The 60,948-nt window shown below is 29.8% G+C and overlaps 2 protein-coding genes across 2 annotated transcripts; both read left to right on the top strand.

The window, feature by feature from the left end:
* Positions 1-1,786: 1,786 nt before the first annotated feature.
* LOC142326680 (uncharacterized) lies at positions 1,787-16,903 on the top strand. Its single transcript, XM_075369296.1, has 4 exons — positions 1,787-2,035; positions 9,779-9,904; positions 12,135-12,335; positions 16,770-16,903. Exons 1-4 carry the CDS (start codon positions 1,814-1,816, stop codon positions 16,866-16,868), a joined length of 648 nt encoding a protein of 215 aa, XP_075225411.1. The 5' UTR covers positions 1,787-1,813; the 3' UTR covers positions 16,869-16,903.
* Positions 16,904-24,068: 7,165 nt separating this feature from the next.
* Positions 24,069-50,915, top strand: LOC142326679 (tetratricopeptide repeat protein 37-like). Its single transcript, XM_075369295.1, has 8 exons — positions 24,069-24,207; positions 30,117-30,430; positions 31,704-31,877; positions 35,051-35,202; positions 39,547-39,682; positions 42,107-42,291; positions 45,160-45,348; positions 50,882-50,915. The coding sequence occupies exons 2-8, from the start codon at positions 30,155-30,157 to the stop codon at positions 50,898-50,900; spliced, it is 1,131 nt and encodes a 376-aa protein (XP_075225410.1). The 5' UTR covers positions 24,069-24,207; positions 30,117-30,154; the 3' UTR covers positions 50,901-50,915.
* Positions 50,916-60,948: the final 10,033 nt, after the last annotated feature.

Here is a 60,948-nt window from a genome sequence, read left to right as displayed (position 1 = left end):
ATTTATTTTTTTTTCCTTCTAATCAATGTTAATATCTCATACATAGGACACTGCCTTATAGAATCAAACGCTTCTTCATAATCCTTATTCCAGATATACTGGTAAATTATACTGTTTATATTTTTCATTCAAAATTCTTGTTGAATATATTTATATGACTTACAATCTTATTTGATCCTGAATGTCACCAGTTCAATATATGTTATCACTTGTTCAATACCTGTTCTTATCTGTTATAATTTATTGTTTTTTGTCAAATTTAGTATATTAGTAAATTTCATATTGTTCAAGCATGTTAAGGTTTTTATGTACTGTGAGCAAAATTTGCTAGTTGTGATTAGTATTTTGTTTGTACATCAAGTTTCTATAAGGTAATTTACAAAGATTAATTCTGGTATTTCAGTTTTACAAATCACATCAAAGAAGCAGGACATTCATAAAAAGAGAGTAACTATTACACATAATTGTATACACAGCACACAAAACATTAGATCTCAGTATATTTGAATCATACAAAATTTAAACAATAAATCTTACAAAAAAGCATATTTAAGAACAAACACAACATATATTGAATATACTACTTGAGTACAAACTAAAAATGTTTACTAATCACTTTAACATAAGCATCATTAAAAGCAGTCCATCATCGGTGACCCTTCTTTAGAAGGAATTATGTAATTAGCTGCAAAAGATCCTCTGGAAGAACAATTTCGATGTAATTTGAAAAATATTCATTTATAATCTATCTTCTTCTTTAGTTGTTTCCCTGTTCCTAGTAGGCTGTCAAAAATTTATTCTAATGTTTTCCTCTGCAGAAACTATTTGTTTATTCTCAAAAACACTTTCAGAATAAACAAACTTTGAGAAGTCTTGGAAGACTTTGTTTAGTCTTCAAAGGTAACTTCTATGCATTTCCTCCTTAACTGAATCCATCCAAATCCTTCTTCTGTTCCCCATTTCATTTGGTATCCATCCATTTGGTCTAGGTACCAGCACCACCTTAACTGAATTTAAACAACTCCTTCCAGAAAACTATATTTACACAACTTCTGTCTTACCTCTTAATATTTTACTATTTCTTCTGTTTTTTTTCTGTTTTTCCCAAAAAAGTTAATCTTTACATGTAGTTTACAAGAAGCAGAAATGCAGGTATGTGCTGTTTAGAGACTATGCCCTCCCCTCCAATGAATACTTCAAGTTGGGCATGTAGTTTTCATATAAGAACTGCTCACACTTATTTATAATTTTTAATAATTCTAAAGTGTTTTCATACTTTATCATGCTGCTCAACATTTTATTTTAACCTAAAAATATACTGTTCATCATTTATAATCCACGTAATCATTCTTTCATACATGTTGATTCTTAAAAGCAGTTCTAAAATTTACAAAACAAATTAAACTGCTAAACTGTTATTACTGTAGAAGTTAAAACACTTTTAATCTACCATGAATATACAAGGAAAATTATAAACATTTAAAGTTGTAGTGATTATTTTGTTTTCCTAGTTTATCCTTAACTGATGATATTAGTCACACTCTTGTGTTTCTCAAAGGTTTTATCAATATTAACTTGTTATATTCAATGTACACAGTTGTTGCTGCATTTTCTTTTCTACTAACTGAATAAATTATAAATTTTTATAACTCTAATTATGTCTTCTTCAGCTACTCAAAAACGGAAATGCTGAGTTCCTAGAGCAAATCAAGTACTTGATTGTTTTAAAATTATCATTAAAACTATTTTATAATTTATTTAATGAAATTTATTTTAGGTGCCGACTTCTCAGCCAACAAGATTATTTTCTTTTATGAATCCTTTGGCTGTTGAAATTTGGTTGTATGTGTTAGCGGCTTACATACTTGTTTCCATAACAATGTTCATCGTTGCCAGATTTTCTCCATATGAATGGCAAAATCCACATCCATGCGATATTGAAAATGACCTGATAGAAAATCCATTTTCTCTCGCCAACAGCTTTTGGTTTACTATTGGAACTATTATGCAACAAGGGTCTGATTTGAATCCTAAGGTAATGACTATTTATGTGCTGTGTCCTGCTTTCTTATCAATAAAACATGTGCATTAATTATAACAAAATACTACTACTTATAAATTATTTTTATTTTCTGACATTAAAAAACAAAGTTTATTTATTTAGCAAAGATAGTTACAATTTATTACATCATTACAGAACAATTAATTATTAAACAGTCAAATGTCAGTAAGATGCGCTGTTATTAGTTATATTTTTCTGAACTGAAATTGTTTTCAGTGTTTAAAACCATATACAGCAGAAGATTTGCCTGTATGTTCCTGAGATTAGTATCTGGGGTTTTTTTTAAAGCGATTGCTACACTTTTTTTTCCATTTATACATTATATTTTATAAATAGTCGTATTTGTGTATGTTTATGTAAATATGATCACTTTCTTTGAAAGCAAGAATTGAAAACTTTAAAGATTACCCACAGATACAGTAAAATAAATAAAAACTGGTTTAATTAATTAAAAGTTTAATCAGCAAAAGAAAAAGTCAAGTGAATCAACTGCATCTGTATACTAACATAACTTGAATATTTTACTTGTATCACATTAAAGTCACACATATATATGCTAGCAAGTCAGGGCTCCACCCCCTGGACCTCTGATGTGTTTGCATAATCCTCTTGGTTGTGAAAATAATACTGATAAATAACTTAAAGCCTGAAAATTTCTCTTTCTTCTAACACTTCCCTGGTTCTTGACATAGAAGTTCTGATGTGCTCCTGCTGTAGATGAACATATTTCTTTTGATTCCCCTTTCCTTTACCCTAGAATTTCCTATCTCTTGGGAAGGGACCAAGATAGAGAGCTGAAAATCAAATATACTTCAAAATGCATAGTCTATTATTTTTATGTGGAAAAATGAAATCAAAAATGGTGTTAGGTCGTCTTCCAAGAAGAAAATTCTCAAGTTCACCCCCAAGGAGGCCGGGGCTCAATCTATGGCTTAAAAGCTTAACTGGGAAAACACAAATGTATCCTCAAAGGTCGATTGATTCTCATGTGATCCTGTTGCAAACGAACAGAACCGCAATAAACTTTCACATTTATGTATATGAGTATATAATTTCTAGAACCATCTTAATGTAATAAGTGTAATTGCAATTCATTTGAACTACTTTAAATTTATAAACGCATTGAAAAATGTCTTTATTAGACATACACAAATCAAATACAACTATTTGAATGATACTAAATGGATTTCTCAAAAATTAGTATTATTTCTAATTTGTAACATCATGGTGGAAAGAAACTGCATTACAGTTCTAACAGTACATTTCATGTATCTGAATTGTATTAATTTTTTTTCTTTTATAATAGTATAACCTCATTTGCATATCAGAGAACTGGATGCTCAAGACTGAATTTGCTACATGATTGTATGTGGCTTTATAGAACCGCATAGTGTTAAGTCCAGGTTCAGTTATTGTTTGTTTGCCTTACTCATTCACATGGGGAGTTCACAAGTATTTGCATTCAGCTAATATAGTGATAATTCAACTAATTAATAAAAAAATAATTGATTCACTTTCATCAATGAGTGAAAATAAGTTCAATAGTTTATTATTGAAAATTCAAACATATAACTAATTATGTAGAAAAGCATTTTCCATACTACTAAAAAATTCCCTATAAGATAAATGTATTCTCTTTTAACTATAGAATACATATAACGTTTTAAATCTCTATTTAAAATATGATTTATTAATATGGTTGACTGTTATCCACTTATTACATAAGTCTTCTGATATCCAGTGGAGCTTTTTTGATTTAAGACTCACTGGCAACAAAAATATTACTATTATTAATAGTCATACCAACAATCAAAAATAGTATGCTATAATTATCAAAATTTTAGCTTTAAGTTTTGATATGCATAGCTCATTTAATACAGAAGCATTTTGAGGTTTCAGATATTTGTTTAATACAGTTTATCTTATTATTTTCAGCAATTTAAGTAAAAGTTTATTATTTACAAGTGTTATCTGGTTGTACATAATCTACTTTTATTTTTAAACTTATACATTTAAAATTGCTATAAATGTCATCATTTCATAGTAACAAAATTTCAGTTACCTAAATAATTACCATTATGTGATATATCATATATTAGTTACTGTGTACAGTTGAGGGAATTTCTGACTCGTACATATAATAAAGTTAAAGAAATAACCTCATGTGGAAAAAAGCAGATTTATTAATTATTATTTGGAAATTTTTTCTCTAATTTGAAGGATACTGCTCCTAAAAATGTGCTTTACATATTCAAAGCGTAGGAATTTTTTAATGCACTTTGCATAGTTTAGAAAGCACTGTGTTGTATAAATATTTATAAAACACCGTGCTTTCTAAAATATGGCAATTGCATAACTGTTTGGTAAAGTCCTTTAAGTCATTTCTCTATTATATTTCTGTTTTTAGTAAAAAAAAGATACATGTTTTACCTATTGGTATGAATAATTATTGTAAACTAAAGTTAACTATCAGTTACTAAAATGCACTGAAAAAAAATAGGAATTTATTCATATTAAAAAAAAAATAAAAAAAGTTTAAATCCTAATCCAGCTGAACATGTTGTTTGTACCTGCTGAAAATTCAACTGATCCTCTAGGTAAAAAACTGAATTTGATTAGGTATATTTCTTTAGTCACTGAAATAGTAAATTAAATATAAATTAGGTCATGAGAAAAGAGCTTATTACAATCCAGTTTTCATTTTTAACAAATTAAATAACAATGCAAAAGATCGTCTGATCTATTTATTTAAAATTATATTAAGATTCCCTTTAACAAAAGTAGTATTATTCTGTAAATAAGTGTTTAGCAGAAATGATTACATGAATTAATTATTTCATCCTTTTCATTACCTAGGCTCTTAATTACTAATTTTCTGTAACAGGCTTCATTACAAGTTCACTGAAATTCATAATTATTAGAAAAAGTAAAGTTTTTTTTAAGCACAGTAAATGGTAACTTATATATATAATAATAATATTATATTATAGTAATTTATATATATATTTAGTTATTTATTTATTAATAAATACTATTAAAATAAGCAAAAATTAATTTTTTATTTCTGAAAATAAATTTACCCTCTTTGTACTATTTCTCTGACATGATTGCTTTTCCTGATGCCTGGTTAAACTTCATATATCCAATATTTTGAAGGTGAATCACATCATCTATAATTTTAGTATATTTTGGCTTGTCTTGTTGAACTGGATCAGGTAAATCATCATCCAAATCTTCTTCAGAATCTTCTGATGAACCTTAGTATTCTGTTTTATCTAAATCTGGCTGTTTTGAATCAATCTCGTTACTCTACCTCTCTCTTCCAAGGCTTTTATTAGAGCAAGATATGTGTTTCTCATTACATCCCCTATTGATTTTGAGGTCAATAATTAAGAATTTTTTCCTCTTTTTCAAAAGCTGTCAGAACTTTGCTTGAAGTCACATATTCTTTGTCTTGGGTTCCTTTTGCTCAACTTTATTTTTTCTGTTGTGCTCATTTCATTTTATTGAATATCTGTAAAAAATAGAAATATAAAATTAATAACCGATCAAGTAAAATTGTGATTCACTTTGGAACTTAATTATTGTTATTCATTATGTTTTTAACGAGTATAATTTGAAATTTGTTCCATATGTTAACCTACGAATGGACAAACATTAATTTCAAAATGAAACTGCAAGTGCATTTAAGCAGGGAAAATATTCCATTCTGAAGTTATGTAACATTGATTTGACATCCCCAGATGCTGCCCTCAGTGACAGATGTCCACTCTTACCGGTTTAGTGTAGTAGTTAAAGTATTAGGTTACAGAAAAACTAGTGTTGTAATCAATTCCTGGCAAAGATTAAATTTCTTTTCACCTCACATTTTATCATCGCATATCTTGTTAAATTCATGTGTAACATATCCCCAAGTACAACAAGCTAAAATAAAAAATGACATACTTACTGTTATCTTTATTTTGATTTTATTTGGCACTTGATAATCTATAATCCAGAAATAAGTAAATTGTTGAGCGGCATCGGTTCTTATTATGTTTCTCCAAAAACAGTATATTGTTTTCACAAATATCATGTATGGCAATAATCATCCTTGCAGACTACTTCAAGCTATACCTGTTTAGGCAATACAGCAAGAAAAAATGTTTCAGAAGTGTTTTTAAAGTAGGAAATAGTTCTGAAAGACAAGATTCTTATCAATGCTTTGTTTCCTATATTTCTGGAGCAAAGAAATTGTTAATCTAGAGTGGGAAATCAACATAGCTTGATAGGATTTATGAAATGTATCGATGTACCATAGTGAAATTTTATTTTGGCCCTGGAACCAGTAATTATGTTAAAAATATGGTATGGTGTATGGATAAATTTGTTAAGATTGATGAAATCATGCATGCAAAATGCAAAGATAAAACTTTGGACATTTTTTACACAAGTGAGTTTTCAGAAAAATCTGTCAGAGACTAACTAAGTAAGCATTCATTTGAAAAGGACTTGACTGAAACATTAAGAGGGTAATTTAAATGATTAATCGAACCATGTTCCTTCCATAAAATGAATTCAAAATGCCTGGGTGCTTGCAAACTGTAGGTCGCCAGTTATGATAAAAAAATGGCCGGATCCAACTGATGGTACCCACAGTCAGCATAAAAAGCAAATATGGCGACCACACATAAAGAAATAAAAATTAAGGTACGCTTATATAGCACCTCAATAGTCTGGTTCAGGTAGAGCGGCAAGTGAAAACCAAGAATGCTTATCTGTTTGACACATTTGCCAAATTGCCACCACAATAAATAAGTAGACATATTTATTTAACAATATTAAAAATAATGAAAAAATTCATATTACGAGTTTAAGATTTTTCAATGGGATTGTTCAATCTATAAGAACCCACAGCATTATATTTATTTTGAAAGCTAATCTGTAACAATCTCTGGATGATCACCTTTCTCCACTAAAAATAATGAAAAGTTGACAAAATATTATTTAAGCATATGCTAATTTAGTTTTTACACGACTGCTCAAAATGGATTGTAATGTATTTAGGGTGTGTGAGTGTATATATTTATCAGGCTGAACTGATTTAGATGTATGACAGCGCATTAGAATTCTTATTTTACTGGAAGTGTCATAGGCTATATATATATATATAAATTTAGGGGCTCTGGAATTCTGCATAACACTTTCGTTTAATGATCTGCTCTGGCCGGGCCATTTTTTTTTTTGCAGTCGAGTTTTTTAACTTTTAACAGATATAAAACTTGTGTTATCTCTTAAAGGTGGATAATTTCGATAACGTCTTCTGTGAGTATATTTCCACACATTTAAGCAGTACCGGTAAGTCGGCTAAACATTTTTTCTTTTTATTTTAAACTATTTAAAACGTTGTTTTATAATGTAATAATTTTTGTTATGTCTTCAATTCCCGAATTCCACACGTTTTCTCTAATCGTTCTCATACTAACACTTAGACACTATTCTTGTTGCCAACACACACTCTCTTAGGTCTGCCTAGGTTTGGTTTCCCCCTCTTTTCACTTACGCCATTTTTTCGGCAGAGTAGATCAGACTTTCACCATGTGCGATCGACTGTGACCTTTCTCTCTCATACTTCATGTTTTTAAATACGTTTGTCGTCTTCGTACTCTCATAAACGTTGTGGTATTTCTCCGTCGAAATATTCTGTAGTTCAACTCGTCAGTGTTTCGTGACTTCACCGATCTCTATGTTTTGTTTTGCCTCGTTTCTTTGTTAAGTTCAAATTCTGTATATTACGTCTCTCCGGAAAGTGTTTCAATCGCTACAAACTGCCGACTCTTCTCCAGCTGCTGATTTCTTTTTTCATCGATGCAGATTCTCTCCAAATTCGTTGCTACATATCTGAGGTGCTACGTAATTCAACTTCTAATCACAAATTGTTACCTCTGTTATTTTTTATTCGCCATCACAGACTACGCCAAGGAAAACTATGTATGTATATGTGCACTTTAATTTCACGAGTTCATTTTTTACCGATATTCGTGTGTTATTAAGGGATGTTCAAATCCTTCATTATTTATTATAGTAAACAGTTACGCTATTAGTAAAATTTGTGAAACATTCAGTAAATCGTACATTATGTTTTTCAAGTTGGGTTTAAAAACCCATTTATTCACTTAAGTGCACTCAGTACAGGCAGCCCAGGTGGCTTATACCTGGGGGTTATGTTATTATGTCATGTGCAAACATATTTTATGTGCTTACTTATTACAATTTGTTTATATTTGTACTTGACTCTATCATTCAGTTTAATGTAATTCGTTAATCGCAGAGATTAATTATTATCTATTCATGAACTGAATTCATATTACTTCTCTTAGATTAATCTAAAGAAAATAACTCCTGATGTGAAGTTACGTTTTTGGACTTCTTTGTAATTTTATATTTTCAAGTAAGCTTGTTTACTAAAATAAACTCTATTTATATGTTCACTTTTTTCAATTTGATTATTGTAATTAACTCTTTTTTTATACTGAAATATAATCGTGGCCTTTTTTCTATACTAAACTAGAATTACATGCTTTAATTATTTAATGTTAAGTTTGATGATGTTCATAATTCAGAAAAGGCCAGTGCCAATAATAAGATGTACTGTAGTTTATTTTTCTAAGTTAATGACATTTGTTCATTGCTAATTTTTCAATATTACAGCATATGTCAGTAATGCAAATAGTTTTCCAGTCATACTATGTTTATTGATGTCATGTTTTTCTAAGTATATAATTGTAAATAGGGTGTTTTATGTTCTCTTGTTTTCAGGCTTTGTTAAATTGTTGATTTTCAAAATGTGTATTTGAAAAATGCATATTCATCTATTTTCTCATTTAATATCATTATTCATATGTTGATTCAGCTGACATTTCTTATATAGAATTAAGTTATGTTTATTTCATAATTTCTTTTAATTTTTTAAGGTTATGATTTAACATAAGTTCAGTTGTTTTCTTTCTAATTAAAGTCCAATTTCTTTTGGCAAATACGAGCTGTGTGTTCTTTTATTTTTGTTAACTTTACCCAACAATAAATGCAAATGAATTGAAGAAAAGTCTGTTAAAAAACCCAGTAAAATAAAGATTGATAAAAACCTTCCCATTGAAGCAAAGATCGATTTGAATAGTGTTAAAATTTTCAAATAATGTATTTGTTTTTTTTTTAAATTGCCGAGTCTGAATTTAAAAAGTCCAGTTAGTTTGACGTCTGGAAATTTGGGGCCTCACTGTTTATCTTTTCATTACATATATATCATCCGCGTTTCATTTGGCCTTGGTGGTGTTGATTTTATGTTCTGTAGTTAAACAAATTGCAACCTACACATTAAGAAAATAAAACCTGTATACATTTTTAATAACTAGTTATATTATATTATAACTATTTATATTATAACTAGTATTATATATACTAGTATTATAACTAGTTTAAAATTTATATAAAAATTAATTAAAACAACTTTTTTCTTTTTTTTGGTCTATTTCTGTCTTAATTCTTGATTTTTGTATCATTTTTAGCAATTAGACTTAGATTTTTAATTGTATTTGTTACCAAAAATATCTATTTTAAATTGAATCTTATGATGTATATAATGGTATTATTAAGTTGCAGGTAGAATAAAAAAAATGATTTAATATTAGTTCGTTTTCATATTTTTTTTAAGGTTTTTCATTATCCTTTTTTTTAAAGGAATCTGAGAACTTGTTGAATGATGACCTTTCATCACAACCTAATCTTAATATGAGAACCAATGAACAAATAAATGATTTATGCATGATGAAGATAGAAGAAGAGATGTGGTTTTATCCAGGTTATGTAAGTATTAATTACTGGATCATGTAATAAACATGATTTCTCTCTTGTTTATTTCATAAATATATGTATGTAATTTGTATATATGTATATTTTATTACTTTTACTGTTATAAAAAAAAATTGTTTTTATTTCTATTAGTTCTATTTAATTAATACTGACTTATGCTATGTGTAAATGATAAATTATCAGTGTGTGAGAGTAAATTTTTGTTTGAAAATTTGGTGATAACTAAATGTATGTATTATAATCTGTTGATACACATTTCAATAAGCTCCAGGTGATTTGTTTTTAATTGTTCCGGTTGTAAAATTTGAATATTTTACCAGGTAAGCAATTTAAAATGGACCTGACACAGAGAGAAACACACAACGCCAGCGGAAACAGTCTGGTTTGTGTGGGTTCCACCTAGTTGGTTACTGTTTGCTATGTTTCTGAAAATATTCAGAAGTTATTATACTAGGTTGTTTGTAAGGGTTTGGCATTTGTTTTTGGTTTCTATCTTTGGGTATTTTATTTCAAATTTTTGGGAGTGGGTGGGTTTATTTTCATTGAACTACTCTATTGGCACAGGGACTGTCTATTAGTCAGTTTTTATTTATTGTTATTGGTTTTTGTTATCTTTAATAATTTGTGGTCTGTTAATTTTGAATTTGTTGAAATTTCATACATTTGTTTAATTTGAACAGCTGTCATATTGGCAACTGTTTGTGTTGATAGTTTTTATTTGTATTGTGTGTTTATTATTGTGCACCCACTTTGTTTAGCAAAAGATAATGACTGTTTGTATGTCTATTAGACTTTAATCTGAGATTTTACGTGAAAATTTTCTTACCTGAATTTTCATGTAGTCAATCCAACACGGGTTAAGTGGTGTGAATTTCTTGTACTTGTGGATTTACCCATTTAGTTCACTGTATAGTGGATTGTTGATCGAGGGTATGTCTGACACAGTTGACATTAAGAAACAGGGTAAGCCCAAGTGGGTTAAACCTGGTGAGGTGTTGCAGCTTGCTGGCTCTTCCTCCTCTTCTGGGGAGGATAAGTCGCAAGTTGAGCCATCGACCTGGGCTGGAAAGGTTAAGGTTTTGGTTCAAGAATCAGGGAAAACCGTTAGAAAGGCAGGTACCTTTGCTCCCTTTCAGACTTCATGAACGAAACTGCCCAATGATGCCATCTTTTCTCATCATAACAGATACTGACTTTCGGTATGTCTCATTAATTTTTTATTCCTGTGTGGTGTTTTCACTATACCAAATTTGACAATTGTGTCTTTAACTATCCCAAATGTATGAAAAGTTGCCTCATCTCTAAATAAAATATCATTATAATTAGGATTGTTTTCAATATGATGATTGCCTCTGCTACAAGCTGATATTGGCAACGAACGTTTGGTTTAATGTGATGTATTTGTAACTTGTACACTTGCAAATGGAGGAATTTGCAGTCCATAACTAGACCACCTAATAGACTTACCTAGACTGGCAGTGAACTCATTGCTTACTTGATTCACAGTCTCTTGGAATTAAAAAAACCTTTTGATTTCCAGTTTGTGAAACCAAGCTTCCAGTCTCTCTTGAAGTCATATGTTTGGAATATGATGTCTTGGATGTAGGAGAATTGATATTTAATTCAGTTTGTACAAGCCGTTGAACATGCATAACTAATTGAAACTACTAACCAAAGCATGTATCTTGACAGTTGCATTGGAGTTGGCTTGTCTGCATTTGTGTATTCTGCTGAATCTGAGAGTATACTGAACAAATCTTGGGGATATATCCTGTCGTTTGAGCTTATGTTGTAAGAGATTTCAAGAACTGGTTTCCTGAATAGGGCCATTAGTTTTAGATACCTTCACCCCAGACATCGTGTATATAAAATGTGTGGGTTTGTAGATGTAATCAATATGAATGTAGAAGTAATAAATATATTGACCTGTTATAAATTTGCTAAATAATTAGTTTTGTTGGTTTTCTTAAAACATGCATTTCATAATAAAGCTTCACTCAAGATTATAAACATACTATAAAATAAGTAAAGTTCCTTATTATACTGAAGTTAACTCTGATTAATTAATATTCAATACCATGTTGATTATGAATATATGTTTAAATTATTCAATTTTTTATACATATTTTGTGGTTTTTTGAAAGATAACACTTATTAATGTTATTGTAATTAAAATAATTTTTTATTAATTTATAATTATAATAAAAAATAACTTAATTTACAGGTTGCTATGGACAAAGGAACCATCAAGGGAAGTACCAAGAATTTTATTACTTATAAGAGCATAAATAATTCGTTAAATGATGGAATTATAAATGAAAACTCCATTGAATGTAATTGTGCATACGGTGATGTAACGATAGAAAATTTAACAGAGAATATAAGTAGTGAAAACAAGTTGTTCGAGCAAAAAGGAAAAGAATTGGTTTGTGAATATTGCAATGAAAGATTCAGATGTAACTGTTATTTAAAGAGACACATTAACATTCATACTAAACAAAAAAAAAATAGTAACTTTTGTCAAAAGTCATTTAATTTTGAAAATGTTTTAAAGAGACATCTTAATAATATTAATACAACAGAGGAAAATTATGTTTGTAACTTCTGTCAAAAGTCATTTAATAGTAAATCCCGTTTAGTGAGACATCTTAATATTCATAAAAAAGAGAAAAATTATATTTTTAAGTTTTGTCAAAAGTCATTTAATCGCAAAAGCTCTTTAAACAGACATATTAATATTCATTCAAAAGAGAAAAAATATATTTATAACTTTTGTCAGAAGTCTTTTCATCATAGTTTTACTTAAAATTACATTTAAATATTCATACTAAGGAGAAAAATTATATTTGTACCTTTTGTCAAAAGTCATTTAATAATAAAAGCGCTTTAAACAAACATATTAATATTCATACAAAAGAGAAAAATTATATTTGTAACTTTTGTCAGAAGTCTTTTAATACTAAATACAATTTAGTGAGACATCTTAATATTCATACAAAAGAGAAAAATTAATTTATAACTTCTGTCAGAAGATGTTTAATCATTTTTCTAATTTAAAGCTGCGTATTAATTTACATCCCAAAAGGAAAAGTATGTATGTAAATTTTCCCAAAAGTCTTTTAATTGCAGTTGTGATTTTAAAACACATATTAATTTCCACTTAAAGAAAAAAAATAATATTTGTAACATTTATCAAAAATCTTTTGATCAGATTTATATTTTGGAAAGACATCTTAACAATATCCTTATTAGAGAATCATTATGACCTTTTAAGAAAATTGATTAAGGAAAAAAGTAATAGCATTCTTTAATATGTGTATAATTTAAAACTAGTATGACAAAATTTTTCTAATGTTTATAATTTAACGTTACATTTTTCTCATTTTTGTATATTACAACTTAAGGCGGGGAATTTCTATCTTGTTTGCCTCAAATGCAGATTTGTATATTACTGTAGTTTATAGTATATGATGAGTATGTTTATGAACATTTTAAGCCCTGAACCATGGCAGTCAGAAAATTTGGCGTAAAAAAGTTGTGTAAAGTTCTCAAGTGAGACTTTTGTCCAAATCACAAGTTTAAATGTGTTTTTCTTGAACATTTTTTTTTCAAGTTTATATTTAATTTTATATTAAATTTAATATTAACTTAATTTTTTTATATTAATTTAATATTATATTTAATTTTATATTAACTTCACATCATGTGTCTTATATTTGAGTAATGTTTTCAAATATTAAAACCAAACAAGCTTGAACAAACAATAATATTCAGATATAAATATTATTAAGAATATTTTTTTTTTGGATATGAAAAGCTTTTGTTCATTAAGACTAAAAAGTAAAAGATAAAAAAAAAAATTACAATAATATATTTGATTACATATAAAAAATTATTTTTTAAAAAAGCTTTTATTTAACTAATATTAATATTAACATTAATAAAAAAAGGCAAACAAATTAGACAACCCTCTAAAAAGTAAAAAATAAGAATTAAATCAAATTGAGAATCTTAAACAAAAAAATATAATATATTAACAAATATAAAAATGCACTGAAAAGTAAAAAATGAGTTATATAAATGTCTAATAAATAACCAATAAATAAATGTAATAATTATTAAATTTTAAAATGAAAAGTAATGAAAATATTTAGTTAAAATAAAAGCGTGCATAAACACTAAATAAAAATATCGTGCATAAAAATATCCCTACTGCTATGACCCATAATTGCTTGAGTCTACCAGGCAGACTAAATTGGTCCTGCCTTGTAACAGTTTTACTAGAATATCACTTTAAACTCTTAAAACATTTTATCAAAGATTTGTATATTTCATCAACGTAATACGTAACGAAGTAATATAATCTCATATTACTTCATTACACTCTAAGCATTTTATTGTTTATATATCAAAATGTTCTTTATAATTTTAACCTGTATTGCTTATGTAAATAAATTATTGGCAATAATGCTTGAATTAAAATTAATTTTAATAAAATTTTATGAAATTTAATTTAAAAATAAATTTGTCATAAAAATGTGTATATAATGTACATATATAAGTTTAAAATATATATCTACTTACTACTGTGTTGATAAAAATATAATCAACTTGCTCTGTTGATCACCTTACTGGTGTATGAGGTGTGTTCATAAAGTACGAGAATTTTTGTTTTTTGGAAAGAATTTTATTTATTTGTCTACAATAATGTTATCCCCTTCAAAATAATCCCCATTAGATATATACTTATTCCAGTGCTTTTTTCAATCCCCGAAACACTTCTGGAACCTGGAACTCAATCTTTGGAATAGTGTTTAGCTCTTTCAGCTATTTACTTTCAATCTCATCTATGCTTGTAAAACGATGGCCCTTTAAGGTTCTCTTTATCTTTGGAAATAGAAAAAAAGTCATACGGGGCCATGTCTGGCAAATATGGTGGCTGGGGTATCATTACAGTGTTGTTTTTGCTAAAAATTGATGAACAAACCATGAATTGTGAGCAGGCGCATTATTGTGGTGCAAAAGCCATGAATTGTTTCGCCACATCTGGGTGTTTTTTTCAGATTGCTTCATGCAAACGGCATTATGTAATACTCGTTGATTGTTTGAACTTGTGACAAGAACTCATCATGCACTATGCCGTTAAAATCGAAGAACACTGTGAGCATAACATTCACATTCGACCGTACTTGTCGAGCTTTTTTCGGTCTTGATCCAGAAAGCCTCCATTGGAATGATTGAGCCTTAGTTTTGACATGATATCTGTAAACCCATGTTTCATTACCTGTTGTGACACGTTTCAGTAGTTCTTCATTGTTGTTGACTTCATTTAGCAACTCCTGAGCAACTTCTATTCGCCATTGTTTTGGTTCAAAATTCAACAATTTTGGAACAAATTTCGCTGTCACGTTTCATACCCAAAACATCTGAAAAAATTTCATGGCATGAGCCAGTTGATATCCCAACATCATCAGCTACTTCTCTGATTGTGATTCGGTGATGATTCATAATCATTTCTTTTACTTTTTCCATGTTTTCATCGGTTGTTGATGTTCTGGGGCACCCAGGGCATTTGTCTTCTTCAAACGCTCTTCTTCAAAGAGCATTTTAAGTTGAAGGAAGGTCTCACGATCTTCTTGGAAATGCTTATACTACTCATAAACCCTTGCTTTACTCACAGCAGACTCACCAAAAGTAATATTTAATATTTTTAAAACATTGCTACATTTTAATCCATGCTAATAGCAAAATTTAACACAAATTCTCTGATCAATTATCTATAAAAATAAAAAATCTTTGATTGTACCAAAACATGTGTTATCCTTTTGACAGCTTACAACAGACTAAACATCCAGTATGGCTAAAAATTTACAGATACTTTTCAGACGTGTTTACTAATACAACAGTGAAAAAATGCAGAGAATCTGACTAATACATCCAGTGAAATTTCAAAATTCTCATTACTTTTTGAACACACTTTGTAAATTCCGGAAATTTATATCAGTTCTGTATAAATTATTATTAGTAATAATGAAGTGTAATTAATTGTTCAGAACATTCTAATTCAACTTATATAAATTCTAATAACACATTCTTATTCCAATTTGCATTCATTATTACAATGAATTCACATTCATTTTCTTTCAGAGTTATTCCAATCAACTTAACTTAAAATTGGAAATGAATCGCTGTGGTTGTCTTTAGTCCTTCAACTTTTCTATATTTTTTCCAATTTTGTACACTTTCATGAACTTTTTGTTGAGCTTAGTACAGTAATTGAAAAGATTTTATTGCTGCAGTGCAATTTTTTTTTATTTTAGTCTGTATAAGTCTTTCTCAGGATAGAAATAGAGGAAGTTGCAATTAAAATTTTGTCTATTTCATGTTTTTTGTGTTACTATCTCTTATTATTGTAATGAACATAGAAAAACTGATATCACTCTTATAAAGCAGTTTTTTTTTTTTTACTGCTAATAATAAATTGGTTATGGATAAAACTAAACTATTAACTCCTATTCACTTCTTTACATGTTTCTTTAGTCTGGCCTATATGACATAGTCGCCTTCTACTGGGATGCTTGATCCCTTCAGATATCTACTATAGAACAATTCTAACCCACTTGTGTTCCAAGTTATGTAACCCACCTAACTATTGACTTGCTAAAATAGCTTCGTAAAAAATATGTTTGTATACATTTTCCTGCTGTTTATTTTTTATTGTATGATAAATGTGGTTTATAGAAAATGTTAGTAGGATAAAAAGGGAAAGGTTTTGATAAGTGAATTTTAAGTGTTTTAGAATTTAGAATTATATTTTTATGTACTTGTGTATGATTATTTTTTAAATCGTATGTTTTAGTTATTGAAGCTTTGGTCATCACTGAAAGGGATCCTGTTAAAGCTAAAAAGAAATTATTGGAAATACTTTACAGTTTTAAAAAAATTAATGAAATCATAGATTGTGCTGCTGAAACATCTGATTTAAATTTAAAGGAATTAGCTTGCAAAATGTTTGGTGAACTGAGCATTGAAGAACCTAATATTATACGTAATGTTGAGAGTGATATTACGCCTTGGTGTGATGAACTTCTTAAAGGAAATCCTGCATCTTATTCTGGTTTATTAGCTAAAGCTGCACAATTAATAAGAAATTCTTTGTATTCTGATGCCAGAGATCTATTAGAAACAGGTGATTGTATTTTTTTGTTATCTAGCTGTATTTTTTAACTTACATTAATATTGCTTATTTTTTCATTATTATTTATTTATATTTACACAATATAAATGTGTTGTGTTTCATTTTAAAAAAAAAATTTGTTAAATCTTGAGGGGCCAAACAGAATTATAATTTTTAGATTCTTTTCCCACTATGTGAGAGTGTCAGATTTTAAAAGACTCTCTTCCCTGGTTCTTTTTTTTATTTTATAAGGGATCTTTCTTATAATTGAGTCTGATTCTCTGACATGGAAAATGTAGAGAGGAAAATTTTCTTCAAGTATCTTCTGACTAGAACCAAAATGGCTTCATATGGTGATCCTGGGTTGAAAAAGAAAGAAATTTCTGACTTAACAAGAGTAGAGTAATCTGTAGGACTCAGTTTTATTTGTAAACTTTAGGTAGAATAAATTCTGTTTTTCCAAACAAGAAAAACAGCTTAAAATAACTCAAGATGCTTGTGATATTTGTGATAATGGAGTTAGCCAGGTGGTAAATTTGCTAATATATATAAGAAAATAACTCAAGAATTGAAATCCACCATCTCATAAGTGGTGCAACAAGGCCAGTGGATTCTGGCGATCTCAGATCACATGCAAAGAGAAATTGGAACCTCTTGAAAACACACAATAATTAAATTAATCAAAACACAAGAATTCTTTGAAACTTTAAACACAAACTCTCTTCTTAAAGTAGGAAAATTAAAATACTAACTAAAATTTTTTATGAAGAACAAATTCTAATTATAGCAATTTTGGAAACTGTATTTACAGATGAAAATACAATAGAATCAGAAAATTACAGCATTTTAAAAGGAATTTAACGTTAAAAAATTTAAACGTAGTCAAAAACTTCTCCTCTTCTGAAAGGCTTTTTCTTCTGACAATAGTTGTGAAACAAAAACTACACTCTGATCAACTGCCTTACCCCAAACAGCCCAGCAAAAGAAAATCATAGAGAAGGTCAAAGAATTCTGGAAACTTCCTGAACAAGAAATATACAAATTTCTAGAACAAAATGCTAAAATTCTACTTTTGAGACTTAAAAATGCAGGTCAGAAAAGAAAAGACCTTGTGGAAAACCTTCAAGCTCATTTTAGAATGGACAAGAATGGTGTGAGGTTGATTAGCCTGTACAGTGTCTTCAATTTTGAGTTATTTTCCAGAAATTTCAAAAACATTGTATGCAAACGAAGATCCAGGAGATCTCCCAACCAAAACCTTGAAGAATTTCAAATGGATCACTTAACAGTTTCCTACAAATGGAGGAAAGAATAATGAAGGTAAAAGTAATTAAACTCACAAATATCGAGACATTATATGAGCAAGGTCTATCATAAAAGTCATTCCAAAACAGAAAGAGAGCATAATTCTCAGAACAGATTGAAGAAAACTCAAACAAAACAGAGAAGTTCTTTACTCTAGTCAATAGAATAGAAAACCTTTCTTTTTTCCTGTTTAGCCTCCAGGAATTGCCATCAGGTATTACTTCAGAGGATGATATGTATGAGTGTAAATGAAGTGTGAAGTCTTGTAGAGTCTCAGACCGACTATTTCTGAGATGTGTGGTTAATTGAAACTCAACCACCAAAGATACCACACTGGTATCCATGATCTAGTATTCAAATCCGTATAAAAGTAACTGTCTTTACTAGGACTTGAACACTGGAACTTTCGACTTCAAAATCAGCTGATTTGTAAAGACGCGTTTACCACTAGATCAACCCAGTGGGTTAGAATAGAAAAACCTAAATTCAGAGAATTTACAAGACAAAATCACAGAACCAGTAAATTGAAGTCATGGCAAACAGGCGAACAAAAAATCATTGGTGCTGGAATGAAGTTTGTGGAGATCAACTTGACAAATAAATTAAAACTTGAAAAAAATAGTATTTGATCGCAAAATAAGAACATTACCTCAGATGATAGAGAAAGGAAAACAGCCTAGGTTGTAAGATACAAAAAGTACAGGCAAAATCAGTTAACACAGAGTGACTAGAATAAACAACACCAGAAACCTTTTTTAAATCTTATAAATTGACTTTCAAAATACCAACCACCAAGTCTGTGCTTCAAGAAATAAAATGGAGAAATTGTACTAAACAGTGAAGAAAACTGTGGAATTATCGAAAGTTTCAGAATCTACTAAACTCTGAAGAACCAAAATACGAATTTGATAAGATAAAACCTACTTCCACTAACCTGGCTAATCCTTCAGACAAGCAGGAAATTCAATATATCGTAAGAAAATTAAAAAAGTAAGAAATCAAAGTGAAAACATGCTAATAGCTAGAATGTGGATGGGGAGATATGAGAAAAACTGATTGAGAAGTTGAGAAAAATTTGGTTTGAAGATAAGATTCCAGAAGATTGGAAAGATCTGTTGCTTCAGTTTACACAAGAAAGAGGTTAACATCTAAAGAAGGATTGCCTGTAACTTACAAGGTTCTCTATGTAGTTCTTTTGAACACACTGTAACAACAGGTTGAACTAAAAATTGGAAAGTAGAGGATTTCAGAAAGGGAAGTTAACGTGCTTAACAAATTGCAATCTGAAAGTAATATTATTACTTTTAGACTTGAAAGTCTGAAACTAAATAACATCAGTGAATTTTAAAAAAGCATGACTCTTGACGGGGAAATATTATTTAAGATCTAGAGGAATTTGGTGTTGACAGGAGAATAAGGGAAATCATAAAATGAATTTTAATAGAAACTAAATCCAAAATTATTCAGAATTAAAACAGGAATGAAGTAAGGTGGTGAACTTTCACCAATGTTTTTAAACTCGTGTTCTCAAGAAGATTATGAAGGAGTGGAGGAAAAGGTCAGAAATTCTTGGTTAAATTCTAGAATTTAACCAAGGTTACTTGTAACCTAGGTTACAAGTAAGATTGGATTACAAAAGTACAATTAAACTGTAGACTATTTAGCCTTTGTAGATGATTTGGTTTTACTGGCAGAAAATGAAAAAAATATGATAATTCAGAAGATCACATTAAAAAAAGTAGAGGCAAAAAAGAGGATAGTTTATATCTTTTGAGAAAACATGATTAACTTTAAAAACTCAGGAAACAGCAAACAAATAAGGAAAAATCCAGTTAAGAAATATAAGTATTTAAGCAAAATCATTTAGCCCATTAAGTTTAATTAAAGAAGGGAACACGGTAAGATCAAGAAAAATGGAAATGTAACTAATAATCTAAAAAAAAACAGAAGCTCTTTCAGTAAAATCCAAAATTTGGCATTACAACTCTCAGATTATAAAGTCTACGCAGCTGCATGCCTGACTTTGAATAAGGTTCTGGAAGAAATGGAAAAAAGAAAGAAGGATTCTTGAATTAAGAAAAATTGAAGATGAATGAAAAACTCAGGAAAGTCATCAAACTTATAAGGAAACAAAAAAATTATCAGATACGGTAAGGAAAAAGAGAATCTGTTTTTATAGGTACTACATTAGAATGATTCCATAAAGGTTGATAAAAAGAATCTTTGACTGCTAAAAAAAACTAAACCAAAATGGAAAACAGATGTCAAACAAAACCTGGAAGAAAGGAAATAAAATTGAAGAAATACTGAATAGGAAAACTTTTAAAAAAGTAACAAATTTTTAGGGATAAGAAAACCTAAAAGAAATCAGGATATATTTGGACAGAAGAAAGAAACAAAATGAGATAATGATCAAATTGTAAACGAAAATAAAACAGCAGAAGAAGAAGATGAAATCAAAAGTTACATTTCTCAGAGTAATAGTTGGTTAAGTTTGCTAAAAAATAAAAATAAAATAGTAAGTTAATATAATGTCACTGACTTTTTTGTTAAACATGAAAAGTACTTAATTTTTAAACGGACAGTAGTCATGACTCATATTATGTGTTACTTTTTTTGAGGCATTAAAATATGGAATTGCTAAATATTAGAACATTTCTTTCTAAAAATCAGCCTAAATCTTTTGTTTTACATGTAGAAAACTTATTTTTCTTTTCATTAAGCATGAGATTTGTTACTGAAACAAATTGAGAATTTTTTCTACAATTTGTGTAAATATAAAAATCAAATAAAAGGAAACATATTACAGATACTTAGATGTTGTAGCTACATTTTGCCTTTTTTATAAACAAGAAATTTGCTATAAAATTCTTTATACACATTTTATTTTGATTTACTTTTAATTTCAAAAGGTGAATAATCTGCTAAATTTTATCAAGGATCTTTCATAAGAATAAGTTTTTTGATTCCTCCTACGTGTGAGAAGTAAGATTTTGTTGCCTCATTTCTTCTTCATCTTTATATAATTGGACGACCCCAGATACTTAAGAAAAAATTTCATATAGTTGCCACAAAAATCAGTAAATGTGTTGATGAATATTCCTTATTATTCATTTTTCTACTTAAGTGTATTCTTTTATTTGTAGGATAAACTTGAGGCTTTTTGTGGTATTCTCAGATTCCCTACATTGTTTCCTTGGTTACCCAGATTTCTTTTTCCTGTTATCGTGGTAGTGCAGTAGTAGTCTGCAGCTTTATGCTTGTGTTCCCGTTTTTCCATGTTGTTATAAACCAAACTTGATTTATTTGGAGTACGCTTTAATTGATGTTAAGAAACTGATTCCCATAAAATTTTTATTTAATGCATGGTTTTTTACTTGGTTAACCATGTTAAAATGGGCACTGTTAACTGTGGCCATACAGGAAATGTGGTCACATCCACATAGTAATTGTATGACTTGTTGTTATTAATCCATTCTCACTGTTGAATGTTCAACCCTCACAAATTTTAAAATTATAAAAATATCAAATAAATTTACAACATTTTAAAAAATTATATAGGGAATTTCAAAGCAGCATTCTTGTTTTTGTTTCAAAATTTTAATTTAAAAATTTTACCTTGTATTTTTTATGTAATTAAAAAAGTCCATAACATTATATGGAATTTTCAACAAAAACTCATTTGGAAGTTTCAATTGACCGATTCTGAGATTTATAAGCGATATATATATTTTTAATAATCATTGTTTATTTCCTAAGGAAATCATATTATTTTGGGATATGTTTTAGCTTTCATTGTTTCATTTATGATGTATTTCTTATCTAAAAACTGAAAAAAGAATTTGTTTTTATGAAAATTTTTTGTAGACATTGCAAAATTTTGATGATTGATCGTAACTTATGTGGCAGCAAGGTTACTGCAAAATATGGTAGAATTGGTAGCACTTATGGTAAAACTTAGGGCTGTATCAGCAGAACTGGTGCATTAAATATTAGTAGAGTATCAGTTATTTGTTCATTACATTCAATTATTTTCAGTAGATGGAAGCAAATGAAAAAAGTTAATAAGCAAGTATTCATATTTATGAAAATTATGATTTAAAATTTTTACAATATGCTCTTGAAGAGCATTATCTCACATGGACAAATGTCTAATTAATAATAGATAAATACCTAATCTAAGCAGTAGTTAGATCTGAATGTATTGCTTATCACTAACTGTTAATGTGCCGTTGTTACTGTTATTTTAAAATAAGTAAGCAACAGTGGAATCTATGTTATTCATCAGGAATCAGAACCAAGCTCGTGACTGATATAATAGATAGTAACAGAATTGGCTTAAAAAAAAAAAAATATGATACAGCCTACAGGCAATGAAGATCCATATTTATTTATTTTTAAACTATTCTATCATAATACAGCATAGTGTAACAATATTATACACTATATAATAGCAGTTTTGGGAAATAATAGCAAAATATAAAAAAAAGAACATTCCTGTAACTAGACATAAAATGGATCAAACTAAACAAGTTGTGCATTTATAGATATTTCAGTTTATTTTTAAAAAGGTTTTAGTTTAGTTATTAGAGTTAATAAGCCATATTTAAAAAAAAAAAATTGTGCTTTTTATGTTAACATAAAGTCAAAAGCAGTATAGATGTGGCTTATTATGATGGCAGGTATAAGGGAATTAAGATAATTTTGTTGAAATGAAATTGCTTAAGACCGTTAAAAGTGATTATGGGATAAATTAAGTCCAGTCTCAAGATATCTGTTATTATTAATATTTTATTTTTTTGCTACACAAATACAGTGAGAATTATTTAGCTTGAAACTCACAGAAATAGCAAAGTACTGTGACTATTTCAGGGAGAGTAATATTCCAGTAATTAGAACTCGAACTCTAAGGGGTTCTGGGCGGGCAATTGCTTGTGATAAGTTATTTTATTTCTTGGGTTCTGATGGTTAACCTATGGGCAAATAAGATCTTCCTGTACTTAGGTTGTTTTTTTATCTGATCCATCTTTTTTTTATCTACCCCTTATAAAGGTTGAGAATCACTGCAATAGACCATTATAAAGTTATAAATGTATTTTGCTATAATTCCGCGAATGCAACTATTAACAATACTAGAATTTTATTCAATAATTACAGCCTTTCAAAATTTTAATTTAGCATAACATAATTTTGTGTCCTTATATTAGTCATTAATGACATTGTATTTTAAAAAGATGTAATTTAGCAAACAAATCTTTTTTATGTAATGCATACTTTTTAATTGTAAAATATACATTATCTGCTGTTATCTAAAGAAAAATTCAGGAGATTCAAAAGGCTTATTTGATATGTCTCAAATTAAAAAAGTTAAAACTATAAAAATATAAGTCTATCGACAGTAGTATTGTCAAGAATCTGCATAGGAATTGTATCTTCGACACAGTTGTTTTTTTTATTCTATCCTGTAGCTTTAAGCATTAAATGAAATGAAAAAGATTTCTTGTACACGATAACTTAAAAATTTTGAATGTTGTTGACAAGACCGTTTTTCACCAAAAAATAGATTTATATTGATTTATTCTTTGTACATTAACAGGTATTACTAAAGACAGCAGTTCTTGGCATGCTCAGTGTATGCTTAGCAAAGCTCATCTAAAATGACTTTGTTATTATGATGCTGAAATATGTGCTAAATGCTAAGAAGTATAATCCAGATCCAAAATTTAAGAGTATTATTGACACGCTATTAGCTGAAGCTCAAGTGCATTCAAGAGATGAAAAAAAATGGAATCAGAGTATTGACATCTGTAAACAAGTATGTAGTATTAATTAAGATTTTATTTTGGTTGCTACATATACCATATATAAAAATAGTTAAATTTTATCTTAGATGATTTCAAACTTTTTACTTGAAGCTAGAGCGTTTTACCACATTTTTGCACTCCCTAAGATTTGGCCTTGTTTCTTAAATTTATTAATAATCAAATGCTTTAGAACAAAGGGTAGAAGATGAAATAGATAGATGTAAAAGATCTGTTGTTAATTAATTTATAAATAAACTTGTTTTGTAGGTTTTACTCTTGTTTTGTTTTAAATACTGATGTTTATGGATATCTTTTTATTAACACTTTCTTGAAATAGGTAGTCTTTAAATTACCACTTTTGCTGCTAAGCCTGCAGATCTGCAGGAAAGCATGAATATGAATCCTTCCCACTTTTTCTACTCCATTTCTGTAGTCTTTGATATTTCTCATTGCATTAATTATGGAGAGATGCAGGGCAGGTTATTTTGAATGATTTTATATATTACAATATAGTACTTGGAGAGGTCTATGTTTTATTGCAGTGCAGTCTGATCATGGGGGGGGGGGAGGGTTTGGTTATAAGTATTTTTTCTTAGTTTTTTTCTCAGTCAGATGAAAGTTTTTCTTCAGTTTATTTTAAAATAATCTAGGAGTTAAATTTATGATTTTTTTTTGGTTAAGTCTTGTAACTTGATAGCTTTTTATAATTAAAAAGCTGGTATAAGCTTTTTATACCATCTGATGTAAGTAAAAATAAAGGTCCTTTGGTACATACATAACATTTGTATCTGCATTTGTTTATTTTGAATGCTTTCTTGAAATAGGTAGTCTTAAAATTAACACTTTTGCTATTAAGCCTGTAGATCTACAGGAAATATAAATTCTTTCTGCTTTTTCTACTGCAAATCTGCAGTTTTTGATTTTTCTCATTACATTGATTATGGAGGGATACAGGCCATGTTGTTTTGAATGATTTTATGTTACAATCATTTGGAGAGGTCTGTTTTTTATTACAATGCATATTTTTACTTAGTTGTACTATTATTAGGTTATTGTACATTCTCATCCATTTGACCAGAGAATAGTCGTCTACATTTTTTGTTAGGTAGGACCTGCTTATGTAAGGTTCTACCTTTTTCTATCCACTGCAATGAGGTTTTGCAGTGACCTGGCAAAACTCCAGGACCTTACATCAACGGAGGAGCATGATCAGTATCTAACATAAATTTAATTATTTATTTTTGTAGACAGAATTATGTTTACAGAATACTTAAGAAGCAGTAGTAAAAAAAATAGTGCGTATTTAAATAAAAATATGATTTGATTAAAATTAGAAATTTGTTTAAAATTGATTTGTTTAAATTTTATGTCGTTATATTACATAATAAAAAATACTCACTGAAACAGTAAAAACTTCTCCAACAATAGTTCAAGTTTTCTTTTGAAACAAGACGGTAATTTTAAAAGAGCACCAGGTTCCTGCACCCACACATTTTACCCACTTTAAAACAAGTGCTTTCGCCATCCATCCTTTTTCTTGGCACCTGTCAGTGACATAGCAACAAGTCATTTTACACTCTTTGGAAAGTTTTTTCTTTAATTGCAATAAATGATAGAAATTTTTGCCAACTACAAGTATCATCAACATGATTGTACATTGCTGTTTTACATAACCACTAGTACTGTTTTACAAAGTAAAACTGCAAACAGTGTTATCACTGACAGAGTTAATTGTTGAATCTGCTGCCGTGTGGAAGTAAACTGATGTTTGATTGGCATTTGCTATCTCTCCCATTAGAAAGCTATTTTCTTGTCATAGCTGAATTAAATAACTCTAAAAGGTCAATAATTTTTCCTGAAAGGTATTTGACAAACATTGACATGCAGATGTATGTTTTGTTATTTATAGTTCATACCTATACATAAAACAATTTAACTATCCTAGACTTGCTTTAAAATTCAGTATTTGAAGTTTCCTCACAATTTGTGCGGCTTTTAATCGGGTCATCTATTGAAACAGCAAATCCTTGCTCGCATATATCTTGAATGTAAGAAAACTACTGCTCTTCTACTTGAGGGAAGTTCCAAATTCAGTCAGATAATACTAAAGTAGTACTGTAAAAAGATACTGCTTCTCTTTTTCTTTCTCCGATTTCTTATACATGATTCTGGAATATCATAGTTACAGCCTGCTGCACAATTACAGACATCCTCAGCTAAGCGAATAACTAATTTTTCGCCTACTGTAAATAATTTAAAATTTTTTATAAAATTCATTTTTACTAGTTTGCTTAAAGTTTACTAATTGAAAAAATTTAGTATAACTGAATATATAATCTTCCTTCATTCAACTAAAACAAAATGAATACTGTTACAAGTTTATCTGAAATGACTTGTGTTTTATATAAAATTACAAGATGATTAATAATAACATATGTTATAATAACTGAAAATGCAGAGATAAACAAAATGCTTATGACAAAAGTTTGTTTATAAACAGGCAATTATTATATAGTCTACATAACAGATGTGACTCAGCATTAATGATGTGAAATCAAAAGTAATTAGAATATATGCTACAATTTGTTTTGGTTACTACCATATATTGTGTATTATATTACAATACGTAGTACAGTAGTAAATACAAATATTGGACCCTCATTTGGAAATCCAGCTTGTCACATGCACCCATAAATTTCATGTTCCTTTTTAAGAAAAAAGGTGTGTGTTTTACATGAGTCAATACAATATACAGTTTTATGCATTGTACATGAACTACACCAAACTTTGGTTTTCTTGGTTATAGACGTGAAAATATTCTCACAAAAAATTAAATTTGTGTTCTTACTTTAACTACATAACACAAAAAACTTTATTGGCAAAGGAGGATATATGCACTAAACATTACATAAGAGTTTAAGTTAAATTCATGTATTTTTTTGTCATAATTGATGACAGCATTAAATATAATGAGTTGTATGTATGCAGCTTTGACAATATCTTTTATTTCTATATGTAGTGTAGAAACTTTTTAAGTTACTGTTGATTTGTTCCAAATTATAAGAACAGAGCGTAAACATAGTTGTTTATTTTTAAATCTCTTTCATAAGTAAATAGTACAATTTTAATTTAGTTAAAATTGCATACATGTAATTGTAGCATTAAAATTGCAATATATTGAAATTTGGATGATGTCTTAAATCATGTAACTACCATGCCTTACTAAAATCAACAGATAACTTTTAAATATGTAAACAACATCCACAGAAACACAGATTTTGCAAAGATGATTTTGCTATGAATGGTTTCTAACAGTGGGTGGGGTATAAACATGTCATTATGAAGACAATAGCTTTGTACGCATGAATGCATGATGATTAATTTACTGCAGGTTCTGATATGTTATTGCTGAGGAGTCTGTTGAGTTATACAGTTAACACACCAGCATTGTACTTTAATATGTAGTGTGATGTTAAAAATTCACTATGAAGGCATGTCCTGTGGTTTCATTTAGTTGTGTGATTTATAGTTACTGTGTCAAGTGTGTTGTGTTAGTGAATAAATATGCCAAGGAAGTAAATGATCCGGATAGCTTCTGTTATCGTATGTGGGGAATTTGACTTTAAAAAACAATGATGAAATTTGACTCCACTTGTTAAAAAAATGTTATGAACTATACTTTGGCTTTAAATTTGGGGTTCAGGATAGGAACTGGGTCCCTTACACCTGCTGTTTGATCTGTGTGAAATGTCTGATAGACTTTGCAAGGCGCAATTGTCACATGAGTTTTGCCATATTGATGAATGTGTGGTGTCAGAACACAAGATCATTTGTCAGATTTCTGTATTACAAAGATAAAAGAAATAAGTAATAATTCCAAACACAGTGCAGTACCAGAATTTGCCATCTGGTAAAAGGCTTATGGTTGGTACTGTCTCCAAGGCCATTATCATATCCTCCTCCAATACATGTAACTTTAGAAGATGAATTGGAATACAAGGTAGCCACTAAAGTTTGTTATGAGGAGTATGATAATCCTACTTTTGAAACAGAGTCGAAAAATCTTATCTGATAACTCAAACTGAATTAAATAACTTTTTTCAGGAGAAACAAGCAGAGCTTTTGTGATCTAGGCTGAAAAGCTGAAATCTTCTCCATACTGACACTGAAGTTTGTTTCTTTCATAATTGTCAGGAAGATTTATATTCTGAAGAAAATAATTTAGTGTATTTTAACAATATTAGGGTTGATATAGATGCACTTCATCATGAACATAGCTGGAGAATGGAAACTGTTCATTGATTGTTTGAAAACTAGTTTAAAGGATGTCCTTTAATACAGTGGCAACAAACTTTCTTCTGATCCAATATCTTATGCGACTAACTTGAAAAAAAAGTATGACAGTATGATAATCCTGTTAGAAATAAATCAGTAAACAATTACCATTAGACTAGATGTTGTAATTTAAAAGTTGCATTTAATGGGTTTCCATCTCTGCTACTAAATTTTTTTGCTTTTTTTGTGATTGGGACACCAGGGACAAAACAAATCATTTTATCAGAAAGAAATGGGCGAAAGGTGAAGCACTTATGCCTGGACAGAACAATGTTGTTTGTACATTCCCCACTAGTTAACTTAAGAAATAATTCTTATACCTCAACTACATGTAAAGTTTGGGCTTTTCAAAACCTTATTTAAGGCAATGGGGAAAAATGTTCTGGGTTTCATTATTTGAAAGAAAAAGTTAAAATCAAGTAATACATTTTTGAAAGGAAAAAGAAAAGGAAGAACTGATAAGGTAAATTGAAAAGTCAGCATGGATGTCATTTAGTTGTAAAAAAAATTTTATAAAATCATAAATCCCCCAACTACTGTGACATTATGGGTGTATTTATTAGTAAATTAACAAAATTAAAACATGTATGGGTTATAATAAAAATTCATTTTTTGGATTCACACCTGGATTTCTTTCTGGACAATCTCGATGGCATCAGTGATGAGCTTTGATAATATCTTCACCATCAAATCTCAGTCATGGCAAACAGGTACCAGTGACAGTGGAGTGAAATAATGCTTGCAGAGTATTGTTTGACGTTAAAGAGCGATGTTCCATAATATGGCAATTTTCATGAATTTTATCGTTGATTTTCATCGTCAGTTCATCAGTCACAAGGCTAGGCCGACCAGTGTTGTCAAATTTAGACTAGGCACAGGGTCCGCGCTTCTGCGGTCTCAGTTAGTTAGTTTGAGGAAATCATGTTAGGTTGACCGTGATGTCTGTTTGAGGCCTACGTGAAGGCAAAATTTGATTTGTGTTTTACTAATGTAAATGTCTGCGGAGGCATTTACATCGGTGGCATCCCAACTGAGGCCTGGTTGATGACTGTGAGATGTAATCAGTTAGAGGGACCTCTGGTAAAGCCCCTCGGGGCTAGGAACAGAGAGGTGGTGTGGCGACCGGAAACATCACAAGTTGGATGTCTTCCCCTACAGGGCTATGATGAGGCTAGACTGAAAGATGTCATTGCCAAGGTACTGAAGATGAACTCTGGTAAAGCCCATAAGGGCAAAGTACAGAGGGGGTGGTGAGGTGACCGAAACCATCACATAGAAGGTGTCTTCTCCTGTGTGGTGAGTTGCAGACTGATATCTCATCTTAAGCTATCATAGTAAATATATTGTTGAACAAAATTACATTTTCCAGAACTGAAAGATATTAATTTGTATTTTATGGCGTACAAAAATTTAATGAAGATTTTTATTAAACGTAAACAAATTACTCTATTTATTTATCAAGTTCTGAAATATTAACAGGGAGCAACACAATTACTTTTTGATTGTAACTTTAATTTTACTATTGGGTAGAAATTGTTGGCAAGTTTATAATTCTAATTTATTGTTATGATTTTAAACGTTACAGTTGTTAATAGAAGACAGAAATAATGCAATGGCTTTGGAATGTATGTGCAGAGCTCATATACATTTAGAAAAGTGGGATATAGCAAAAACTTGTTAGCAAAACTGGAAACTATGTATACCAGTAGTGATAATGAGGTTACTGCTATATTACTTCGAGTTCAATTAGCTGAGCTAGCCGATAAGGCTATGCCACCTCTTGATATACTTTTTGGTATTACTGTTAAACATCCTGACTCACCAGATGCTTGGTATCATCTAGGTATGCGTTGTTTAGAAGAAGATGAGATTCAACAATGCATTAATGCATTATTTAAGGTACTTTATTGTTTATTCATGTTTATATTAAAGATAAATATACTTTTTCCATTTTGTTTATTGAAATTTATTGTTTTATATAGTGTGCAAACCTTGATTTAGTTTAGTGTATTATTATAACGAGTGTTTTGAAGAGGATCCAATTTTTTGAATGTGGATTTATAATTTATCCAAGAGTAAATTGTATATTACACTATTTGTCTCCATTACTGTACTCAGGTTATTGTATGCGAAAGATGAAATAACTTTGTGATACACCATTGTCATTTCAATATCCATTCTTTGTTGTGTATCAGTTATGTTGTTTGCCATGAATTAGATTGCAGAAATTTATCCAATTTATCAGTTGAAATTTCATTAGTTTGTAATTTGCAAGAGATGAACATTATCATGTTTCTATATAAATGTTTGGAGAGCAGAAGTGTATGTAACCAAAAGATACTAGGTGATATCACTTTTAACAACTGAAATATCTGATTATTCAAAAGAGTGATAAACTCATCCGTAAGAAATATTTCTAGAAAATTTTTTAGAAAGTTATCTATATTAACATTTTAATTAGATTATTTGCAACAGTGAAACATAATGTGACAGCATTCATAATAGGTCAATGCAACAGCATAATGCTGTCTTCACTGCTGTCAAATTGGAACTCCTTTAGCCCCATTTTCGGGTTGGAGAACAACCAGAGATCACAAAATTCCATGTCTAATAAGTAAGGGGTCTGGTGATCTTAGGAGTTCCATACTTGACCAAGAAATCCTGGATTACATATGAAGAAAGGGCTGTAATTATCATGATGCAGAACCTCTAGGTAGTATGTTTGTTGGAAATTTGGCCTTATGGTGGGTATTCATATCCACAACTTCATAAAAAATATAATAAAAATAAAAAATATAACTGGTCAGCATTACTTTCACTTAGCTCTTCATTTGTTTTGTTTGCATTGGTGTTGAGGATGATGGTGACTTTCTTTCTTTCTTCTATTCAAATGAAAACAGTTTTGGCTTAAATTTCATAACCGCTGCGCATGCTCAAATCATTCATTAAAATCATGTAATTAGTTCTACAGAACTATCATTAATGTCGATGTCATTTGCAATTTCTTAGTCGGTCGAAAATTTTCCTTATCAAATTAAATATTTTGTAAATGAAATGTGGATTTTGGTCTGATGACAGCCAGCCACTGTGCTGGTATATTTATTTGATTACTTAGGATGTTTTTTTAACTAGTAGATATTTAATATGTTTATGGTTTGTTCTACTTTTATAGGCTGGAAAATTAGCACCTTACTGGTATAAAGTTTACTTAGAACTGGGTAATTATTATGTTACTCATGATTTAGTAAAAGCTAGATGTTGTTACAAAAAAGCTTTGTATCTTAATAAACGGTCTTCTGAAGTGGCAATGGCTCTTAGTGATATATACAGGATTCAGGGAGAGACAGTAAGTATTTTAAATTAATATTTATGTCTTGTGTGCTTGAAAATTATTATTTTAAATTGTTAAAAGAATGCTCATGAAAAGAAAATGTAAGAGTGATCTAACTTTTTGACATCAAATTAAGACACCTTTCTGCTTATGTTTATAACAACATATGAACTCATGTTTTCCTACTGTTACTTGTAAAAACTGAAACTGTTGCTCATTTCCTTTTTTCAATAATTTATAATGCGATTGAGATATCTTTTTATTGTAATATCTATTTTTTCAAATGTAATAATTACAAAAATATTTTAACACAGTTAGTTGCTTATTCCAATCACAAATTTTTTTAGTATTATTGATTATTATGTATATTGTTTTGTGATGTGTAATTTTGTTGTAGAAGTGATGAAAGTATATTTGTAACAACTGACTTCACACATTACTAAGAGATTGTGGTTATTAAAATGTACATCATACTTTGTTAAAGTGTTGTTTTTATCGATTGTTTGACGTAAAAAACACTAGTGTTTTGAATCTGAACATTACATGTCCATTGTATATTATATTACTATCCAGACAGTAACATAATATTGGCTAGCCAAACCACACACATACACACTCCTTCTTATTTAACATATTTATAATTTTAACTTTTAATTAATATTTTTATTATTTGACAACATATTTTTATATATGGAATTTTTAACTTTAATTTTAACTTTTGATTTTGATTTTAAATCTTAAATATAAAAGGAATAAAAATTTTAATTCCATTTTGATTTGAATTGATTTTAAAGTTTATATCCAAAATTTTAACAAATTTTGTGTTATTGTATTTATCAAGATTTTATTTTGTTAATATTGTGTATTTATGGTATGTAATTTTACGTGAACAATCATAAGTTTGGATCAACTTAAGATGCGAGAAAATTGTGAAAGTACTCTTGTGTAAGGTAATTGTCATCCTATCTAATTTAATCTTATTCTGTACTTGGTGGATCAAGTTATTTATTTATATATATATGTGTATTACTGAAATTAATCTTTTCAAAATTAATATTATTCCTCTGTGCTGTTAAATTATATTAAACAAACCACCTAGTATAGAATATTAAGATACTTTCATGGGATCCCGCATCCTTAGTCACGATTGAAATAATTCTGTTATTGCATAATAAATATATTATTATTGCTGTTATTTATTAAACAACAATAATAAATGTTATTCTACACCAGGTGGTTTATTTAATAGTATTTATATATATATATATATATATATTAAATAAGAATCCTTTCAAATTCATTATAAATTATTATAATGTTCAGATTTTGAGCATTAATACACTAACTTTTTGCTCTGTCAAGGAGCTCTTTCTATATTGCATGCGAGTTGAAATAAGTCAATGAATGATTTAAAAAAGATAACTTATTATTTTTTATTCTGAATATTCTGATAATATATTATTTGTGAATTTTATCATAGATATAATTTTTTTTTACCTATGTAAGTGAATTAATTTAATACAAAAAAGTTTTTGTATAAAATAATGATTTTAACTCTGTAAATTCTCTATTGTAAAATAATAATTATTATGATATTGGATAATGCTATTTTTTTAATGTAGAATAAGATTATTTATCCAAATCAATTATATTAATTACTTATATAATGATTTTACTTTTAATTACGTATTATGTTACTTATTTAGGTTTTAATGGTCATAAATATTATTTGCTGTATTCTTAAAATGATATTTCTGAAAAGAATGATTTCTGAAAGTTATGATGGTTCTATTATTTTATTGACTTATAAGTCAATATTTTATATTTTTTTTTTTTTTTAATTAAAAGAGACGATCAGAAAGCAAGTTACACCCCTTCTATGAAACAAACACATATTTATAAGACAATTTTTTTTTTATTGAACAAAAAACTACACATTTTCATCTATTTTTCGACATAATCACAAAGTTTTTCTGAACACTTTTCATACCCTGTGACAAGTTTTTCAGTTTCACTCTCATAAAAATTTCGTCCAATTTCCTTCAACCATTTAACTACCGCTTCCTTCAGTTCATCATTAGCGAAGCGCTCCCCTCCCAGGTCTCGCTTGAGAGGACCAAACAGGTGGTAGTCACAGGGTGCTAGGTCAGGGCTGTAAGGCGGATGAGACTACACTTCCCACTTGAATTTTTGCAGTAACTCCTTTGTCACATGAGCTGAATGAGGAGTAGTGTTGTCGCAAAGAAAAACGATACCATTGCTCAGTCTTCCAGGTCTTCGATCTTTAATGGCTTTACGCAATTTTTTTAAAGTCTTCACGTTAAGATTCAGCATTGATTATTGTTCCTCGGGGCATAAATTCACTGTAAATAACTCCCTCGGAATTGAAAAAGATGTCAGCATAACCTTTTGAGCAAATCTTAGTATCTCCGTTCATGTGATGCTCGTTTAGTCTCAGGACTGTAATGAAGCACCCAGCTGTCATCCCCTGTGATGATTTGTTTCAAAAACTGTGGACCAGTCCTGGAATAACGTTGAAGAAAAAGAAAGAGCAGATGCAAAATGTTTATGTTTGTGGTTGTCAGTCAACAGATTTGGCACCCATCGTGCACCCACCGTGCTTGGTTTCTTACGGTAACCAAGCTGATCGTGAATAATCACAATCAAACTACCAAACTGATGTTAAGTTCACTTGCAATTTCTCTAATTTTAATATGCCAGTCACTCAAGATCATTTCATTCACATGTTCCGTGTTACCCGTTGTGTTTGCTGTTGAAGGACGCCAGCACGCAGTCTGTCATTCACATTTGTTTTTCCGTTTCTGAACATTTGGCACCATTTTGTGATCATGGGATGTGACATTGCAGTCCCACCATATACCTCAAAAACTTGGCGATGAATTTCACAATTGTAATTTTTTGCCTACAAAAATCGGACTGCTGAATGCCCTTCTAATCTGGACAAAACCCCTAAAGGACATCCTATATTTGACAATGACACTACGCATGTACTGAGTACAGAATTGCTGCTGGGGGAGCTTAAAGACAACAGCACAACCAGTGCTGCCACTGTAAGACATTAATATATCCTTTTCAGTTCAAGAACACAGTAAGGATGTAACTTATTTTTTGATCCACCTCTCATATTAATGGATTTATTGATGTTTTTTATTTTATTTTCTTTGCAGGCTTTAAATATTGAATTATTAACTGCTGTTACAAAAACAACACAAAGCAAATGGGCGTGGTTACAATTAAGTATTCAACATTTTGAACTTCAAGATGTTGGTGCTGCTGTGAAATCCCTTCTAGCTGCTATTCGTATTGATGTGGAAGACTCGTATGTTTATGTTCTTTTAGTTTTATAGATAAGAGATAACTATGTTTTTTTAAAACTATTATGTTATAACAGAATTTGCTGAATTATTAATTTGTCAGTACTTAGTTTTTCTGTTGAAATGCATACATTCTGTTAGGTCATGAAAATTTGATATTTCTTTATTAAAAAATACAGTTATGTGGTGAATGATGTTTATTAATATCAGAAAATGTTTCATAAGTAAATAAGTGACTATCATGTATGGCTGATAGACGTAATATATTTATTTTTCAATACAAATATTATGCAGCATCAACAATTGTTATATTCATTAGTCAGTAATAAATGCCAGCAGCATGCAGTGCAACTGTATTCACTGTTGTTTAATATTCGTTATCTGTAGAAAATAATTTATTAAACTTTGCTTTGGCTTTGGCATTTATCCTTATTTCTCAAGTTCATTTTTCAGGATTCTCTATTCCTTAAAATATTCCAGGTCATTTTAGACTCTGGCTTTTAAGGAATGCAGCTTTTATCTTAACCTGGACCTTATTAAGTTTGTGTTAGCAAAGGCATTGTGCTATAAAGATTGATTCACTGAATATTCCTGTGTTTGGAACTTTACTGCATCCCTGCTGCAGTGACTATCAGTTCCTGAAAAGTGGTTGTAAATCAACCCCTTTGGATTGTGCAGGCTTGACTGCAGGAAGATATTCCTTCTGTATATATGTAGATGAATATAAAATTCCTTTATTTTAGTTGGACGGAGTTGCATTGAGGTCTGTCGCAAACTTAAAACCTGGTGAAAATTTTTTCCATTAGCTATGTTTTGCCCTTTATAGTTCTATGTGAAAATTTATTTAAAACCATAAATTTGGAAATGACAAACTGGACCAAATTTGATAAATACAGTGTTTTTTAATAGCTTATTTCATAAGATTTTTAGTTACCCTTATAAGAAAACTAGCTGTTTACTTCATAAATAGACACAATTCAGATCCAGTACACTACTTAATCACATTCGACAAACAGTCGCCATATTTCCCTGGCAACATATGTCATTTTAGAACCTTGTGGTAACCCTGAATAGGGCTGTTTGAGATTTTATAGTGGCCCTGAAAAGGGCTGTTTGATGTTGGATGAGGTAGCCCTGAGTAGGGCTGTTGAGTACAACTGCTGGTCTCTGGCAATGTTGCCTTGGCTGCTGATCTTTGACAATGTCACCTTGGTTCATGGATTGTAGTCAAGGAGTTATGGCTCATCTATTGGAATCAGACGTGTGTCCCCACTACAGTATGGTTGGGGATTACCCCCAGATCATCTGATGCCAGCATAGCTGAGATGGTTCTCGTCTATCTCTGTCTTTACAGTAAAGACAGAGTGCTACTGATGTAAAGACATTTACTGATGTAAATGTCTGCCGAGGCATTTGCGTTGGTGGCATCCTGACTGAGACTTGGCTGGTGACTATGAGATATAATCAGTTAGAGGGTCTGAAGATGACCTCCGGTAAAGGCCTTCAGGGCTAGGAACGAAGGGGATGGTGTGGTGACCGGAATCACCACAAGGTGGGTGTCTTCCCCTACGTTGTTGGGGTAATCTTTTCTGGTGGTGGTCTGAGAGTGAAAGCTCTTGTATTGCCATGCTGCTGTTTATAAAGCTGCTGGCGCATGGTGGGTCATTGTGCAGTCGTCTGCTATTTTGGTAGAAGGAGCTTGTGTGCAGGCATGCAGGGGAACTACAAACTCCCCCTACATCTACTTGCTAGTATTGTAATATTGTGCTAGCCGATAGTAAACACAGCATGTGGCAACAATACGCACCTACATAACAAATACGAACATCCTGCAACAGTATAACGTGATGTTTGAACATTGTATTTGTCAAATATGATTTGCTTCTATTTTAAAAAATGTGCAGATGTAATTTTTTTTCCTTTGGCTGTACACATTTGTAATGAAAATGTTTATAGTAGAGCCAGTTTCATTGACATTTAATGTCAAATGAGCATTGTTCTTCTTAGGCTACTTTAGCGAATGCATTAAGATTCTTTAAAGTGACAGAATCATAAGTATTTGTAGTTTCATTTATATTTAATGTAACCGGACTCTACTAAATCAGGTAACCCTTGATTATTTATTTATGTAATGCCAGGTTATCGAGTAACGTCATAGACATGATGTCAACAGTACTCTGCAGAGATAATAAAAAATACCTCCTTATTTTTCCATTACTATTTTAATGTGTGAAATATTAACAATACAGTTGTTGATTAAGAAAAATATAAATTGTTTGATTTTGATTGTTATTCCAGTCAACTATGTGGTAATTTTCTACTGTCATATCTGATTCTGTTAGTATTAAAAATATTTCATTTTTTCTACTATTCACTAAAACTTAACATGTTTAATTTATTAATTATGCTGGTAATTATTTGACAAATGTCATAACTATGATTGACATTAAGTAATATAAAAACATAAAATAACCTCATACTTTATAAAAAATACCGAAACACAATAATGGAGTTGTTTGACTAAAACGTTTGGATAAATATTGTAAAAAATGTTTCCAAGCAGGCCAGGAAATATTAGAAAATAGAAACTTTTAACATTTTAAATCGCTACTATAAAATTTCATTCATGTTAAAATTGTTGGGATATAAAATACAACAAAAGTTGTGTTGGGTTGAAAGTAAATGGGTAACTGTAAGCACCATTCATTAAAATGGAAAGAACAAGTTTCGGATCAAGAAAGATAATAAAAATTAGTTTTTTATTTTTCTGTAACAATTTTTTATTACTTAGTAATGTTGGAAGGGTGCATTAACCCATTCATCACAAAAGATGAACACAGTGCATCGTGTTTTTTTTATTGCGTAATTATGAAAGATGGACTCTGCCTATCACTATATTTGAGCATGTACATTCTACTGCAAGATATAGTTTCGGGTTTTTTATCTTATAGAGAAGTTTAGAAGTTTAGATGTTTTATATCAACTGCAGTCATTTGCTATCATTTCTATTTCGATAGTTTTATTTTTATCATTACTTTTAGATCAGCTGTGTGTTTACATCTTATACAAGTTGTTTTTTATGCTTTCTACTTTTCATGGACAATACGACTTTATAGAAGTTGTGAGCCAGCGAGAAATTAGAAACCTCAACCCTAAAAAACCCTGAAACCTAATGCAGTGTTTGATTACAACAAATATATATATAGGAGGGGTAGATAAAGGTTGGTGTCACTCCCAGTAATGAGGAGGTTTGCAAAGGGGTATAAAAAATTATTGTTTTATCTTTTTGATGTCACCTTGTATAATGCAAGCATTATTATTATAGAAATATAACAGGAAAACTATAAAACTTAATGATTTTCATTGAAATTTAAGTGAGCAGATCCTAAATTCAATTCACCTCTAAAGATAGGGACACACCAGTGGTCGACCATCAACTTCAGGGATATCTACTCTTTGGCTGAATGGAAAATTTTGGGCCCATTTTATAGAAAAGGTTTCCTCAACTAATAAGGCTAAACCTACCAAGAGGTGTAAACTGTGTTCCAGCCAAAGATTAAGAAAAGAAACAATTTATCAGCGTAAAAAATGCAAAATACCATTATATAGAAAACTGTTTTGAAATTTACCATACAAGAACAAATGTATTCAGTTTTCAGCATGATATAAAATCAAGTTGTAAAGGTAAGTTTTTACCTTTTATTTGTATGTTCAGGTAATTTGTTTCATGAAATGACAAATTAAGACAAAAGACTCAGTAATAAGAACCGGTGATTTGAGGTAAATATTCAGCAATTAATATCTTGTTTCTTGATGCTGCCTGTCAGTATCTCTTTCTGCAATACAGAGACTTATTAGATTAAATTTTATGAGATGGAAAATTTGACAAACCAATTTCTTGGCATATACCAAAATATATTTATCATTAGGCTCTTATTTATAAGTTCTATCATCATATTGATGATGAGGATGAGGTGCAACCCTCTTAAAATTAATTTTTTCATCTAAAATATTCTTCCATCCTAAAAAAAGTGCTAACTATAAAGACAGAATGCCAGCAACATAAGCCAAGTTCATAAAGTAGTTCTTGTAGATCAGATAGTTGATATATATATATATATTCTTTTTATAATCAGGTGGCAGTGACAGCCTGTGGGTGGATCTTCTTGAAGGATCACTGACTGCCCAGCAAGTATAATGGCTGAAGAATCTGTTGGATGTAAAAATATCCTAAAATATAAATATGTCTTCATTTCATACAGTTGTATTTTCTGCTTAATGCATTAAAAACGAATATTTATTAGTTAATGTATTATGTTTATATACATACAGTATTTATTTTGTTTTAGTAACTGTTGGGAGGTCTTAGGAGATGCATACCTGGCTAGAAAAGCTTATACTGCTGCACAGAAATCTTATCAGAAGGTTGTTCAGTTAAGACCAGGATCCTTGTATCCACAACTTCAAATAGCTCGAATTAAACTGGTTTGTAATTTGATTAAAAAATATATATTTCATATTTATTTCACATACAAGGGATTAAAAATGTTAATACTAATAAGTTATTTTCTATTATGCCTTTCATTCTTTGCATTTATCATACAGTATTGTTTGAAGTTTTATATTATATTTTACATTACATTATATATCTTTTTGTTTCTATTTGTAATTTCTTTTTTACTTAGCGTACAAAGTAAATGAAGCATTGCGATCACGAAAAGTTTCGGTTTTCAGATTTCAACAGAAATGTCCATTTTGACTAGTTTTGACATGACATCTGTACTTATGTATCTCGCATAACTCAGAAACGATTACCTGCAGGATTTTAAAATTTCAGATGTAGGACTGTTGTAACATCTAGTTGTGCACCTCCCTTTTGATTGCAATTGATTGAACCAAAAGTGTCCAAAAAAGCCCAAAATCCAAAAAAAAAATGTAGATTTTAGACTTCTTCTTAACTGCAGTAATAAACCCTCATTGAGAGTTTTTCAACAATATATCATAAGCGGTACTTATTTTCATTGGTTCCAGAGTTATTGCCAAATAAAATTTTAATTAATGAAATATTTGGATCATACAAGGCACATTGGTTTGAATCAGACTTTATCCCTTTTTTTCCAACTTTTTTTTTAATTGAAATATATTGATTTATTAATAATTATGAACCTCTGATTGTAAAAAAAAATTTACAGTAAATAATAATTCAATAAAAAAAAATGTGTATATGTAATTTAATAAGCGTACAAGGAAGTCATGTCATGTCCGCATCATATTTTTTCTCTTTGCAGTAATTTTTATCAATTATTTACCTTTCATAGTATTTAATTATGCATACCAGAATAACAGCTAGAATAAAATAAAATGACTGACATTATCAGAAATTAATATTTAAAAAAATAAACATTTTTAATGTTTATTTTTTTAATATTACTCAATGTGATGGTATAGTATTTTTTCTTAATCTTCCTGCTCAGTCTGTGACAGAAATTACCATCATGCATATGAAATCTTTAAATGAGTTAAATACATTAAAAGTATTAAAACAAGTTCTTTCATTGTATATTTTACATTTGATTATACCTTGTAAACATTTCTATATAATTTAAAGGTTTTTACACAAATATAAAATTAACTTTCAATTTAATAAAGATTTGGTTTAGATGAAATTCTGATGTATGTTAGTAGAATTATGAAACATTGAATTCAATTAGAATTTCAGGATTGATTTTTCGTTTGTTTAGAATTACAATCGAGAGTGGAATGTTTGCTAATTTTTAATTTTTACTAATTATTTTCTATGTAGACATTGTCGCTGTATGGCTTTGACAGAACTTGGCACTTTAAAACCTTATGGTAGCCCCAAGAAGGGTTGTAGTTGTCCCCGAATGGCTTTTATGACCCATGGAAATCTAAAAGCTTATGGTAGTCCAGAAAAGGGCTATTGTTGTCACCGTATGGCTTCAACGGCACGTTGCCATTTGAAACCTTGTGGTAGCCTTGAAAAGGACTGTTTGAGGTTTCTGGACTGGTGGCTCTGAAAAGGGCCGATTTTGCATTAGCTCTGAGAAGAGCTCTTCGGTGCAGAAGCTGGTCTTCAGTGATGTTGACTCGGCTGTATTCAGGGAGTTGCAGCTTGTCCGTTTAAATCAGATTGAGTTATCCTTAGCGGCAGTTCAGTTGGGTCCCCACTATAACGTGGCAGTGATGGCCCCCAGATCCCTGTACTGTCGGGTTGGCATTGGTCATCTACTGCCGGCGCAGCTGAGGTGGTTCTCCTGGAGCGATCCCATGCTGGGCTGGCTTCTGCTGGTGAGTCCACGGCCAGAGCGATTGAAGCCCAGTGGTTGGGCTGGGAAGGTAGCGTCTGCACCAAGCAGCTCCCTCGGCTGGCCGGCCAGGCCTGCTGCTTCGGCAGGGATGTTGATGATGTAAGAAATTGGATTAATGAAACATTTTCTTAATTTAATCATGGTTTTACTTCTGGGGATATTTTTTCCAGAAAAAAAATACAGAATGCATCTGTAAATGAACCTGCTAAAACATTCTACTGCTAGACTGCTAGAAGTACTATATATCTAAGTTTGAAGAAATAAATTTAAATATCCTGAAACATAATTGAATACAAAATTACAATTAATAGAATACAAATATATTTTTTTAGTGGTATCATAAATATGTGTTTTGAAAAAAAACCATCATTAATGAAACAGAAAAATTATAACAGTGCAACAACAAAAATGTCATTTATAACAAAACTGCAAATATCATTGAAAATGTGTTATTAAACTGTCTGTTAACTTTGAATCAAATTTGATTTATTATAAAAACATTGGTTTTAGTGTTATACATATGGTAATATTTTAAAATTTAGCTGAAAAAAGATTGGTAATTTAAGGGGTTAATGTTTAGATTACTGAAGAACCAGAGGATGTCATACCTGAGTTCAGAAAACTTTCTGAAGAATATCCTCAGGATGTTCCTGTCCTTAAAGGTCTTGCTGAAGCTTGTCTACAATCAGCAAAAATTTTTCACTCAAAGAGATTATTAGGTCGTACGAGAGATAGCCTTCAGGAAGCTGTAGATGCTGTTACCAGGTAATTTTGTTTATTTTTCTGAATTTAAAAGGGGGGTTACTCTTCTCATAAACATGGCAGATTCTAAAGCAACATTTTTTCACAAAATACTGCCCTTTTTTAGATGGAAAAGAAGGTATAATATATACCTTGTATATATAATTCCTTCTATATATAATATATATAGAAGGTATAATATATAAGAAGGTATTTATATATTCATTTAGAAAAAATAAACTTACTTATTTTCCTTTGCTTAAGTTTTTTTTTTAAAGTAAATAAGAATTAAACTGACCTCACCATTGATAAGTTAATAAGAACAAGAATTTGGATTAATTAAAAAATAAATATCTGCTAGAAAAATTTCATGGTCTTTTTTGTATTAAACAACAAAAATATCACCGACATACCGAGTCCATAATAGAATATCATAAGTATGAATAATGCCATAAATAATTTTATTTTCAAAATCATGTAAATAAATTTCAGACATGATGGCTGACAAAAGAAAACCCATTGGTAAGCTAGTTTCCTGAATATAATATTTGTCGGCAAATTTAAAGTAGATTTGTTGGCACGTATTTGTAATTATAGTAATAATGTTATCAACAAACAAAGGGTCTTTGTGATTATATATTAATTTATTTTTTATTATGTGAACTGTTTTGTCTATGGGTATGCTAGAATACATATTACTAATATCGTAGCTAACCATCCTAGTATTTCTTCAATTGTTAAGTCTTTCAACTTATTTACAAATTCAAATTCATTATTTATATTATAATTATAATTTAAATTCATTTTTATCCTAAGTAATTTATATGTTATTTTGGAAATATATAATATGGAGCAGTTGTATAATTAATCAAAGGTCGCATAGGGATACCAGGTTTATATATTTTTGGAAATTTGTTCCAGTTAATTTTTGGTGCAATTTGTTCAGAAGGGTATAATCTGGAGTGATATTTTAAGTTATTGTTATAATTAAAAATATTATGGTATTTTGCTATTAAACTTAGTTATTTTTAAAAATTTATTAGGGGATCATTTATTTCTTTGAAATTATTTTCTAATATTTATTGTTTCATCAGATTATTTATATTTTTCGATATTCATGATAAGTGTATTAGTTTTATCTGATTTTAAAATAGTACAATTATTTTTATTTAGTTTGTTTTTCAAATAGTAAATTACTTTTTTATTATTAAAAATTGGTTTGCGAGCTAAATTTTCACATTTAATTTCATGAATTTTACTACTAATGATATTAATTACATAATTGTTCTTTGTCATTAGGATTTACTTTATTAATATTTATTTCAGAATCAACTGCTATATTTTTATTAATATTATTCTTATCACTATCATTCAAATTTAATTTAAATGCATTAGCCCCAATAAACTGTTCCTTATCATCAAGCTTGACATTTGTCAAATTTATCAAATCAAAACAAGGATCAGTAAATGAACCTGAATCCACCTGTACATCTTTGAAATGTAAATCTTCAAAACCACCATTCGCTACAAATTCCCCTTGTAATCTGTAATAACCAAAACCTTATTACTATTATAATTCATGCAAATACAATTGTAATTATTATTATTACTATTATTTCCTCTTTTATTATTATTATTATTATTATTACTATTATTTCCTCTTTTTATCTAATTACTAATTTTATTATAGTTAGATTCATTAAGTTTATTTTTTTGAATTTCAATATTAGTTTTAATCAAATTAAATACATAATCAAATATTAAATGCCCAAAACTTGCACCAATTGAAAGTGTGTGTTATATAACTAATTTATAATATGATTCCCTGCTTCATCCTAAATCTTTCTGCAAAGTATTTTGTTTTTATTATACATTTCTTAAATTGAGAATTCTTAATGTTAATCCTAGCATATTTAAAGAATTATGTTTAATTTAAGGCAAACTTTATTAAAATTTATTGAATGTATTATATTGTGAAGTTGAATATGTAATTTGTAAAACTTAAATGATAATTTTTGTCTGGTTAGCATTCATGATAATTTTTATAAAGTCAATCTTTTCAATACTACATCCCTGTGTACTAATATATATTGTATATATAATCCAACTTGATTCACCTAAATACAGAAATTATAAATTAAATAAGATGACACTTATGTTATTTTTTCATATCTTACAATAGCGTTTTTGTGGCAATTCACATCTTCTATATATATATTCTTTATATTTCTATATATATATATATATATATATATATATATATAGAATATAATATATATTATAACATAATTAATTATATAATAACATAAATTAAATAATATATAATAACATATTATAATATAATATATATATTCTATATATTGAATATATAATCCAACTTGATCCACCTAAGTACAGAAATTTACCTTATTTTTTTTATATCTTGCAATGGTGCTTTCGTGGCAACCCACATCTTCAGTTATAATTTACTTTTTAAGTGTTTAGTTTATATCAAATTACGTATTCTACTCAATACGATTTGTATAAAAAACTGTTTTGTAATGTATAATTTTTTTTTTATAAATTAAAATATAAAAATTCTTTTAAAAATCACAAGTTAAAAGCTTTTTTAAAAAATATATAAATTAAAAATTTTAAAATCTCCTTAAATTTATAAAAATATATTATTAAAGAATTTTTTTATATTTAATTGTATTGAGTATAATATGTAGTTTGATATAAACACTTAAAAAGCAAATTATAACCGAAGATGTGGGTTGCTACGAAAGCACTATTGTAAGATATAAAAAAAAAAGGTATAATTTCTGTACTTAGGTGGATCAAGTTGGATTATATATCCGTACGCATTATGTATTTTATACACTTTATTAAATGATTTTTATTATGTTTCAGTGCATTAAAAGAATGGAGTGATGTTTCTTGTTTATGGAAACTGTTAGGGGATATTTTTACACTAGCTGGTAATTTACCTCCAACTTGGGCATTTTTATTGATTCCTTGTTGGTTTAGTCCACAACAGAATCAGACTGGTGACAGGATAACGATCAAGTCACAATTTTCTTGTTACAAATTTGCTTCTACGTAAGATATGATTTGATTAATTTTTTAATAAGTGTAAACTATTTATTATCTTAAGTTAATTAATAAATAGAAAGTAATATCTCTGTCATATCATATTCTGTGCTGTAGGTGTTCATACATCTCTTCAGTGGTTACTTATTATAACATGCTTCAATGGATACACAACATATTTTTGGTAGGTAGAATAACTTTTAACTTTATATGTATAAAATTTTTTATTAAACATCCTTGCTCTGTTAAAATATTCAATAACAAGATTAATGATACCACCAAGACAGAAAGTGTAAATGGTTTTCTTATATATATTTTCTTAATGCTGAAACAGTGAGGTGGAAGAAAAATTGATGCCGTTATTCTAACAGTGTCACCATCTTAAGAAATCCATCACTCTCATAATTAATTTGATGGCTCGTAATTTATGTTTACTTTTTAATTTTTAAATGTATAGTATTTCGAGATGTGTTGCTTGAAGTTTAAAAAGAAATATAATAATAAAAGAAAGTTTTATTTGTATGTATTTAGTGAATATGTGTTCATTTAAAAATGGTTAATTATTAAAAGTAAGTATCTAATTTATTGGCTCAGCTAAAAAAATTGAAGATAAGAAAATGTGATCTATTATGAAAACATATAAATATGTATGATAAAAACACATAAAAACATTTTGACGGAGAATTAATATACATAAATAAAACGGATACATGCGTCATAAATATGAATGTTGGGTTTGCAACAAGTAGCCAAAACTATCATTAAAAATGCTCATGTGTAAATCACAATAAAGAAATATTTAAAAAAATTGTTTTATACCACCTTTGCTATCTAAGTATAACAATATAATGTATTTTTTCTTGTAAAAATAGTATAAATATGTGTTATTAGATTCAAGTTACCAGTCTATGGTTTTAGTTAAGTTTAATTATTTTCTTGGGTTGATTTTCATATTAATTTTTGCCTCAGATTTTATGTTGAAGTTTTACCACTTAAATCTTTTTAACTCTTAATTTTACCTTTCATCTATAGTATTTGAATAATTAATTATTTAAGTTGTTGGAATAGTTGGTAACCACAATCAATTTTTTTATAAATTGTTTTGATAATTGAAATAAAATAATAAAAAAAAGATATTCTTTTTTTTTATTATTTTATAGTAATACTGCAATCTATATATTTTTATATGCAATCTAAAATATTCCTAAAGTCAGGCATTTCTTTTTATTTATTATATATTCATTGTGAATGAATATTTCATCATTCAGTGTTTGAGAATTTACGCATTTGACAATTATAAAACTAGAAATTCTTAAAATTTATTAACAGATTATATAAATAAATCAAATAAAATATAACTCACCTGCTTCTGTTTGATGACATTTTTCTATAATTTTAAAATTCTTAGAAGCAATGTGGTATTTGATAAGCCATAATTTGTGTAGTATATTATACTCTAATATAATTGTAAACTTAAAAGAAGTAAGTTAAATAAAATTAAATTGAAAAAGAATTGTGGTGAATTGTCTTTTCTGGATAAAACAAATTCAAAAAGCTTAATTATGCGTGCCACTAAAATTGAATGTTGTACCTAAGAAAAGGTCACACCCATGCATGCATGCGTGTGTGCTCATTCTTACAAAAATTAATCCATTTTCCACATATTTTTATCATTCATTATACTGAAGCTAAAAACAGTTGTGCCACTGAGAGGAATGTATCCTCCTTCTGGTATCACTATACCACACCCTGTTTTCCATAAAACCTGCATCTGGTAGCACTACTACCTCATTTATTCAGTGAAGTCTTAATAATTCATTTTTTATCAGTTGTAATTAGACAGTCTCCCTCAAACATTGTGTGAAGGTTTATCAAATTTCAGTTTTGTTTGTATTTATATGTGTAATATTTTTCTGATAATTTAATTTTATATCATCTTTATTAACTTCCAATATTTTTAAATTTGTGTTAATATCAGAAATAGAATGTTTATTGGACGGTCTGCCATTATATAAAACTAATTTATTATTTTTTTAATAGAATTAATTATTGCAATTTTTATAAAATTAATTGTAATGATTGTGATGGTACTTATACAGAAGAAACAAATTGGTTCTTAAAAACTAGATTTCTTGATCGTGATAGAAGTAAATATCTACAAGGGATATCTCTAAAGTAAAGACCGCAAGGAAATTTCTCTCCTTAAGGTTGGTGAACCTGTGTCGTTCATGGCCGTGCTAGTAATGTACACACTGCATTGTTGTCTGTAAGTTGTCGCATTGTAGTATCTTAGATTACATGTAACTTATTATGTTATAAAGTGAGTAGGAAAATCGATGTTGTTGCCGACTGGAATACTTGAAGTCATACATTTTTTAAATCATCAAACTGTTAAGCCGGCTGAAATTTATAGGCAGTTGGTTGCTGTGTACAATGACCGGTGGCAGTCATGATCATGACTGTAATGCCACGCAAGATACCATGGTGGGACTGGGTGGGGGTGCGAGGTTTGTTCGTGGCTCCTGTATGGATCAGAATGAGGTGACGTTCCCCTTGTTAGGTGACCTAAATTGGTCGATTTATTTGGGTGTAGGGCTGAATTTATGTTGCGTAAGACATAATTTTGATTGGTATGAGTGTAGCAATGATTTAACTTTAAACTCGTTTGTTTTCTGAGGCATTCACAGTCGCTAATGGTGCTGTCAAATCTGGACTAGGTTTGGGATTCGTACCTAGTTAGTTTTGGTTAGTTAGTTTGAGGGAATCATGTTAGGTTGGATGTGAAGATGTTCGTTTGAGGCCTAAGCGAAGGTGAAATTTGATATGTATTTTTACTGATGCAAATGTCTGCCGAGGCACAACATTGGTGGCATCCTGACCGACACCTGGTTGATATGTGAGATGTAATCAGTTAGAAGGCAGGTCTAAAGACGACCTCCAGTAAAGCCCCTCAGGGCTCGGAACAGAGGGAGTGGTGTGGTGACTGGTAATGTCACAAGGTGGTTGTCTTCCCCCTACGGGGTTGGGATTTGTACAGTGATAATTTAATGAATGAAAGAAACATCCGAAAATGATGTGAAAGGTTTAGAAGTAACAGAATTAATGTGTATGATGAAGAACATTTGAGGAGGCTCTCAATAATCAATGAGGGCTTGTTGAAATGCATTGATGATGAAATTAGAAAAGATTGTCGCTTAACGATTTCCAACCTGGCCCTTCTTTTTCCTGATATTTCAAGAGCTGTTATTGGTCACATTGTTCATGAATATTTAGGCTTCAGAAAGGTTTGTGTGCATGTTGGGTGCTGCTGCCTTAATGGAACGTCACAAAAAAATCGGAATGGGATTTGCTTTGTAATTTTTGACGATACATAGCGATGACTTCCTTAATTCAATCGTTACCAGCAATGAAATATGGATTTTGTATTACACACCAGAGAGAAAATAGTAGTCAAGTGAATAGCGCCATCCTCAATCACCAACCAGACCAACAAAGGTCAAGCCACAGCCATATGGACGTAAACTGATATAGACGTAAAGCCAGAGTCTTTTGGGTTAAGTTTGGCATACTGCTGATTGATTTCATGCCACATGGAACAACTATAAATGTAGAAGCCTACTGCAAAACTCTACATAAGTTACGACGTGCCATTCAAAATTGGCGATGTGGTTGGCTGACCGACGGCATCATCCTACTGCACAATAATGTATGTCTACATGTTGTTGATCTGACGTATGATTTACTGAGAATATTTGGATGGGAAATTTATGATCACCCACCATGTAGTTTGGACTTAGCTCATTCTGATTATCAATTTTTTGGGAAATTGAAATAATTTTTGAGTAGTAAGCAATTCACGGGTGACTATGAACTTAAAAATCACTAGCTAAATGGACTGGTGGCAGAAGAATGTGACGAGGGTATATTGAAGCTGGTGTATTGCTATGATAAATGTCTTAATTCACGTGGCAATTATATAGATAAGTAGTATAAGATATGTAGTTTAAGAGAAATAAAAATATTTATAAAGTTTTCAGATTAAATTTTTTTTACAATGAAACGATCTTTACTTTAGAGATAACCTCTTGTAATATGGCAGAGCATCCAATAAGCAATAAACATTCTATTTCTGTTATTAAACCAAATTTAGAAATATTAGAAATTAATAAAGATATCAAAATTAAATTAGTAAAATATTACATATATATAAATATAAACAAAATTTAAATTTGATAAACTATCAGACAGTGTTTGGGGAGACAGTCTTATAGAAAACCTACAATAGATAGCAGCGCTGGTATAATAAATTAATATGCAATTTTAATTATTTCAGTATTTTTATTATGCAGTTTAACTAAATTATTTCATGATATTAGATTCAGGAGGTCCCATGAAAGAATTTTCTTGGTAAAATTAAGATAGCTATGTCTTATTTCAATATTCTATATTAGATGGTTTATATTAAAAAAAAAAAAAAATATATATATATATATATATATATATATATATATAATATAATATATAAATTTTCAGTGTTTTATCATTTTTACAATTGTTTGGTTGTTATTTTTGATTAATTTACATATTTGATATGTTTTGTTCCCAGTTATATATATATATTTTTTTTAATACAAAAAAAATACTGCCTTAATATTAAGCTATTAGAAATACCTTCCACATACAGAATATTTCTCAGTCGTCTCAGGTCGTTCATAGCAAAATGGTGCTCAAATCTCTGAAGCATATATATCACTAATGAACAGAGAGAAGAGAAGAGGGCTTAAAGAGATGCTCCGTACAACTCCCTCTGTAATCAATCTTTGCTGATTTCAAGGAATTCTCATTCAGCATGATAAAATTTCTTATCATATAAATTGGTAATTAGTGCAACTATTTTCACACTCAGCTCTATACTCTTTTAGTTTTGATCATAGCTTCAAGCAGTGAATGGTGTTGAAGGCTTTCTTAAAGTTATAAACATCATGTAGGTTGTTCCCTTCAGAAGGTATAATATTCAGTGTTGAGAATAACACAAAGATGTTTTCTACCTCAAAGCCATTTTTTTCTTCTAAAAGTACATTTTCAGTCTCTGCCCATGTCATTATTCTGTCAGCCAAAGTAGAGCAGAGGTTAATAGCTTAGTTAATGCATTACCTATGTTAGTTGCTGAGCTTTTTGGGGTCTACATTTTTAAATGATGACCATAAATCACTGTCTACCCAACTGGTACATTTCCAAGATTAAATAAGTGTGGAATTTAATGATCCCAGCATTCTGGTAGATTTTTTAAACTTCATATAAAGGCAATTTGCTGCTGATGCCTTCCTGTCTTACTCTTAAGATGGCAGCATATTGTAATTCAGTTAACTTTGTTGTAAATAGATGAATAGAAGTATTATTCACATCTCACAAATTAATCTATTATGTCAATTATAAAAAAAAAAAAACATGGTTATTAACTGTATTGAGATAAGTTTAAATAAAGTAGATATGTATTGAATGAACATTTTTATCTAAATTTGTATTTAAAATCATTTAACAGGTATTTACACAAGCTTTAAAGTTGCTGGAAAAAATTGGCAATTGCAGCCTTTTATGGCATGATTTGGCAGCCAGTTATTGTTTACAGTCCAGAGTAAGTCTTGATAGTACAGATAAAAAACAATTGATGCAAACAGCATTTCTTGCGGCTAAAAAAAGTATTAGTCTTGAACCAAAAGGTTGGGAAAATTGGAATTTGCTTGGAGTTATTACAAAATTGAATGGTAATAATATTACATTTATTGGTATTTATTATTGTTTTTAATAGTTTTTTTGTTAGTGTGTAATCTGTCTGGTAATATATTAGCTGTTCTTTTTACATTTTTATCTCTTTTCTCTTATTTTTTTATATGGTACTGATTTTATTCAGGATACTAATAATGTTAGCATAATACGAGGGACATTAAATAATTAATGAAACAAGTTGATGTAGAGAAAAAACAATTTATTCAGTGACAATGAAACACTACTTTTCTACATAGTCTCCAGGAACATTTAGACATTTGTCCTCCCACCATTCTGTGACCTTTGTGATTCCTGCAGTGTAGAAGTCTTAATCTTGCTGTTTGAACCGTTCATGTACCACTTTTTTGACCAGTTCGTTGTCGTCGAACTTCCTGTTGTGTAAAATGTCTGAGCAGGTCGAACAAATGAAAATCAGACAGGGCAAGGTCTGGGCTGTAAGGAGGATGTGGCAACACCTCCCAACTAAATCTGGGTCTTTATGGGTTTAAGTCAACTGTCTTCAAACCCATCTTGAACATGTTTTGTGATAATTCAGCACATCATGAATGATTGAATGCGTGGTTCCAACACTAATATTACATAAACTAGCAATTTGGGAAATTTTGACTCCCCTATCTTCATGAATAAGATCATTTATACGATTTTAAGCATGGTAGTCAAAACTTCAACTGGTATTCCAGACGATCAAACAATGAGTGATCAGAACAAGATCAATCACACTTGTTCTCCCCAAATTAAACTGTTCCACCCACTTATACATGTTACTGCGTTTTAAATACTTTTCACCGTCTGTTTCAACATTCATGAGTAAATTTTCACTGGTCGACACCTCTGATATGGCATGCATATTTCAAGTGGAGCTGACATTCTGAAATCAACAAAAGGGGTTATGCTTAGATTAATGTGTTTAACCTTTAAATGTGTTTTAAAGGTTACCAACTTGACCCTCAAAAAGTCTCATTATCATTGAATGAACAGTTTTATCTCTACATCAGTTTGTTTCATTAATTATTGAATGTATCTTATATATATATGACTTCTCTATAATGAGAGGTATTAACAACTAGTTTATTGATTACTTATGAACAGACTGATATAGGAATATACAGGTATCTTATATATATATATATATGACTTCTCTATAATGAGAGGTATTAGCAACCGTATTAGTTGCTCTCTAAGGCTGCAGCAGTTTTTCAAATTGAGGATTATTTAATAGTATTAATACATATTTTAGAGAAAGTATTTTAGCATCTATTGTAGACATGAATCAAAATGTGCATTACCAATACTTTAGTTACTCTAAAAGTACTGACATCTCTTCAGATTGGTTGTTCTTTGTCACATCAATCTAGTGTGACAGTAATACTTTATAGAACTATGTATTTAGAGCAGATGAATTTTGAGAAGAGCGCTCCTGCTTACAAAAGGTTAAAAGAAAAAGAAAAACTATAATTTTTCTAAATTATGTTTAGTTTGAAATAAAATGTGATTATGTGTGTTGAAACATAATCTGTACCTGTACATAATTTGGACAGGTACACTCAAACTATAAATTACTTTAAAGTACTAAGTTCCCTCTGTGAATCATGAGACCTTGCTGATGGTGAGGGGGCTTGAATGCTCAATGATACAAAGTAGCTGGTTCGAAGGTGCAACCATATCAGAGAGGTATCTGTTGAGAGCCAGACTAAGGAATGATTCCTGAAAGAGGGCAGCAGCTCTTTCAGTATTTGTTATGGGTGTAGGTCCGGACATCAAACATCACTCAAAATGGACATATCAATATCACTCAATTTTCTGAGTACTGCACAGCTGAAAGCAATGGAAAAACTACAGCTGCTATTTTTGGAATTTAGAGAAGCTTGAGTAAGGGGAGGTAAAGAAATTTTTTGATCGCAAGAGGTTTGAGTAAAAAAAGATAAGATTGAAAATGTAGAAGAAGAATGGGAAAATCTTAAAAAGTAAATTCTTAAATCAGCCGAAGTGAACTTAGGCAAAACAAAGAGAACTGGTAGAAAACCTTGGATATCAGAGGATATATTGCAGCTGATGGGTGAACGTAGAAAATATAAGAATGCTAATGATGAAGAAAGTAAAAGGAGCTATCGACAATTAAGAAATACTATAAAAAGGAAGAGCAAACTAGTGAAAGAAGAGTGAATTTGTGAGAAGTGGGAAGAGAAATGATAATTGGCGAAATAGATGAAGGATACAGGAAAATTAAGGAGAATTTTGTGGTACGTAAATTAAAATCCAGTTATATCTTAAACAAAGATGGTACACCGATTTATAATACGAAAGGAAAGATTGATAGTTGGGTGGAATATATTGAAGAGTTATACGGAGGAAATGAATTAGTAAATGGTGTTATAGAGGAAGAAGAGGATGAAAGGGAAGAAACAATACTTAGATATGAATTTAAGAGAGCATTAAAAAATTTGAACGGCAGAAAGACTCCTGTAGTAGACGAATATCTGCAGAATTACTGCGCAGTGCAGGAGAGGAAGCGATAGATAGATTATACAAACTGGTGTGTATTATAGTCATGATACCAAGGCAGGAGCGGATAAATGTGTAGAATACAGAATAATTAGCTTAACTAATCATGCATCAAAAATCTTAACTAGAATTCTGTACAGAAAAATTGAGAGAAGAGTGGAAAAAGTGTTAGGAGAAGACCAGTTTGATTTCAGGGAAATTATAGGGACAAGAGAAGCAATTTTAGGGCTCAGATTAATAGTAGATGGAAGATTAAAGAAAAACAAACCATCTCATAGCATTTGCTGAAATTGCATCAGAGATGGGCATAAGTGTTGGGAGTGTGCAGGCAGTGTTGTCAGATACTCTTGGATATAGCAAAGTGTCTGCGAGGTGGATTCCACTCCCATTGAGGCACAGAGAAATGTTTAGAAAGACACCTGTCAGTGGCTTCTTAATTGCTTTGAAGAAGAAGGAGAGGCATTTATGGACCAAAGATAAAATGTGGGTCCACTACTACTACATCCCAGAAAGCAAGAGAACAAGTGTGGTGTGTAGAAAAGTGGGGAGGGAGCACCGATCAAGGCCAAGAAGATCTTTTTGGGTAAAAAAGTTCTGGTAACTGTATTTTGGGACCCAAAAAGTATGCTACTGATTGATTTTCTGTGTGATCAAAGGATGGTAAATGAGGCATACTACTACCAGTTCTTGGATGATGTCAGGGCTGCTTATCGCATTAAACAACACCAGCAAATGATTCACAATATCCTCCTTTTCCACATCAACGCCTGTATGTTGTCTGCCTACAGGAGTTCAGACTTGCGATAAACTTGCTAAAATTCATTGGGATACCTCTTGAACACCCACCATACAATCTAGACTTGTTACCTTGTGATTTCCATATGTTTGGTTTGCTGAAAGGAGCTTTAGGAAAGGAAAGGTTTAAAGATGATGCCACAGTCAAGCATTCATTATGTCCTTAATTGGTTGTTGGGGCAGCCATCATATTTTTTTAATGAGGGATTCAGGAAGCTACCTATTCTGTGGAAAAAATATATTTCTGTTTAAGGAAAGTACATAGAATCACCTCAATAGAAAGAATCATCCCATATGTGTAAAGATTATGTTTATTAGCACAGATTATATAATGTCCTTTCATATTTACAAACTGGAAAAATATTACATTAAAAAAATGTTAGTCCTGTTACGAATTTCTCTATAGAAAGATGGAAGAGTGTATGAGTCAAGCAAAACATATCACACATTATGAATATAGCAGCTTATTTATTTGAAACTGCTTTGCCTTTGTTTATTTCATCCCATAATATTTGCCAGCAATAGCATATAAATGAACCTTTGACTTGACTTACAGGCTTGGTTAGTCAGTTGTGTGTTTTTATGTAAGGAATTTTCTATGCCACTGTTAAATTTATTTCTGTATTTTGTTCTATAGAGGGCATTGCTGTAGTTTAGTCTTAGGGTCCATCAAGGATGTTAAAGAGTGTTTTGCTGACTGATTTTCAGGTACCTTACTTCTGGCAAAAAAATTACACTGAAATTAGGGCTAAATTATGCAAAACAGAATCTGTTACTGATTCTAACTGAAGTCATTATCATTAATCTCTGATCTGGACATTAATTAAATTAGTATTCAACATTGAATAAATTAATGTTAAAAACCATAAAAGATTACGTCAACAAAATGGTTTGAAATATGTTTATACATACTTTAATTCTTTGAAATTAAAATTGTATACATATTTGAAACTTACAATACATGAGATCAATAATTGAAGGAGCTTAACACAGCAAACTGTTTGAGTTTGTAAGGTATTTTTCCCTACCTGTTAGTTTTTCCTTAGCCTATTACCCTATTAATACAGCCTATTGCTTGGCTATTAGCACTGGACTGTTATGGTAAATTTCATAAATGCATGAAGTCACAGTTTTTGTGAAATGTTTTTACAGCAAAAGAATGATGCTCTCCTTGCAATTGCTTGGTAGCTAAATATTAGGAGTAAGGTTGCAAATGAGAAGCCATTTTCACTTGCCTTTCACATAAATAACCGAATTTAGATCGTATGATTCACCGGTTTTGTTTACAAATTCTATATAAAGAATATTAAAATAAATAATATTCTATAATATTTATAATATAATATTATATATAATATTTATATTAAGAGGGAATATAATATTTATATTCTATATAAAGAATATCTATATAAAAGTAATGTATTAAATGGTAATAGTATCTTATTATAAAAGAAGAAATTTCATGTTTATTTTGGTAATTGTGCTTGAAGATTTATCCAGAAAATCAGTTCTTTACTAAAGCTTTTTTTTAATGGTAGATATTTCTGATAAAAGATAAATTAATATGCTTATTAGTAAAGTTTATTAATTTTGGTTTATGTAACTATACTATATATCTCAAGAGAAAAAGGCTGTACTTAAAAGCATTACAGCATATGGCCTGTTGTCTTTAAAACTAAAAAAATGTGTTTCATATCATTCTAATAATTTTTTTTTTTTGGCTCTTATTTAAGGTAGGAATTTTTTTACATTTAACAATCTATTTTAACATTTCTATAATACTAATTTCACTTAAGAGGTTGGAAGAAAGCTATGAAAAATGTAGTATTTTGATTAGAGAGGTAACCTCTTTTTAACAAGTGGTTAAGATTTCTATCGATTTAATGGAATTTTTTTTTACTATTTGTTTTCTACCCCATTTTTAATTGAAATAATGAAACTTACGTAGATACCATAATAGTACTATTAAAAACACATTGGTATTGCAAATAATTTCCTTTCTTTATTGATAACCAAGATAGAAATAACTTTAAAAAAGCCCTTCATAATAAATCAACCATAAAAAAAAATTTGAATACTTAAGTGATTTAAAATTCTGATCTGGAATATACATTACCAGTAATTTTCTACCTGATTCTTTATTTTTTGACTTGTACCAGGTTTGTGAAAATAAATAATTCTAATTCTTATGATTGGGAATAGATCTAAAAATGAGATTATTTATATTTTTAGGCTTCTGTGCATGACAGTAAGCTGGTTTGAATAGAATTGGTCTCTCTATAGATTGATTGCCTTCTTTCTCTTACCTCTGTCTTCTGTATTCTTTACCCCTTCTTCTTTGGACAAGTGCCATGGGACTGGCTCAGATATTACTGGTTCCATCTGTAGTACTTTCCTTACACTTAATAGATGAAAGGGTAGCCACTTTATTGAAGAAGGAGGTAACAATCCTTTGTGCTTCTAAAACTATCCAAGAATCCTTTTTTTTTCTAATTGAGGCTTGTAAAAAAAAAACACTATACAGTAGCTGAGGTATCTACTGTGTAAGATCAGACTTCAAGAAATTTCATTTAAATGTACATCTCGTCTGTTTTGTAATTTTCAGTTGGAAACCAGTGCATACCACACAATTCTGAGAATGGATGAGAAATTTCCTTAAAGAAACATGTGCCATTCTCAAACGGTTCTATAATTTTTGAAAGAAAATTACAGCATCAACAATGCAAAATGATTGATTTGTAATGTGTTGCTTCCCACTCTGGATAAAGATACTCAAAAATTCCTAGTATTGTAGATAGGATTGGCACCCACACCTGGTGGAAGGTCATTGAAATATCCTTTGGATGGATTTATTTATCTCTCTTCACAGTTCCTGTAGCCATGATCCAGGCGGATCATGGTTACATACTTACTATTCATTCCCTTTGACCTTATCTTGATCTCTTTCTCAAGTTTTTCTGTGGATTTTAACTAAACACTACTAGATTTATTTTAAGTGTGTGGTAACCTTCAGAGTTTTTTGCAGTCTTAGTACTTTTGTGTAGTTTATTTGTACTATTTTATAGTTTACGAATCCAGCACAGGATGTACTCTTAGTTCATTTCCTGTAACTGAATTGATTACATTTATTGGAGGAAATTATGGAGAAAGCTTTTTTGCTTGCCGTTAAACAAATAGTAACTAAATTTTGTTTATTGTACAGAAATCAGTAATGAATATTGATGTGAAGAGTTAAGATAAAGTTTTGAAAACTTAGTAACATAATTCCAATGTTTAGGATAAAATAATGACAATTAAGGTATAGGTAAATGTAAATTTAGTTTTACAATGTATTAACTGAATGAAGGTTTGTGCTAAGCGAGGTGGTTATCTGATTATGCTTTTTTGTGTTAACAATATTCATGAGATTAAGCTTGAAATAGAAAAGTGAACTGGAAACTACAGTTACTCTTTACAAAGCAATAAAAAAATGCTAAGATACAAGCCAAAATTATATACTTTTCAATCATTTGACAGAAGATAAGCTGCATTATAAATTCTTTACATGCTTAATACCAGCCTAAATATTTTTATTATTATTAATGACAGCAGAAGTAAACGTTTTAATCAAATATTGTTATATTACTTAAATATCTTGTTAATTTGTTTTAATACAGATATAGTTAATATTAAAACTAATTTACAACATTTTTATTATTAGCTGCTGTTACAAAGTAAGGTGGAAGATGTTTTATGACTTATGTTAGTAGTTGTATAGTTTTTGGGTAGATCAGGAAAGGACTGAAAATAAAAGTAAACTTATTAAATAATTTATACATTTAGCGACCTTGTAACCAAGATTTAATAATTTTGTTGTACTATACCATATAGAAATGTAATTCGCTTTTTTTAAATACCTAGTTCTTGCTTTTCATGGCTTTGCAGTTAATTACTAGCTTGTATTATACCTCACAAATAGAAAGAGGTAAGGGTTTATAGTATTCGGACTCCATTTATTAATATTCTTATGAATAAACATAGATGAAATTTTAATGAATGAAGATATATTTGTAAAATTATTTTTATGTTAACATAAAATGTTGAATATAAACATAAAAACTTTGTTTGAAACAGTCATTAATAGCGGAAGCTGTAGGTGATTCAGATACATTAGATTTATTTCGACATACTACACAACTTGGTTTTCATCCTGAATCTGGTTCTGGTTACGCACAGCTGGTATTACAGACTATGCAAAATGAAATTTCCAAGCAGTATTACGTTTATAATAATTTCTGTGCATGCTGTTACTGTTGCATGTGATGCTATGTTATGGTATACAGGTGAGTGAAACTTTATAATTGTTTTATTTTTTTAAATACCAAAAACAATAATTTTTGGGTAATCTATCAGATCCAGATGATATAAGCCAAAGTTTATGTATCTGTTGGAACTCTTGTTTTAGGAGTATTTGTTGTATCAAATCAGTATAATATGAAATAACACATTAGAAAAGATAAATTTTAATTAAGAGTGACTATTAACATCATATTCTGTTAAGCATATTATAAGCTGAATTACTTAATACTGTCTCTGCATATCTTGTTTTTTTATCTGGACGAGAACCCTTAATCAAAATTTTAAATAATCTTTAATTAGCAGTTGTTCATTGTTTACTTTTATAAATAAAACTGTTTGAACAAAATCTCCTTTGTTTTTATTTTGGTTTGAAATGCAAAATGCAAGATGAAAATAAAATGCATTTTTAAAAGTATATTGGAAAGAATATAATAAAACTTATAGATAAATGACGTTAAGAAAAATTAAATCACAAACCTACCTATTAAAATGATGAAAAATTAGAATTTTGTAATTAAACTCAAGATAGTTAACCTGCTTTTGATAAATGAAATTTTTAAATAAAATTTATTGTCTAAATTTCTTTTTAGGAACCATGTAGCTCTGTCCATGGTAACACATTATCATGTTCTCTTGTAAAATATAAATACTATGAAATACAAAACACCTTTATTTAAGCCTTATTGTTCAGCAATAATGGTTTAAGAATAAATTTATGTCTGAAACCATTCTTAAAGATTAGTGAAATCAGTGGTAAAAGTTCATTCTGATAGTGTCTGTCACTGGCTTCTGGGTTTCAAGTGAATGAATATCTGTAGATATAAAGGGCACTAGCAAAGTTGTGCAATATGATGGAACAGATCATCACAATTCCCAGCCTGCACTATCTTAGTGTCATTTGCTTTTTAGCTGTGTTAGTGAAAAGAGGTAGTGATGTCATCTTGGTTAAAAATTAAATACCAGGCAATTTTTCATGTGGATTAAATGTAGAGGAAATGACTCTTGTGCTTGGAGAAGATTGTTCTTATCATACAACATTATTTAGGCAGTGTCAAGAGTTTGAAAGAGGAAATTTTGGCTTGAGGATGCTCCAAGGTAAGGTCGACCATCTTCGTCTGTAACTAAAGGAAATATTCCTGCAGTATGAAAATTGCTTGAGGCAGATTTCAATTTGAGATTTGATCTCCCACCAAATAGAGGTATCCTTGGGCATTAATACACGGCAGTTATATTCTGTGAGATCACCTTAAGTTAGAAAGCTTTGTACCCTTTGGGTACCACATAACTTGACTTAGGATAAGATGACATGTTGTGTTTTATGATGCCTTGAAATGCTGAAAAAGTTTGAAAATGGGAAATCTCCCTATGTGAATAATATTATAGCAGGGGATGAAACTTGATTATACTATTAAATGATGTCCCAGTAGAACAAAGTGTGTATGTTCAAAAATGATGAGACTTCAATGACTATATGTAAATTTAGATCAGTTGAAGAAGAGAATAATAGCCATATCTTTTAGTATGAGAGGAGTTTTAGTACGAGTTGTGTTGGAAACTCTGAAGACAGTGATAGGTAGTTAGTATATCGAGGAATGCCTGCCGAAAGTTATCAAAGCTCTCGAGAATGGACACAGTAACACTCCAGTGCTCCACTCCAAAGTCTGCTCAGAGTATTTGGCCCATACTGGAATAAAACTATAGAGCAATCTCCCTTCAATCCTAACCTCACTCCATATGACTTCATGCTGTTCCCCCAGGTGAAGAACAGACTGAAAGGGAAGCATTTTATGAGGGATGATGAATGTGCCAAGATCTCCAATGAAACATGCCAGGGTTTCTTTGAAAACTATTTTGAAGAATGGAGAAGTGTTTACTGTATGGAGGAAATTATTTTGAAACATTATAAAAAATAAAGTCACATGGCAAAACTTTCCTAGTGCCCTTTATACATACAAGCACACAGGCATTGTGACTTATCTTATCCAAAATTGTTAACAGCATTCAATTTTGTAATTACAAATAAAGGAAAAAACACATTTACCTCTAGTTTTTATACATACAAGCACACAGGCATTGTGACTTATCTCATCCAAAATTTTTAACAGCATTCAATTTTGTAATTACAAATAAAGGAAAAAACACATTTACCTCTAGTTCATTACTTATTTTACTGAAAGAAATTGAATG

This window comes from Lycorma delicatula, chromosome 6, assembly GCF_047948215.1.
Source record: "Lycorma delicatula isolate Av1 chromosome 6, ASM4794821v1, whole genome shotgun sequence".
Lineage (NCBI taxonomy): Eukaryota > Metazoa > Arthropoda > Insecta > Hemiptera > Fulgoridae > Lycorma > Lycorma delicatula.
Note: the sequence above shows the minus strand (reverse complement) of the source record. Positions and strands in the feature narration are given on the sequence as shown.

Bases quoted from the DNA above. Each gene is read 5' to 3' on its own strand.
- LOC142326679 (XM_075369295.1), top strand. From the start codon at position 30,155: ATGTATGTGCAGAGCTCATATACATTTAGAAAAGTGGGATATAGCAAA. The intron at 31,878-35,050 runs GTAAGTATTTTA...TTTTCTTTGCAG, and splicing joins ACAGGATTCAGGGAGAGACA to GCTTTAAATATTGAATTATT. The intron at 35,203-39,546 runs GTATGTTTATGT...ATTTTGTTTTAG, and splicing joins CGTATTGATGTGGAAGACTC to TAACTGTTGGGAGGTCTTAG.
- LOC142326680 (XM_075369296.1), top strand. From the start codon at position 1,814: ATGAATCCTTTGGCTGTTGAAATTTGGTTGTATGTGTTAGCGGCTTAC. The intron at 2,036-9,778 runs GTAATGACTATT...TTTTTTTTAAAG, and splicing joins GGTCTGATTTGAATCCTAAG to GAATCTGAGAACTTGTTGAA. The intron at 12,336-16,769 runs GTTTGTGAATAT...CGTATGTTTTAG, and splicing joins AGCAAAAAGGAAAAGAATTG to TTATTGAAGCTTTGGTCATC.